The 61140-nt window shown below is 45.0% G+C and overlaps 1 protein-coding gene across 1 annotated transcript; it reads left to right on the top strand.

Moving 5' to 3' along the window:
* The first annotated feature begins 13689 nt into the window (after nt 1–13689).
* DSTYK (dual serine/threonine and tyrosine protein kinase) lies at nt 13690–60903 on the top strand. Its single transcript, XM_070591410.1, has 13 exons — nt 13690–14053; nt 31432–31820; nt 42719–43388; nt 47151–47383; nt 47780–47863; nt 48511–48687; nt 49281–49410; nt 49785–49941; nt 50367–50499; nt 52083–52196; nt 53609–53723; nt 55715–55849; nt 56309–60903. Exons 1-13 carry the CDS (start codon nt 13792–13794, stop codon nt 56494–56496), a joined length of 2787 nt encoding a protein of 928 aa, XP_070447511.1. The 5' UTR covers nt 13690–13791; the 3' UTR covers nt 56497–60903.
* Nucleotides 60904–61140: the final 237 nt, after the last annotated feature.

Genomic DNA, 61140 nt, shown 5'->3' with positions numbered 1-61140 from the left:
TGCCCTAACTTTGGACATTGTGTTACACATCCCTTCAGTAAGGAAGACACCGAGCCCCTCTAGGATACCTGGTCTGAAACAGAAACCTATGCCTACGTTCAGAGCCGAAGGAAAGGGGGTGTTCTTCTGCCCCAGCGCCCCTTCCCCCACTTTACCTATCTCACGTGAGCTTTATGCTCAGAAATGAACACGTATTTCATATTTGAACACAATAATGTGTGTGAGAGTTCCTTGCAAACTGTGAAGCAACTTTTAAATAAGAAGGGGTATTAATTGCAGGAGGTTGAGACACATGGAAGAAAAGGAAAGGAACGCAATCGCTTTTTCCCGTGAATCTCAGCCGAACTGCGCTGAGCAATCTGGAGGCAGAAGAGAGCAAATATTGGGGTTACCACGACATGGAGCCTAATATTAATAACAACCCCATCTGAGTGTCTGCTGTATGCTCACTGTGGAGAAGATGGTTTTGCCCATCCAGCAGCCTAGACCAGGGGGACTCAAAGTATGGTCCTGGGACCAACAGCATAAGCGTCATCTGGAAACTTGATAGAAATGCAAACTATCAGACACCAGCCAAATGTAGTGAATCAGAAACAGTGGGCCCAGAAATCTGTTTTAATAGGGCCCTCCAGGTAATTCTGATGCAAGCTAATATTTGGGACTCACTGGCCTAGACTATAGTGAAGGGGCCACTTGGTCTGAGTCATAGTGAGGATCGCTAAAAGATTTTACAGTTTACCAATCTCTTTTACACTCATCACGCTGTTGTAGCCTCAATTCAGTCCTACTAGTCTGTGAGTTTCCTGACTGTTCTGTCTTCTTCCCATTCCAACCACTCATTTTAATGTGTATCCTAGAGAGCCTAAGTTGTTAGGAATTTATTTCAGTCGAGCAGCTTTCTAAACTAGGCAGCTCCATTTTTAGAAGACCGGAATTTAGGAAGGGCTGGGAATGTAAAACCACCCCTCACATCCACTACACAGTATCAGGCACAATGTGGAAACACAAAGCTACAAGCCTTTAGCATTTTCAGTGGGGAGGGAAAGGCAGAATGCCAGTGAAAACCGTGGCAGGACTAGACAGAACCAGTGGGGGCACATTCCACGGTGCAAGGTGTCAGGCAGAGGAGTCTATTGGTCCCTGCCTGACTTGGCCCAGAGAAGTGCAGGGTCCTCACAGACCCTGGGCAAGTCTTGGGAGGAAAGCAGTGGTGAGCTCATGTGGATACATGTTCATGACCTGACTCTAAGCTGAAGAAAGGTGGAGGGAGTGGTGTGAAGCTTTAAGGAAGCAGAGACCATTATCATTTTGAATTATGCCTCATTTCTATACTAGGTTGAAGTTAGCCAGAAGTGTTTTTGTTTTTTGGGCTTTTTTTTAAAGATTAGTACCTGACGGGGCCGGCCCTGTGGCCCAGTGGTTAAGTTCAAGGGCTCCGCTTTGGCTGCCCAGGGTTTCGCATGTTCAGATCCAGGGTGCGGACATGGCACCGCTCATCGAGCCATGCTGAGGCGGTGTCCCACATAGCAGAACTAGAAGGACCCAAAATTAAAATATACAACTATGTACTGGGGAGTTTTAAGGAGAAGAAGGAACAAAAAAATTTAAAAAAAAAAAAAGATTGGCACCTGAGCTAACATCTGTTGCCAGTCTTTTCTTCTTCTTCTTCTCCCCCTCCCCCTCCTCCTTCTTCTTTCTTTCTCCCCAAAGCCCCCCAGTACGTAGTTGTATATCCTAGTTGTAGGTCCTTCTGGCTCTGCAATGTGGGACACCACCTCTGGCTTGATGAGTGGTGCCATGTCCGTGCCCAGGATCTGAACCTGTGAAACCCTGGGCTGCTGAAGCGGAGCATGCGAACTTAACCACTTGGCCATGGGGCCGGCCCCTTAAGTGTTTTAGATTATCGTAGACACATAACATGATGGCCAAGTTTCCTATTTATGGCTGTATTTAGCAAGATGTAATGCAGGTCAACAAAAAAATCTATAGTGTCTTTCATGAAATCAGCTAATAGTTTACATTCTGTTTTGGAGAGGTGGCATAGCATAGTGGTTAAGATCTCAGACTCTGTGGCCAGACTGCTTGGGGACAGATCCTGGCTATGCTCTCCACTGACCATAGGACTGGGGGTGAGTTATCTAACCTCTTTATGTGCCAGCTTCCTCGTTTGGAAGTGGGGATACTGACAATATCTACCTTAGAGAGTTTGGGGTAATATATGGAAAACACTTGGACCTTGCCTGGCACAGCAGCGGCCTTAGATATCACAGAGGTGTCACCCAGCTTCAAAAAGGTTGCACACTCCAACAGTTCTATCTTTGGGAGTTCAAACGTGTCTCAGCCGTTTCTGACTTTCTCTGGGCGTCCTCTGTAGAACGACTACACTGCTGTCAAGGAAGTTTGGCTGGAAAGTCTACGTAGTGACCCGTGTGACCTACAACTGCTGGTTTGAAGCTGGTGGGAAATTTCATTAGCCATAGTAACTTCTTGAGTGCCTAAGAGAAACAGAACTTTGAAGTACTTTGACTGATTGAAATTGTGTTTAAAGGATTGGCTCATTCTATTATTCTAGGCTTCTTTGGGAAAATATAGCCACACATTATGTTTTAATGTTCAAGATAAGACAGAAATTTGCAGATTTACAATGAAAGAGAATTTTGGATGTAGGAGTAGCATTTTCCATTCTGCTTTGACACGACTAGTTAATTACAAGTAAATAACAGTATAGTGGGAAGATCACTGGTCTTGGTGTTAGAAAATCCGTGTAAGAACTCCAGTTCTGTCATTCCCTGTGTGTTCCTGGACAACCATATCACTTAACTTCTCTCACCTTTGGTTTTCTCATCTATAAATAGGGGCTAATAATACCTATCTTCGCATGGTTATTGTAGGGATTATTCCAGATGACGCATGTGAAAACACTTGACATGTAGTGTGTGCTCAGTAAACCTGAACGAGACAAAAATAATTAACAAACTTGGCCAAGCCCCCTGTCTGCCACATGAGAAAGGCAAAATTATCCCACTAAGCTTAAAGCTCTTTGTGAAAGGAAATCCCAGTTAGGCTAATGAAAGCGGGTGCTCCTGGTAGATTCAAATTTGCTACACCAGTATGTGTATAAACAAGGAGGATAAAGAACAGGGTTATGGAGTTCTGTTCCCTTGTCAACAGCCAGTTCATTTAGCTTTATAAACTGATGAAGCTTTAATTATAGAGGATAATGTGCCAAGAACAACAGGTACGCATAGAGTAGGGGTTTTTTTTCTTTTTGTAAAAGTAATTAAATCTGAGAAATACAAGGCTTCTCTTTTTGCCAATAGCAAAAGGCTTGTAAATTATCCAAGAAAATTCTGTTTCCTATACAATAAGAATTCTTTAAAAAACATTTTAAACATCAAATGGGTAGGTAGTTGTCAGAGGGCTATTTTTAGATTTAACAAACTAAGTAGAGTGCTTTACTTAGAAGGTAAAGTACTCTCTAGAGAGACTGGATATAATAATTTGGATCACTGTATTGTGATACCAACATCATTACGAACATTCCTTTGTTAATGTAATTTTCTTCCCCTTCTTTTGGAGATTTCCACTTCCACTCATTGCTCTGCTTAAAGGAAGTTGGGTTCCGTTGGATCAGGGGAGTAAACTATGCAAATAATCGTCGGGGAGATTGGCTGGGTTGCTGATGACATCACAATCCCACCACCTCAGTCCAGGCTCCTCATTGGCTGTTGTGAGAAGCAGGCTGGATCGGGAGGGCTCTGCATCACTCTGAGTTGGAGGAAGCTCTGAGTCTAAACTAAATTTTGTCCTGTTTTTTACTTAAAATGTACTACTCAGAAACATTTTCCATATGTTATTACATTTTTCCATGTTGTTCCATATGGTACTACTTAGATGTATTTCTATACGTCTAAGTAAACATTTTAAATGACTGCTTACCATTTATATATCATGGTTTATGCAACCATTATCCACCTTATTCTTACTTGTTTCAATTTTTGCCTTCAGAAATAAAACGATAATTACTAATTTATTCAGAAATAGTATATGTTATTTCCTCCATAACATAGAATCTCTGATGTCTAACTGGCAATGTTTTAAAGGAGTAAACAAACCAAACGGATTACCACTCTTGTGGCCGTTTCTCTCACAGCATCCCTGAGACCTGCGTGGGAGACCCATGTCTGTCTCCACGCACTGGTGCAGCTCCCTCTGTAGCACAAAAAGCTGGAAGTTCCTGCTTCTCATTTCAGGTAGGATGCACATTCTTCATTCTGGGTGCTTGTTGCTCTTCAGTAATGGAGAAAAGTGGCAACAACCACGGCCATGAACAGAGGAGGCTTGTGAAGCATAAACTTAAACCCTAATTGTACTGCTCTGCGAAAGCCTGAGACTGGTAAAATGGCTGCTTTGTGTCCCTTCCCTTCTCTATAGGGAATCCATACAAGCCTCCAGACAATCTGTTACTTAAAGCTGAAAATGCTAGACCTTACAAAGATAAGAAAGAAAGAAAAGATACCAGCTTTGCTCAGAGAGAATCAGTTGTTTATTATTTTACATCTGAAGATAAATATCTATGGCAGTTCCATCTATTATTCTATGTGGTACTTTTAGATATAATAATAAGAGCAAGAAGCCACGATTCAGAGAGAAGCACAGGTGTTAGGCATTTTGCGAGGAATCCTGTGAACACTCTCTTACTTAATTCCCATGATAGCTCTGCAAGGTAAGTGTTCCTCCCACTCTCCAAATGGGAGAACAGGCTCAGAGAGACTGCAGCACTCTCGCAGGCCTGAGATCTGCACTCTGCCCTGACTCCTGACCTAAAGGCCTAATGGCTCACCCTTTCATGACTAATTCTGCAGCACTCTTGTGGTAAAGATGTTGTCAGTGAGTATTAGTCTACAGTTAAATATATCTACATTCATTCAAATACGTTTATGAAACATGTACCAGGTGCAAAGGCTTTCCAAGACTCTTGTGGAAGAAAGAGAATAAAGACATTAGTCCCTGCCCTTGGACTTGAAGTCCAGTTGGGGAAACGAGACACAAATGAAACGTAAAACAACACAAGATCAACGTGGTTATGTCTGTCAACACTCTGGGAAGGAGACAATGGGGGACCGCAGTGCAGAGGAGAGAGCAAGCTCCGAGAGGGATTAAGATGACTGCAAGGAAGGAGCATTTACACACGTTCATCCATGAGTGTTTAAAGGATAAAATGTTGCTCTAGGATGATTCTTAAGTCTTTAAGTATGTAAGAACTATATAAATCATCTTGAATATAGAATCACTCAATGTTTAGGTGTCTTTAATTTTACATGTGCTTGTTACAGAGTTTTATGGCATATTAGTGATGGGGAGAAAACTTTTTTCTTTTATTCTCTGAGACCATGAGGCAGTGTTTCTCAAAGTCTGGTTCATGGGCTACCAGCAACATAAATCACCTTGGAATTCAGTTACGCATGCGGATTCCTGGACCCCATTCCAAACTGATGGAAACAGTTTCCAGGGGTGGAGCCTGAAAATCTGCACTTTAAACAAGTATCCGAGGTGATTCTTAGGAACATTAAAGTTTGAGAACCACCGACGTAGGGGAAGACTTGGTTGATCACATTTATCGATAGACTTGTGAATTAATAATAGCTCCCATTTATTGAATACTTACCATATGCCTGGCACACACTCACATTTGGTCTGTAAAACAAACTTTGTAGGTAAGTATCATAACCTCCATTTTACAGTTGAAGAAACTAAGGCTCAAAGAGAATTAAAAACTTGCCCGAGGTCACCTGGCTAGAAAGAGCTAACCAAACCAGTTCTGCTTGCCTTCACTGTCTGTGCTTTTTCCACAATGCCTCCTGCACTGTTGCCTAGGGATTGAGTGTCTATTTTGTGCCATATAATTTCCATCTCAACTTTCAACACCCCAAAATGCTACTCTTGCCATATAAGATAACTAAGATTCAGAGATATTAATATATATCTCAAAATTACCTTCCACCAGTTGGAACAGAGCTTTCTGATTCTAGTATGAATTTTCCTCACTTTCACTTCTCCTGACAGTTCCTAAAACCTCTTTCAGCTCTGACTTTTGGGACTTCCTTTCCTTCGTGTAATTTATCCCAACCCTTTTCACCTAGTTTGGAATGGCAAACCATTAGCTGAAGTCTAGGCTTCGTTTCTAACAGCTACCACACCTTTTCCCAAGACAGGAATGGAGAGCCACAGTCTGAATCAAGAGGGAAATGTCACTTGCTTGGAAAACCTTCTGCTGATCTTTTGACTGCAAAGAGAAAAAGACAATTTAACCAAAGAAGCCTCTCCTGGGAAGGAAGGATCACACTATCCCATGTGAGATCTTATTCTGGAGTTTGCACACTTATGTCATAAATCATTTTCAGGGAGTCTGATATCGCCCTGGGGCATACCCAAGAAGACAGAGGGACAAAGGGCTGTTTTCACTGGGGAATGCACGCAGACTTGCCTTATACGTCTCACAGGGTGCGGAGAAAGAGGATAGTACTCTCTTTAAAGATGCAATGACACAATACGATTCAGTAGTATACAGCTAGAGCCACAGAGATGTCTGTGGCATTCACCCAGTAATACGCTCCTGGGAAATACTTCAAAAGAAGAAAACAAGCAACAACACAACAAAAAATCTTTATAACAATGAAAAACCTGAAACAACCTCAAGAATAGGGAGTGGAATGAGTAACAAAGGCATAACAATATAATGGAATGTTGTGCTGCTGTTAAAAGAAATACATATGCTAAGTATGTAGAAACACAAAAAGCTTTCTTTAAATAATATAAAATTAAAGCATTACACTGCAAAATCGTGTTGAGCTGGAATAAGGGCTTTGGGGTCCAATGAACCTGTGTTATTAGCTGTATAGACTTAGACAAGTCACTTAACCCGCGTCTCAATTTCCTCATCTACAAATAGGGATAAAAATGTATCTTTCCAGGGTTGTTTTAAGAATTAAAGATGACATAAACTATACGGAAAAAATGTGGATAAACCATGGATAAAGATGGGAAGGGAGTGCTAAGAAACAATCATGTTTTATGCTAGGATAGGGGACTATTGAAAATTTTATTTGAAATGAATTTACTTTTATGATGTTTTAAATGTAATATATTTTTCTCTTTATTCCTCCACACCCTTAAAAAATTTCATACTCCCCATGCAGGAGATGTGTGCCCATGTCATCTGGAAACTTGTTTAAAGGGGTCACTAAGCTCTATTTTGAGAAGGGTCCTAGATCAGTGCTTCTGAAATCAGCTCTAGGAGCCCTGAACACTCACACACGGGAAGGCAGCTCAGCTAGGTTCCAGGGCCTGTCTTCCAAGCACTCAGAGGTTTACGTGAAGCTCACTTCGTAGCGCGTCCTCTCTCCTCTACAATATCGCGACGGGGAATGTTCTCTTGACCAGGATGTCTCCCATTCATCTTTGCTTCAGAATCTTAACCCTCACCTCCATTAAACCACCTGCCTTCAGAGCTAGATTCATGAGAAAAGGCGTAGGCAGGAGGATGATATGAAAGAAATATTTTCTTTCAGCTAACATATATGGAGCACACTTTTTGTTTCAGGTATTGTGTTTGGCACATATGGACAGATACATACTAAGCCAGTTGGAATATTTTAGAACTCAGGCTTCAGAATCTTCTAGAAAACCTCTACGAAGATAATGTTGACATAGAAAAGGCTATTGGTAGGTTTTCATCTATCCATCTTCCTCCACCCAGGATCAGCCCAGAGAGATTAAAATATAACCTGTTGCAAGGTTTTATGTTGGGCAGTTAAGGAAGTTAACCAAAAGTGAGTTCCACTGAAATGTCAGGCAACATACTGGAGAAAAGATCAAAACCATTTAGATTTAGAAACGCAATATGAATCTTCTAATCTTACTGATGAGAAATGAATTGTGGTAAAACTATGTTCAGGGCTTCTTCTGGAAAGTTTTGGGTCAGTTACTCTAAAAAATTTCTGGAAACCTTGTTCTTCTACTTGGCAGTAAAACAAAGATTACCTCTGTTGGGGTTACACCAAATTCCTCTTAATTGATTGTTTTTCCTTCCCTTGCTCTGCATCCTAACAGCCAGGGATGCCACTGATTAAATATTCAGCATTGGAATGACACTTGATGCATAATTAAATAGAATGCATTTAGCTGTTCAGCTTTATAGATCTTTAATCTTCAAGTTAATAAATTTTCATGTAGAGAATCTCATAACCAAAAACAAATACGATATTTTTGGAGATACTGTCCTCCTTGAAAAAATACGTAATCCTAAAGGTGAGTATTACTGTAGATAGGAAAGACAACATTTCTCAAGCATTTCTATGTGCCAGGCGAGGTACTGACTGCTTTACACATTATGTCACTTAAGCCTCACAACTCTGTGAGGTGGGTATTATTAGCTCTGCTATACAGATGAAGTAACTGAGGCCCCAAGAGGATCACAAAGTAAGTAGCAGCACAGCCAGGACTGGAACTCAGTTCAGATTCTCTCTGACCCCCATGCTTTTCCCTAAATTTTCACAGGATTTCATTTCTAAAGCACTGTCACTTACTATGGCTCATTCCACCCTCCCAACAACACAGTGATACTGAGCACAGTCCTAGGGCTGTCTCTCTCAACAGAAGTCATGGAGCCGGGATTGGAACCTCGGTTTACAGCAATCATCGTCATCTCAGCTACCTTTTAAGTCACCTGTTAAGTGCCTTCTACGTGCCAGGCTTTTTGCTAAGCATTTTTTATACTATTTGTTCCCATTTTAATCCTCACAATAACCTCATGAAGTGGTCACTATTATTATCCCATTTGATGGATGAGAGAAACAAGACTCAGAGGGGACAACAACTTGCCTAAGATTATACGGTAGCAAGTCAGGACTAGAACTCAGGTTTGTAATAATGATAACACAATTGATAAAAGCAGCTACGTATTGAATGCTTATCATGTGTCAGATACTGCTTTTTTAAAAAACTTTTCATTTTGACGTCATTTGAGATTTACAATTGGCATTGCTCTTTTAATATATACAACCCTATGTGGAAGGTGCTATTATCCCCATTTTACAGATGAGGAACTAAGACAGAGAAAATAAGTCACGTCTCTAAGGGCATACAAACTGGAAAGGGTGGAACTAGAATTGAACGCAGGTCTCTGACTCCCAGACCATGAGGCTTTGCTGCCTCCTGTTCTGTCTCCGTACACCCTTGCTGCCTAAAGTGTGGTCCACGGAACAGCAGCCTTGGCATCACCTGGGAGCTTGTTAGAACGGTGCATCCCAAGGCCTGACCAGAGCTACTGATTCACAAGCGTGTTTTAACAAGATGCCTGCGTGACTCTTGTGCACAAGAATGAAAAGCACTGTGCTGCAACACTGCTGGCAATGCACAGAATTAGCAGAGAAGAGAGCAAGATTGTCCAGACCAGGGCATCTCAAACATGTTCCCTGGGAAATCAGATGTGAGCTGGAAGAAGGTATGTTCTGCTGCTAAACTTGATAATGGTGATCTTTTCCCAATCGCAGAAAAAATTAAGTTAATGAATTCTATTTTCTCATCTTCTCTTCCATAGTTTTTCCTCTTTTCTTTGGAGCCAGATATTACTTGCCTGTTAGTAACTTTAGAAGATGACAACAACTGAACAGTAGTAAAGAAATACCTATGGAAAACTCAGAAATGTTTAATTGCTTGTTGTATTTTTTTCTTTAATTTGTGGGTTTTTTACTTCTTGGATTTGAGATTGTGATTTCATGTTGCAAAATAGAGAATAGTCATACTTTCTGTTGGTAGCTTGTTCCTAATTCACATGGCAGAATTAAATGTGAATGTCTTCTGGTCTTCCACAAAAAGCACCTGATTCCCATCTACATAAACATGAAGATCAAGTCTTCAGGATCCCTTTAGAGATCATCCAACCAAGAGGAACTTGTCATAGAAAAGTAAAGTTAGAAACTCTAATATATTTCTCATCTATCCCTCTTCCTCCAGTGAGGATCAACATTAATATCACCTGGTTATATTTTTATCTATATATTTATATAATTTTAAAATATTTTTTTCCATTTTTAAGGTATTAATAGTCACTTCCATCTGAGAATGAATGAGTGTATCAGATCTTTCCTGAAAGCAGGTTTTTCAGAGAGAGAGTGAGAGGGCACACAAAAAGGCACTGTGCTCCGGCTAGAGCAGCAGCCAGGCAAGTGAGGGGAGAGCACAGCAGGGAGATGGGGCAGTGGGAAGGTGCAACCCCTTCACAGTCTGGCTGTGTGGGCCTCAGCAGGCTGGGAGCCAGGGACTAAGGTGGTTAGGTCCAGGCCTCAATGAGGGAGAGACATCTAGATAGTAGAAATATGAATGCTTTTTATGTTCTCCTCTGTGCTTTCCTGAATATTCAAAAATGTGTACAGTGAATATTCATTCAACAAATATCTAACGGGTACCTACTAAGTGGCAGGCACTGTTCTAGGTGCTGGAGATACAGCAGTGAACAAGCCAGACAACAATCTTTGGGCCTTTTCTCTGGGGCTGGTCAGATACCTTGAAGAAGACACTTCAAGTTTCTTCTCTGGCTGGTAAACATCTGGTAGCCAGACACCTAGGAACTGAACGGCAGAAGAGGGCTGGGAATCTTAGCATCCAATACCCATAAATTCACTTAATCTCCCTGTGTATATGGAGACCTCCTATTCAACCCGCTCTGGAGAGTAAATGCTTCAGTCTTCTTTTGGGGGGAGCGGGGACACTTGAAGAAGGGGGAGGTGACCTGGGGATCCAACTGTTCTTAGCTTTCAAAATCCTGTTTACTCCCTGCCCAGGGTACAACCTGTACCTGGCAGCCCTCTTGTCCTAGACCTCTTGGGAGGCAGTGGGGACATTCCTGAGACTGGGGGATTCTGCATATGAATCAGGGGGTGGTCTCAGCTTTTCCCGCTTTGGGCTTAGGGTTCAGGTTCCTCAGGCTGGTAACTCAGTGAACGCGTGCCCATTTGCTTTCCAGCGTCTACATTTTTTTTGTTTTTGCTACTGGCTCCTCTCATTGTTGTGGGCTTATGCCTTTAAAAATCCCATCACTGTTGAGCTGGCCCTGGCCGAGTGGTTAAGTTCGCTGGTTCAGATCCCGGGCGCCGCTCATCAAGCCCTGCTGAGAAGGCGTCCCACATGCCACAACTAGAAGCACCTACAACTAAAATACACAACTATGTACTGGGGGGCTTTGGGGAGAAGAAGAAAGAAAGCAAAAGAAGAAGATTGGCAACAGATGTTAGCTCAGGTGCCAATCATAAAAGAAAAAGAAAAAAATCCCATTACTGTCATTTTAGTAGTGTTCTAGGAGGGAACAAAAGTAGATCTGTGTCTTATCTTCCTTAATGGTTTAACTCATCACTTTCAGGAAACTCTTTCCTGTACTAACTTAAATCCTCTCTGGTTACCATTCAAGCCCTTATTTCCCCCTATTTGTCCTTAAAATTAGATATTTGAATAGAATATGTATTTCTACTTGTAGGTGATTGTGATTTAGGAAGAGTTCACTGTCATTCACATCCTTTAAAATTTTAAATAGCAGGAAACAAATTATCACTTTCCTCAGCAGATCAAAAATGGGGATGAGACATAGTCATACAAGTTCAAAATTATGTATGTAGAAGGTTATACTGCAGCATTGTTTGTCGTACCAAAAGACTGCAAAAAACCTCAAGGTCCATCAATAGAGGACTCGTTAAATAAACCATGCCAATCCCTATGGTAGGATATTACACAGTTAAAAAGAATAAGGCAGATCTGCGTGTTCTGGTGTGGAAGAGTCTGTAAGGGCAGAATATTGCAAGCAGAGTATGATATCATTTGTATTTAAACATATGTATCTCTATAGTATCTATATCTGCAACAGTGGTTACCTCCTAGGAGGGGAACTGGGTGACTGGGAGACAGGGAGGAGAAGGAAGACTTGGTTTTCCCATCTATACCCTTTGCACCATTTGAATTTTATGCCGCAGTCTTATATTACTTATTTAAAACATAAATACAAAGCGCTAATGAATAGTTTTTAAAAGGATGAGCTCCACGACCTTTACCTGACATAATGCCCTTCCCGATTACTTCCACCTATCCAAATTCTGCTCCTTCTTCAAGATACATATTAATTCTCAGTTCCTTTTTGGGACAACTCCAGCGAGGGACTCTCTCATCCGATCTCTTTTGCTAGAAATTACCGTGTGTGGCAAATCATCACCCTGAATTGTTACAGCTCCTCTTCTTCTTTTTAAAAATAGTATCACCCATTTGTGTGAAACTTTCCACTTTGTATTTTCATTTCTGTTTTATGGAGCCTTTCAGGAGTTGCATCGGGGTCTTGCAAAGATGCGGAGTGGCCAGTGGGGAATACGGGAACAAGTCAAAGGGGGGAAGTACATGGGGAGGAGCTCGCGGCTCCCGCCATGCCCGCAGCCTTCACACACACTCACCCAGCAGAGATTCATGTGAACCAGTGGCCCCTTTTTATAAAATGCTGAAAGCCTGTGGAAAGGCGAAGCCTTCACATTTTACGCTGAATTAACCCAATTATCCTGACATCACAGCTAACAGCACCCACAAGGTATGAGATGTTGGGAGACAGGAGAGAACATTCTGAAGCAAGAATTACAAAAATTTTAGAGCCTAATGGGCTTAAAGATAACTAGTCTGAACCCTTACTTCACAGGTCCCAAGGCAAGGCACTGGGAGAGCTCAGACTCAAAATCACCTTTCCTCTTCAATTCAGTTGAGGAACTCACACCATGCAACTGTGAGAGAAGAGGTCTGGCCTGGCTGAAAGATGGGGTCTTTCCACAGCAAGAAAGACAGAGGGCTCTGTGCCTGGGGAAGGGGAGAGAAAGCAGGAGGCCAGAAAGAGGCGGTCGTCAAGTTCTGTCTCCTCCGTAACTGTGTCCAGGGCTCGGCGACAGTGTGTCAATAAACGTCCTCTCTATTTGCAGAAGCCTAGTTGAGATCCTCAGAGCTGGTTTGGAAGGCTACAAACCTCAGCTTCCCCTTACCCAGCACGGTCTCTCCACTTCAAGAAACCAACTGAACTTCCATTTAAAGCTCTTTAACGACATTTTCACATCCCCCTTTTCCACACCTGGAGAAGGAAAGTCAGAAAAGGAGGATGCGATACAAACGTGATGGGTTTCCCTATTTCCAGGGCATTTTCAGCCTGCTTTCCAGTGTCTACTGTGTCTGGAAAGTGAGAGTCATTTAGGGTAGCATGGAAATATTGCTGGCCTCGGTCTTGTTTCCTTCCTTTTCTTTGCTATTAAAAAATTTTCGCTGTGATCTCAGTAAGGTACCCCACTTCTGCTGGCGTCTGGATTCTGCAGCTCTTCTCTCTCCTCAGGGACACACATAGGGAGTAGGAACGCGTTTTTACCTGAGGAGAACGTGCAAGCACACGCTGAGGTAAGGGAAGCTTATACCCGAGTGGAACGAGTCCCATCCAGGCTCCGGTTTGGGAGTTCGGCCCCAGCCCGGACTACAAGTCCCAGGAGACCCCGCGGTGACGGCGCGCTGCACTGATCCTTCCCTCGCTCTCCGGACAGTGGGGTAAAGGTTCCGTTGCGGCGCACTGCGGCTTGGTGTGTTTTCAGCGGCGGTGACGGAGGCGGGGAGCCCGGCGACGGCAGGCGGGGGCGTCGGGGGCGGACTCCTCCTCCCCCGAGCCTGGGGGCGGGGAGGAGGGGAGCCGGCCCGGCCGGGACGCGCCGCGGCGGCCAGCGGGCTGGGCAGATGGAGGGCGACGGCGCGCCGCGGGCGGGCGAGCCGGTGTCGGGGCCCGGCCCGGGCGGCGGGCCGACCCGCGAGCTGTGCCGGGGCCTCGGGCGCTACCGCCGCTACCTGGCCCGGCTGCGGCAGAACCTGCGCGACACGCAGAGCTTCTTCCGCGACATCGAGGGCTCCCGCGCCCGCGGCCGCCCCCCCTCCCCCGCGAGCGCCGGCGGCCCCGAGCGCGGCCCTGCCGGCGACGTCGCCGAGCCCGGGCTGCAGGCGGGTAAGGAGGCGGCGGGCGGGCGGGCGCGGGGCCGCGGCGCGCATCCTCCGGGCTGGCCGGGGCCTGGGCGGGGGCCGCGGCGGCGGGAGCCCGGGAGGGCCGGGGGCCGGGCGGTGCGCGGGCGGCGCGGGGCGGGGGTCTGCAGGGAGCGGGGCTGACCCCAGGAGGGGAAAGCCGCTCAGAGTTCGCGGTGGGCGCTCGTGGGTCCGAGCCCCAGTTGAGGGATGGAGGAGAGGAGGGGTGGACGAGGGGCAGTCGCAGGGGGCCCCGGGAGGCGGGGGAGGCCCGGGAGCTCTAGTGGGTTGAATGTGTGTGGATTGTGCGCGCGTGTGTGGTTATGCATGTAAGTGTTTTTACACCAATCGTGAGGCAGCTCTCTGAAGAGGTAAGGAATGTACCCTGAATGGGGCTAGGGTCGCTAAAGGGAATGCTATCTGATGGTGCCAGGGGGTTTCCAGAGGTGTTGCTTGTGCTGGCGGTGAAGTTGGAGCGGGAGGGGATCGCTCTTGGTCCTGACGCTCCTCGACGTGATCCCCTCTGGGATGTGTGGGGGCCCTAAAGCGCTCACAGTCGCGCAGGGTCTTTGATCTTTCCTAATTTCTTGCTTCCTCTGAAACTGCTATAGGTGGGGAACTGGAGGATTTGTTAACTACTGCGTCTAATTAGGAAATAAACGAGGTTGGAAGGGAGAAGGGACTGGCATCCCACGGAGACGGATGCCTTGGGGACAACAGCAGAGAAAGTGTGTTTAATTTAGTGATTCTCAAACTGGTGTGTATTAAAATCAAATTAAAATTTAAAATATCTCAGGCCGTCCCACAGATCGATTGAGTAGGCCTCGTGGGTGGGTCCTCAGAATTTAAACGTAGCAAGTCCCCTGGGCAGCCTGGTGCAGGTGGTCTGCAAACCGGCTTTCAGAAACACAAATTTAGGTGCTGATAGCAAATTTGAACACGCGACTCAGAACGGAATGAATTGTTAAACTCTTTAGAGTTTGTGTGTTTGGCCCTATATTTCCAGAGTTGCATGTTTAATATCCTAAGTTTGTCTGAAACTCAAAAAATGGTGATAAAAAGAAGATAGTGTCATTCTGGTATGGTCCTGAATGATGCTGTTACGTTTAGTTGGCCTGAATGTAAATAAAAAAGCTTTGATTTTATCTCAGGAGATGAATGGGAGGAGGGGGATGACCAGCTTTTCTGAAGTTGCGGTTTTGGCATCTTCTGCCCAGAGGGTTGCTGTCTGAAAATGGACCTTCAGAGGGCCGACTTCAGTGCGGCTCCCAGAACACAGCTGTTGTAGTGTTTTCTGAGATGAACCCGAGAATGTGTACTTTCACCCTCTCCCTGAGCAGTGCTTTCCAGCGGCTTTCCCTACTCAGAAGTTCTTCTCATAGTTGTCTAAAAAGCCCTGTGCTGTGTCATTTTATAACAACTGTTTGCTTTAGAATTCCTACTGGAAGTTCACCTGTCGCTCGCCTCAGAGAGGTGGCCGTTTCCCCGGCACCTTGGTTGGCTCTTGTTTTTGTGCTTTAAAAGCCAACTTGAGAGATACAAATGTACCTTTGTATTTTGCCTCATGGCTTTTCTAGTTGACTGCATCATGAACTAATCTCTGTGTGTTTAACTCTCTTCACCCTCTGGAGTCTGTCCATCTGAAATAAAAACCACGGGAGGGTGCAGGTGGCAGGAAGTGAAAATGGACATCAGGGCAGATGAGTAGGGTCGTGCTTCCTATGTATGTTTTGGGGATGCTGTTTTCCCAGCTGTTTAGGTAATCATGTTAGAAAGTAGAAACTGCTCCTAAAAAGACAAGAAGTTCTTATTCTCCCCTTTTACAGGCTGTCTTTGCAAGGTCAAGTTCATTTGGAGACTCACCTTTCTTATAGGAATGTTGGTTTCTGATTAATAGCAACTTGGAATGTTAAGAGAAGGAACACTCAATTCTTAACCTAACAAACCTCTAGAGGGTTCTAATCGCCATTTCAGAATGGACGTGTGCTTCTAGGTTGGATGTAGCATATAGCGTTTGAGCAATTGAGTATGGGGATTAACTCTAAGTTTTTATTATTTCACTTTTAACCACAAAGGAAATGGAAAGGACCCAAAATAATGCTTCCTTCTTAATTTTGAGTTTTGTATTCACTGGGGCAGCATAGAGAGGATATATGCGTATGACGTTTTAGAAGTTAGAGTAGGTGGTCTAGAACTCTAAAATCGAGTAGCTTGGCCTGTACAAATAAAACGGAATTATGAGTGAAATTTCCTTGCTTCAGGTCCTCCTCTGCTGTCCAAATCATTGGTCTTCTTTTCACTTAACTATAGTGGTTGAGAGCCCTTCTATCTGGTGATTTTCCTCTGTCAGAGCGGTCAGAAATAATGAGGTAAAGGCTTTGAGCACCTCTGAAGAAAGGCAGAAAGGAGTGTTATACAAAGTAGCAGAGGGAAAAGTATTTTTCTTGTTTTACGATCCAGTAGAGGTCCCAGTTGTTGCAGTGCATCAAAAACTACTCAATTTTAAGAAATTGGAGTGACTCAACTGTGTCTGGTTGGAATGTGTCTAGCCTGTGCTGCTTGCCTTAGTGCTGGTCCCACCCCTTCCTAACTGAATGACCTTAGGCAAATCACAGCTGTGCTGTGCTACGGTTTCCTCATCTGGAAATGGGGAGTGTAATAATAGTACTTGTCTCCAGGGTCATTGGGAGTTAATGTATGCATGCGTTTAGAACAGTGCCTGGTGAGGTGCTGTGTAAATATTAGCTATTAGTAGTATTCAGTGAACATTTGAGTGCCTGGTATGGGGGATAAAGGGTCAAAGACATTGGCCTTGGCCTTGGGTTAGTGGAGATCAGTCTTTCCCTTCTATACTTTTCTCCTAAGAAAGAGCAAACAGTTATAGTTATCATCACCCCAGTACACCTATTTGTTTATGTTGGATGAAGGATGAAAAGGACTAGGAAGACCTGAACTTGGTCTTCAAGAAAGGCATGATCTGATCTCAGCCATTATATATGTGCAACGCGTAAAGCAGAAAAAGGGCAGAAAGCTAAGGTATGCCTAGATTTTAGGCATTTTATGTGAGTTATAATTCTTAGGTTTTTATAGTTCTTTGCCCTTGGTTAGAGGACAACTTAGTTCCTCCAACAGTCTTCATCCTCTTTTTGTCACACCTAGTGTATAAATTGGTTGCCAGAAATAAAAAGAAGAGGAGGGGACCGGCCCCGGGGCCAAGTGGTTAAGTTCACATGCTCCACTTCGGTGGCCCTGGGTTTCGCCAGTTCGGATCCTGGGTGCGGACGTGGCACCGCTCATCAGGCCACACTCAGGTAGTTTCCCATGTGGCAGAACTAGAAGGACCTACAACTAGAAGATACAGCTATGCACTGGGGGGCTTTGGGGAGAAGGAGAAGAAAAGAGAAAAAAGGTTGGCAGCAGATGTTAGCTCAGGGCCAATCTTTAAAAAAAAAAAAGAAAGAGGAAAAGCACTAGTACATTTATTTAAAATAGACATTTTTCTTGAACTTCTTAGATAGCAGTTTGTATGGATGATAAAGTCTAAGTGCCAGAGTGACATTTGGGGAAGGGACGGACAGTTGGGGGAGGGGATTCTTCACAGCCTGGTTCCGTAGAGCTGCCATCTTCATGGCTGAGGGGTGGAGAGAAGTTGGGGTGTTGGGGTGAAAGAGCAGGAGACTGGGATGGGCATGCTTTCTGGTAGTTTGCCATCATCTGTTTAGAAGAGCTGCCGTGCGTTTCAGCATAAGCTCCGCAGAGATAGTGCTCTAATTGTGGTCCTTATTTATTACTTGTATTGCCTTAGATGAACAGAACCCATTTTCCCAAGTACATCTAAAACTTCACTTTCTCTCTCCATTTTCTTCCTATATGGATGCTGCATATACTGGTCAAAAGCAAGCACAAGCGTATGAATCAGACCTGGGTTCCTGTTCCAGTTCAGCCTCTTAAACTGTGTGACTTGGGGCAAGTTATTTAACCTACTTGAATCTTGGTTTCTTCCTATGTAAAGTGGGAGTGATACAGAATGCCACATATCGTATGGTTCCATCTATGTGAAAAGTCCAGAATAGGTAAATTCATAAAGAGAGACAGTAGATTAGTGATCACCAGGGGCTGGGAGAGAGGAGGATGGAGAGGCACTGCTGATGGCTACGGGGCTTCTTTCTGGGGTATGAAAATGTTCTGGAATTAGATAGTGGTGATGCTTGCACAACTTTGTGAATATACTAAAAAAATTTTGTACACTTTAAAAGGGTGAATTTTGTGATCTGTGAATTATATCTCAATAAATAAATAAAATAGGAGTGATAATGTTTATCTCATGAAGTTGTGACATTTACAGTAAAGCCCTTAGCACCGGCATGCATTTAGTCTGAATACATGTGGCTGTTTGTGTGTGCGGATGTAGTTGTGAACCTAGATTGGGAAGCTGGAACATGGTGGGCGTGGGGAAGACTAAGGAGCAGAAAGGTGGAATGTGGGACACAACAGTTTTGAACTGGAGCCAGATTTAGGCCCCGGTGTCTGGGCTCCCAGTCTAATTCTGCTTCCGTGACTCCTCCCTTCTTCTTTTCTGACCTGGCCATGGGAATATAAAATGCACCCTGTCAGTGGAGAGATTTTGTTACAAATGAGTCACAACCTAGGCTCCATAGCTTGCCGTGGAACCATAATTTACTTCAGTGGGAGACTTTATCCAGTTGAATGAGTATAACGCGACACTACCTGCTCAAGCTTCTTATTCCAGTTGCCGGTCCCTGTCGTTGAGGGCACCAGGCCCCTCTTCCCTGGTCTTGCTACCTCCAGCTCCCTGGAAGGAGCTCTGGGAGGCGGTGGCCTCTACAATACAGTGGCTCTGGGGACCCTTCCCGTTTACCACCTTTCCCCTTCCTAAGCTTCCTTTCCTAGGATCATGTTCCCGTTGCATCGGGAAGCCCACTATTAAAAAGGCTTGGATAATTCCATTTGCTCTTGAAAGACATTATCACCTGTAAGTTTATTATCATTTGCACTATGTTTAGTCTTAAAAGTCATTACTGATTTCATTATGGTTAGTTCTTCAGCCTTGCAAGTAGTTTTTAAAGAAAGCAGGATTTAAATAAAAACCCACTCTGGTCTTTAAATTTTGTTTTGGTCTGTCTGCTTTCCCAGCATCTCCTTTTTTTCTTCATGCCTCTGTTCTCTGTCTCAGTAGGTTAAGAACCTTCCTGCAGTAAATGTACTTCTCAAAAGCAAGCTTTTAAAAAGGCTCAAAAAATATGTTATTGAAGTAAAGGGGAATATGAATTTCACCTTAAACTTGTTCAATTCCTATAGGTTCTGGGCATAGGGATCCTACTTTTATTTGTTTATGTCTTTTTCTGATAGCTGTGGATGTATTGTTCTTATCCCGCTTACTAGATTGCGAACCCCTAAGGGTAAAGACTGTGTTTTACTCGTCTTTGTATCCCTTGCAATGCTTCCTATAGTGCTTTGTACATAATAGGCAAATTATTTCCATGGCTGGCAGATACTGGAATAATGTTTTGAAATTAAATGCAATTTAATTTCCACTTCAGAAAGGCGTTTTTCTCCCCCATAGAAGATACAGACTCTAGTAGATTTGCCCACATTCTATTATCTGGGCCCCTAAAAAAGAACAGTGATATGCATTTGACAGACGACTGATGAGGCTGGAGCTGCATTCTGTGCCAGTATCCCAAAGAATGATTTTCATGGCCCAAAGAATGAGTTACATACAATACCAGTGTACCAGAGCCCCACCATAATGTGGGAAGTAAATCCTTAATATTCATTCACTCAGCACACCTTTCTTTTTCTTTTTAATGTTTATTGAGTTAATGATAGGTTACAATCTTGTGAAATTTAGTTGTACATTATTGTTTGTCAGTCGTGTTGTAGGTGCACCACTTCACCCTTTGTGCCCACCCCCCACCCCACCTTTCCCCTGGTAGCCACTAATCTGTTGTGTTTGTCTACATTTTTAAATTTCTCATATGAGTGGAATCAGACAGCGATTGTCCTTCTCTGTCTGTCAGCATACCTTTCTTAATGCCTGACTCTGTACTGGCCACAAGACACTCAGTGCTGAACCGTGCCCAACTGACCAATATTATTAATTCCAAGTTGATGTTGTGCAAGAAGGATTAGTGTTTTCTCATGTTCCCTCTAGAGGATTTTCTACAGATTGGTTACCTACTTAATCATTAGCTGTCTTTGAGGGTGTGGGGATAATGCATATGGGAAGTTGTAAGATTAGATGGCATTGATAAAAACTGGAGTTGAGATGCTTTACTGACTTTCTGACAGAGTACAGGAAAATTAGTCCCAATCTGCCTTTGATGGAGTAACTGTAATTGTGGGTATGGTTCAAAAGCAGAATGCATTCATGAAGGTTATTGTTAGAGCGTCTTTTATCTCCCTCTGGTTCTCAGAAGGCACTCACAGAGAAGCCAGTATGAAGAGTATGAGGTGTGTGGGTGCATGTGGTTTTTCCCTAGCAGTTTTAAGACCTAAGTTGAGTTTGCTCCTTACGTCTTGTAGGAAAACAATTCACCTCTGGGGATGATGGGTGTTGCTTCCTATGCGGTCCAGGGAATCCAAATGGTGTCCTTCATATCAAGGGTGAGTCCATGTGGAGTAGGCAGCTCTTCTGCCTTAACTCTCAAAGGTCTGGTTGGAGTCCCCTGTAGGATTTCCAGGCTAAGTATATGCCACTCCATACTTGGAAATTGAGTCAATTCTTTGCCAAATGGGGAGTTTGGTGATCTTGGGGATCCTGGAACTTGACACCTGAACAGAGGAGAACAGATGTAGCAGTGGTTGAGATATGTGTCCCCTTGCTTAGAGCTGTAAATCCGCCTCTCTGAGAAAATGCCCTTATGTATAACGTTCTTCCAAGTCCAAACCAAAGCTCTGGAGGAAGGTTCGTTGGAGCATGGGGGCTCGTCAGTATCCCAGGGCCTGGTTGGGGTGCCCTCCCGTGCGGTGCCGCCTTCTGTCCCCTTCAGCAGGCGGTGTGCATGGTGTGGATGTGTTCCCCAGCTTTGGGTGGTGTGGCTGCGGGAGCTTTTTGGCCACAAGTCTTTGGAGTCGGGCTTTGTAATGGGCTGCGGCTCCCCAGGGTGGTGGCCTGTGGGCAGCAAGAGGAGGAGGAGGATGAAGGATTGTTTTGCTTTTCATTTGTCTAACTAAAAACGCATCAAAACGATCCTAAAGCATGATGATAGGTTATGTATTCTTAAAAGCCTTTGATTAAAAAAACCTCACACTTTTTAAAAAAATGCTCTCGTCCCTTTTCTTTTACTCAGATGTAAAAACAGTATAACTTTAGCTTCATCAGATTGAAAGTGTCACTGCCTTGTTATGCCCGACAGATTTTAGTGTAGTGTGTTTCCGTCTTCCAGTCTATGTAATGGGGAGAGAATTACAATTCCCAAGGATTGTTTTTGTCAAGCCAAACTTTCTAGAGCAAAGACTAAGGCCCTGTGATAAATCAGCTAGATTACAAGACTAATTTGAATAAAACCTCTCTCTTTATTCAAATTAGAGGGACAGTGACTGCATCAATATGGAGTTCACCTTTTAGGAACATTCTCTACAACATAGTCTGGTCTTAACTTTTAATATGGACATGTGTAGGTGCAAGGAGGAATGTGGGAAACAGCTAGTAGGAGAAAAGTCATTCTTACTCTTCCAGCATACAAGAGCCCCGCTGGGACACCTCCTTCAGTTTCTCCTGATCTAATTGGGCTGCTCTGCTGGGCCTGGTTCCCTGGAGAGAAATGGAGACGTTCTGCTCCAGCTTGGAAAAGGGGTTTGTCAGCACCTGGTGAGGAGGAGACCTGTTCTCCAGAAGTCGAGGTGTGTCCCCACCGCCGCGGGATCAGAAGGGGCCGCTGCAGGCCGAGCGAGGCCAAGCTCTTCTGCTGACTTGCTGTCCAGTGAAGTGGATGGTTATGGGTAACTTTCATCAGCGTGTCCTGCCCTGGAGCGTGATGTTTGTCTGTACTGCTCAGCTTGGAGGATTTGGGTTCTGAATCTGATCCTGAACTACTTACTTAGATGAGTGCCTTGAACTCCCCAGACCCCGAACTGGCAGCAGGAAACGATCCCAGAAAGTTTGAGGCGGCAGAAGGTGATGTGCAGGGCCAAAGTGAGACAGTGAAGACGCTGTTACTGTTTAAAGCCTATCATTACTGTATTGGATGTAGTTTTTCTTTTTTTCTTTGTCAAGTAAAATTCTATCTCTTGATCTCTTTCCTCTGAGATCCAGAACTAGATACACTTTACTAGGTATCCTTTTGGCTCCTTTTTCAAAAATTATTTTGAGGGGCAGGCCCAGTGGTGCAGCGGTTAAGTTCGCACGTTCCTCTTTGGGGGCCCAGGGTTCGCTGGTTCGGATCCCGTGTGCAGACATGGCACCGCTTGGCAAGCCACTCTGTGGCAGGTGTCCCACATATAAAGTGGAGGAAGATGGGCATGAATGTTAGCTCAGGGCCAGTCTTCCTCAGCAAAAAGAGGAGGATTGGCAGCAGATCTTAGCTCAGGGCTAATCTTCCTCAAAAAGAAAAAAATTATTTTGAAATAATTTCAAACTTCCACAAACGTTGCCAGAATAGTACAAAGAACTTTCATACCTGCTTCATGCAGATTCTCCAGTTTTTAACATTTTATTGCATTTGCTCCATCACCCAATCTCTCCCTCTTTCTCTCTCTTTCTTGTGTCTACCGTTTCTCAGAACCTTTTGAAAGCACGCTCTAGATAGGTGGTATTATCTCCTCTAGACACTCTGGTGTGCATTTCTCCCGAACAAGGATATGCTTCTAGGTACCAGCATACAACTCCCCAAATCAGGAAATTAACCTTCATTCAGTACTACCAGCCAATCCGCAGACCCCATTCAAGTTTTGCCAACTGTTGCAATAATGTCTCTCTTTTTTTTTGATCCAGGATCCTATGCAGGAGCACAGGTTGCATTTAGGTGTCATGTCTCTTCTGACTCCCTTAATGTGTAATAGTTCCTCAGCTTTTCCCTGGCATTTATATCTTTGACAGTTCAAAGAGTTGGCCTTACATTCTGTAGGATGACCCTCAGCCTGAATCTGTCTTGTTTTCTCATGGCTAGACTCAGGCCATGAGCTCTTAGCAGGACGAGGCCCAGAAATGGTGGGATGTGCATCACGTCGGGGTGCATGGTGTTAGCCCCGACCCTGGAGATGTTAAGCTTGATCCCTGGTCATGTTGTCTCCTCTAGGTTTCTCCGCCTTAAAGTCGCCGTTTTTCCCTTTGCATTTGCTTAGTCTTTTGTGGGGTGGTGTTCTAAGATTTCACTGATAGTCCTGTTCCTGAGAAAAACTTCCCTATACCAGACCCAGCTCCCGCTGACCGCTCCCGCCTGCCACGGGGTGCTTTTTGTATCCATCATTCCTTCTGTATTTCTTATTTGGTATTCTTTGGTAAGAAAGAGCTTTCCTTTTTGTTTGTTTACCTATTTATGTCAGTGTGGACTTGTGAATTTTTTCAGTGGATTATAATCTCTTTAAAAAATTTTTAGGCTTAAATTGTCCCTGATTTGGTCAGTGAGCCCCGCTTTGAGCTGGTTCCTGCGTCCTTTTGACGTCTTCCCACCATTGGATCATTCTTAATGGTTACTAGCTACAAAATGCTGCCTTCCACATGATAGAAACTCATCTGTGCAGCATGGGGTTGATTTCCTTCAAGGAACCGCTTCCATCTCTGCAGCTCATAAATTATGGCCTCAGCTGCCACCTGCCTTTCTGTTCCCTCTGCAGCATGACCAGCCTCAGGAAAAGAAGGCGTCAGCAGGCTGCTGAGTGCAGTCTCTTCATTTCACATGGCTCCCAGGGGGTATGAGGCTGTGGGGAGTTTATCTCCCTCTCCCCAGGTGTCAGCACAATCCACTTTTTTTTTTTTTTTTAAAGATTTTATTTTTTTCCTTTTTCTCCCCAAAGCCCCCCGGTACATAGTTGTATATTCTTCGTTGTGGGTCCTTCTAGTTGTGGCGTGTGGGACGCTGCCTCGCCGTGGTTTGATGAGCAGTGCCATGTCCGCGCCCAGGATTCGAACCAACGAAACACTGGGTCGCCTGCAGTGGAGTGTGCGAACTTAACCACTCGGCCACGGGGCCAGCCCCTACAATCCACTTCTTAAACGCTGTTGGCGATCTTAACGTGGCCACCAGGTAGGATAACCTGAGCGATGTTTCTGCCAGCTCGCCTTCTCAGCTTTCAACAAGAGCTTTGGCTGCTTAAGTACATTTCAGTCTCTAGTCTCCAGAAACCATCCCATTCAACCAAAGTACCGTGTCCTACTTGGTCCTGAAGATCCTGAAACCCAGCCTCCCTAAGCATGTGTTTTCCTTATGTGAGGACGCCTCCTCTGTAGTTCAGGATCCTTTAAATTAGACTGAAGGTCAGAGCGCTCCTTTGGAAATGATACATGTTTCTTGGCAGAATTATTTCTCTCTCGGCTCTTGGGATTTTTGTAGCTCAACACTTTAAAGCTTCTAGAAGAAAGACTGTATAACATTCATTTCTCAGCTTAGGAGTTGTCCTTTTCTTTACTCTTGGCACATATAGTTAACGAGAAATAAAATATCACTACTTATTTGTGGAAATGCATATTTGTGTCTCTGATTACGTCAGTGAATTACAGAATCCTTTGTATTTCATTCGTGTTAAAAGTGAGATAAAAAACTTTACTGGGGCCAGCCCCATGTGGCATGGAAGTTAAGTTCCTGCACTCACCTTCAGTGGCCTGGGTTCATGGGTTTGGATCCTGGGTGCAGACCTACACCACTCATCAGCCATGCTGTGGCAGTGATCCACATACAAAATACAGGAAGACTGGCACAGTTGTTAGCTCAGGGCCAATCTTCTTCAAGCAAAAAAAAAAAATTACTGAAGGAGGAAAACCCTTGGGTACCAGGAACAAGGATTGCAGTCCCAACTCTGATGAGGCCTAAATGAGCTCTGGAGCCCCGTCACCCTTCTGAGTTGTAATAGTGTGATAAGGCAAAGATAGAGTTCCATTTCACTTACTCCATATGGTGCCTTCCCTGCCTTGGTCATGGACTGGCCTTCACTCACCTCTCGTGTGTCTGCTATTGAGTGGGATGGAAGACAGGCAAGGAGAGTGTATTGATAGAAATTCATTGCTGTTACTCCAAAAACAACTTAAATAAAACATCTATCCTTATGGGTCACTGGAGATGTAAAAAGCCCATTGGCGTTCCTTCACTCCAGTTCTCCCTTCTTAGAATAGTCTTAACCTCAAACCCAAAGGGGCTTAATATAATACACACTGACTGATGAGTAAGCATTAAAAATTTCTCTGAAAAGCCCCTCCTATTTCTTTTAGAAAAGGGACTCTAGAGATCTTAGGTAGAATAATAACATTTTTAAAAAGTATGCACCAGGGGCCGGCCCTGTGGTCAAGTGGTTAAGTTCGGATGCCCTGCTTCAGCGGCCAGGGGTTCGTGGGTTCAGATCCTGGGTGCCAGCCTACCCACCACTCATCAAACCATGCTGTGGTGGTGTCCCACATAGCAGAACTAGAATGACTTTACACCTAGAATATACAACTGCGTCCTGGGACTTTGGGGAGGACCAAAGAGGAAGACTGGCAACAGATGTTAGCTCAGGGCCGATCTTCCTCACACACACACACACACACACACACACACGAAAGTATGCACCAGCTACTGGTAATACTGTGTTTTCCCCCCAGCCTTTATTCCTTATGGTTCTGGACAGTTTTCACAGGGACTCTATCAGTCTGCTTTAAATTGGGGCCCAGCAATTGCTGAGTTGTGTTTGGCCCCAAATTGGGAAACAATGTGATGGGGGTGTGGGGGGGAGAAATTCCTCTTCTCTTCTCTTAGTCTCCACCCGGGCCTGAGAATCAGACTGACATGAGACAGATAAGCAGGAGAGAAGCATATGCATGTTATTAAATTTTGTATGTACAGGGGCGTCCCTAGAAGAGAATGAAGAAAGAAAGCTGAACATTTATCTACTGAAGGGACAAAGAGAAGTAGATTCTAACAGCGTGACAAGACAAGGGGCCTGGGCGAGGGCAGCTAATGGTGGAAAAGTAACTGGAAAATAAGAGTTAGTTTAACAAGGCTTATTTGTGCAGATTTTGCTTGGCCTTGATCCTGGGCTCTGGTGATAAGAATGTTGCCTTCCTCCTGGGACAGGGAGGGCATCTTCCAGATGGGGTTTCTCTCCTGCTTTCAGAAAGAAAAAGGGAGGTCAGCGCCCTTCTTATACCTGCTGTGTACAAGGGCCTTTAGCTCAAAATAATCCTTATGCCAAAGTGGCGTATTTTGGGATGGCATATTCCGCCGCTGGTCCAGGCACTGTCTACTATCAAGCACTAACCTGGCCCCCGGAGACCTGGGGACAGCTCCTGCACTGCCCTGTGTGCCACCTTTTATCTGCTTAGATAAATGGAGAAACATGGGCTCTTTTCTGCTTTTTTATTTTTATTTATTTTATTTTATTAATTAATTTATTTTAAAGATTTTATTTTTCCTTTTTCTCCCAAAGCCCCCCGGGTACATAGTTGTGTATTTTAGTTGTGGGTCCTTCTATTTGTGGCCTGTGGGGTGCCACCTCAGCATGGCTTGATGAGCAGTGCCAAGTCCATGACCAGGATTTGAACTGGTGAAACCCTGGGCCACCAAAGCAAAGCACATGAACTTAACCACTCGGCCATGGGGCCAGCCTCTGCTTTTTTATTTTTTTATTCTTTTTTTTTTTTTTTTGAGGAAGATTAGCCCTGAGCTAAGATCTGCTGCCAATTCTCCTCTTTTTGCTGAGGAAGACTGGCCCTGAGCTAACATCCGAGCCCGTCTTCCTCTACATGTGGGACGCCTGCCACAGGGTGGGTTGCCAAGTGTTGCCATGTCCGCACCCGGGATCTGAACCGGTGAACCCCGGGCTGCCGAAGAGGAATGTGTGAACTTAACCACTGCGCCACCGCGCCGGCCCCTCTGCTTTGTTTTTTAAGCTAGTTTCCTCATCTATAAATGGGCATAATAACAGTTCTTGTCTGGTAGAATTATGAGCACTAAATGAGATGAGACAAATAAAGTGATGTATTTAGAAAGGACTCAGTAAATGTTAATGTGGAGGAGGAAAAATAATTTTCCCTCTACTAGGTTCTTGGCTGAGACACCGCCGTAATAAAAAGACAGATTAACAGGAGAAAAACAAACAAGTTTAATAACGTGTATGCCTCCTGTGTACATGCAGGAGACCCGGGAAAAAATAAATAACTTGCCAAAATGGCCCACCTTAAATATCATCTCCAGTGAAAGACCAAAGCTGTTGGTGTGGGGGGAGGCCGGTTACAGGAGGCTGTCGGGAAGAGCGCAGAGGAGACAGGAAGGGCTGTGCGGTGAAGTCCCTGCCTTCTGCCTTGAAAAGTTTCTAGAGATTTAGCACCTGAGAGGCAGACACTTTTACAAATGGAAATTTCCCTTGTAAATGTTTCTTACAAAGGAGTAACTTCTACTCAGTTTTCAGAGCTTCACCTGTGTCTGCTGTTTCTTAAAAATAACCAGCTTAAAATAATCCGTATGCCAAAGCAGCATGTTTTGAGTTGGTCTGTTTTGCTCCCTTTCCTTATCTGAAACAAATACGCAAAATGGGTGGCCGCTTTGGTTGCTCTTCTCCTGCTTCTAGTTTGAAGCCTTGTTTAGAAGTGACCCCATCAAGATCATCTGTATTTAAGAACCATCAAGGAAGAAGAAACAACCTTGGCTTGTACTTAAGACAGTTTGACTTGCCTTTTCCTGCAGGCGAGTTGGCAGGTTAATGTGCTCCAGCTGAGAGGCCCTGCTGTCACCTTCTGGCAGCCCCGTATGCAGATGCTGTTATATTAATTACAAAAGAAAACCCAATTAACTCAGAAGTCCTTTAAGGCTGGGAGGCGGCTGCTCCAGCTCTGAAACAGATCTTCTTCCTCCCTCCTACTGTCAGGCCCCAGTTTTTAATCTCTTCTTTAGAGAACTGTGGAAACTGCTCTGCAGGTCCTCAGAGCCCTGGCCAGTTCAGTCCACTTTTTGATCTGCAATTAGAATGGTCCAGGAAGAGCTTGCATAATTAAATTCACATAGAATTTAAAGCAAAAACAGCCAGACCAGCTTCCCATCCCCCTCAATGATTTTTCTTTCAACAGTTAAAACCTGATGAAATCCTGGAATTTTAGAATTGGAAAGGATGTTAAAGATGATCTAATGCAACTCCGTCAGTTCACAGATGAGAAGTCCAGGGCTCAGAGAAGTCCAGCGAGCTGCCAGAGTCGCAGAGCTGGTCCGTGGTGAGGCTGGGGTCGGAGCGTCTGCCCTCCTCGCTGGTGCTCTCCCCCCTCGGTCTGCGCTCCTCCCTCACCTGCCCGTTTGCCCAGAGAAGCAAGGCGTGTGACAGGCTGGCTTCAGCTTCGTTCTCCCCACGCCCTTGTTCAAATCTTGTAGACATGTTGGAGATCATTGAAGAAGCTAAAGATTAGTGGGAGAAGCTAAGGGCTTGGCTAATGACGTATCGAAAAACAGATGGCGATGTTCGTGTTGAAGACCTTTCTTCAGTCCAATAGGTGACACGTAGAACCCTGGCAGGGTGCCTGGAAACAAAGATTAGAACTGGGCTCAGCATCAGCCCGCTTTCCCATTGCACTGGTCTGTGGTGTTTGACCCCAGCAGGTTTATTTGTGGTGACTGCTTTTGCCACTACAGAGACGGGGTGATAATTTGGGATGTGTCAGCTGTGGTTTGGGCTGATGCAGCATGTTTTACTGGCTTCCTAGAGTTGACACTTTGTCTCAGAGATATTGAGAGCTCTCCCTCTGGTTCTGAAAAATGCTTTTTGTTGCTTGGTTTTCATTCTCTGTTATCTGCTCTCCTAGGAGCAGCATTAGAGCTCATTTGGGTTTGTGGGTTTTAATTACGTACCAGCCTTTGTTAGAGGAGTTATAAAGGTTGTCAGTATGCACTTACACTTAAACACCTATCTGAAAATCTGAGGAGGCCTGGGAAAAGAGGGAAGATAGGAAGTGTAGATAAGAGTGAATGTAGCTGGACTTGTGCTCAGGCTGACACTATGGGCATTGAATTCCGTAAGGCGAGTGGGGAAGTCCTATTCTGTCCACATCTACTCTCATGTTGAGATGAAGGAGGTTTTGGGGAATGACAGTTGCTCCTAAGCTATTCGTCATGGTACCAGACTTTTCAGAATACTTAATAGAACCACTTATAGCTTTTTGTAGACAATTCTCCACAATAAATGGATTCTGACACAGAGCAGAGAAATGCATAACAGAACGCACTTACTATGTGTTGGGTGTTGAGGATATAGAGAGAAATATGGTGGTTCTTCCTGCTTTTGATAATTATAAATAGATAACTAGAATTGACTGTGCTAAATGTTTAATTGTGAACAGAATTGCTACTGGTCACATAATCAATTGGCTGGGCCCTCTTGCTTTTATTTTTATTTTATTTATTTATTTTTTGAAGATTTTATTTTTTCCTTTTTCTCCCCAAAGCCCCCTGGTACATAGTTGTGTGTTTTTTAGTTGTGGGTCCTTCTAGTTGTGGCATGTGGGACGCTGCCTCAGCATGGCCTGGTGAGCAGTGCCATGTCCACGCCCAGGATTCGAACCGGCAAAACTCTGGGCCACTGCATTGGAGCACGCGAACTTAACCACTCGGCCACAGGCCCGGCTCCTGGGTCCTCTTGCTTTTAGATTGTAGGTCAAAGATTAGACCAGTGATCTGGTGATCTCACTCTCGTGCTTAGTAAATACCTTGCGCAGATTTAGGCACTCATTTAATGCTCTTTGCTTTTTCAAAGGAACCCGCCTCTTTCCCAGGAGAGTAGATTTTCTTGTGTCAGTGTCCAGTGTTGCTGAGGTACGTGTACTAATGATGGACGACAGAAAAGGAAGGGCTGAATGAAGTGCGTGCCGGGGTGTGGGTGCAGGCTGAGTTCTTTAAACCTTTTGGTAGTGCCGTTTGTGGAAGAGGAGGTTTGAGGATTTGAAATAGTAAGTTCGTAGCCGGATAGGCACAGTCTGAAGTAGAACAACCTCTTAAATGAGTCAGGCCTCTCTCGCTTCAGTTACGGGAACAAAGTCAACAGCTTACGAAGGGTTTAATGCCGCTCATGGATAAGTGACTCCAGGGAGGACCGTTTCAGTTGGTGCCACCCCAGATTTCAATTAGGATGTGTGTGTTTGGCTCAGAGATGGGCCTTCTGATAGCTCAGAGCTGTGTGTCTGTGCCTTTCTGAACAAACGCAAGGGCTGCCTGAGTCCTGCACATGGGCAGGCACTGGCACCGAACACGGTGGGGATGATGGAGTTCAGAATCCCAGAGTCCCATGCAATTAATTCCTGCTTCTTTTTCCCAGACAGAGGTTCTTATACTTCAGGAAGCCTTTTGTTCTCTCCTGAATACTATTTGATCCTGTGGAAGCTAGCCATTTAGATGAGTGAGGTCGTCCTGAAAGAGTGTTTTTGAGCTAGATCACATCTCTTCTGGATTTGCCTGGATTTTATCCTGACAGGCGCTCTTTCCCTTTGTCCCACTCAGGGTCTTGTCACCCGTAAACTGAAGGAATATGATTTGATTAGGAGATATTGATCTTAACTGAGCACCCTATGTTTTAGGAAAACAGATGACTTGGCAGCAGAATGCTGTCACCAGCTATCAGAGAGATGAACCAGAAAAGCTTCTAGAGCTTATGCAAACTTGAATAACATTTTATTTCGACATGTGTGGAAATAAAGATTAGCTCACACATTTAGTTATAAAATATATCGTAAATGAGGAAAGTAGCAATCTGAAGCTGCGTGTGGTAGAGACGTTTGAAAGGGCCTTATGTGTTCAAGCGTTGGCTCTTCTACCTCAAGGCAGGTTTTCATTTTGACGTACTCAGGTGTAGTTTCTCTTGGACTCACATCCCAGTTAGTTCGTCTTTTCCTGCTTTGTCAGTTGAATGATCTTGTGCTTGTGATTGAGTCCTTGTAAAGTCCTTAGGCAATCCTTCCCCTGGATGAGGAAGCGGGGGAGGGTGGATCCTGTCACTGCCACCTTTCTGGACAGAAACAGCTGCTCTGGGATGAGCCTGGGAGGGGAATTTGGTTTGATATTTGAGAAGCCTTTTCTGACTGGGGTGTTTTCTTGATGCCTCCTTCAACCAAGAGCTTCCTAGAAACTTCTTCTCTAGGACCCTGGCGTCCTACTGGGGTCCCTGTGTGTCTCTCTACCCCTCCTCACTTCTTCTCTCTGTACTCCTTTCTCTTCCTCCACCCTCCCCTTCCCCAACCAGGCCAGCTGAGCTGCATTTCCTTCCCACCTAAGGAAGAGAAGTACCTCCAGCAGATTGTGGACTGCCTCCCCTGCATCTTGATCCTCGGCCAGGATTGTCACGTCAAGTGCCGGCTGTTGAACCTGCTCTTGGGCGTGCAGGTGCTTCCCACCAGCAGGCCGGGCAGTGAGGAGAGCTGCAAGCTTCGGCGCCTCCGCTTCACCTACGGGACTCAGACTCGGGTCAGCCTGGCGCTCCCCGGCCAGTATGAACTAGTGCACACGCTGGTTGCTCACCAGGGCAACTGGGAAACCATCCCTGAGGAGGACCTGGAGGTCCAGGAGGACGGTGAGGATGCTGCCCATGTCTTAGCCGAACTGGCGGTGACGATGCACCATGCACTCCTGCAGGTACCGACTTCATACTCGTATAGCAACTGTACACATACAGACCAGCTTTCCTTGTATTGGAGCTTTCTCAGAAAGTAAGTTGGCAGTGTATACTCTGGGCTCTGAGCATCAGCTGATGGAGTGAAAGGAACATAACCTAGGAAGCTGACAGACAAGGCTGTGGCAGTGCCGTCCCTGCCTCTGCCATCGTGCTGCGAGGCCCTGAGCAGGCTCCTTGTCTCCTTGTCTCCCTTTCTAAAAGGGAAGGAATGTGATACTTTCATCTTGACATGCTTTTACAGAATAGTCGTGATCAGAGTTAGAAACCCTTTTTCATTTCTTAGCAGGAAGATATTGCTAGAATTGTCTCTAGCCGTCTCGTTCTAAAAGAAATGGTAAGATGATGGGTAATTAATGTTCTTATTAGATTGAGACTACGTGAAGAATTTTGTGAGTTCTCCTTAGACCTGGCCATTATTTTCTAAACGGGGTAGACCATGTCTCCTGCTTTCTGAGGAACTTGGGAAGGTGAGAGCAGGTCTTGCTCAATGTAAGGAGATCTGGAGATCCCGTCATCTGAAGACTATCTTTGCTTCTCTCTTGAAGTAAGTTCCCAGAGACAGCACTGGCCTGGTGGCACCTCCAGAGGGATCGTATTGTCCGTCTGGCACTTGCGTATCCACTTAAGAAGGACTCGTCTCATGCTGGGCTTCCTTTCCTACCGTATAGCTGTGACTGGGCTGTTTGATTAGACCAAGTGGGGATTGGCAAAGGTGTGACTGTCAGGGGTCAAGAGTGGGTGGGAATAAAAGAATGCGGGCCTGCTCAGAGCGGAGAGAGTGTCGCCTTGGCTAGCTGTGCGGAAGGACGGGCTTGTTTGGCAGGGCTAGGAGGGGAGTTTCTTCTTTTTAGTAGCCCCTTCACCTACTCCTGTTCTCAAAGGCTTGATCTCTCAGTCAGTGAATGGGTCCTTTGGTTGTGGCCATGGCCTATGACACTCTAAAAGTAGAAACTGTCATCTCATTTCCTTCCAGAGTCCAGATTTCTTTTATCTTGATAAATGCCGGAGGGGGCTACGTATACAAGCAGCATTTCTCTCAGCTCAGTTTCAGTGGGGCTTTCCCTGCTTCACACTGAGGGCCTGCGCTGCTTGTCTCCAGGACGACGTGAGAGTTCTTGGGTAACTGACAGCAGGCCTTGTTTACTGACCGAGGCTGCTCAGTTGATGCGTGAACTTCTTCGCGATGCGTATGTGTCTGGTCCATCTACACTCTCTGGTATACCACCCTGGTCTAGTTCCCTTAAGTTTCCAATAGATCAGCAGTTTTCCAAGTTTTTAGATTTTAATTCACTGTAAGTAGAAACATTTAATATCAGGACTCAGTACATATATACACATATACATTTGAAATAAAGTTTCGTGAAACAATACTTTTACTTCTTGCAAAACACACTGATGTTTTCTTCTCTATTCTATTTGACTTCATTTTTTAAAAATGATGGTAGCAACCCAGTAAATTGATGCTCTGACCTAATACATTGTGACCTGCAGCTTAAAAAACACTGTTAAATACCTGAAATGAAGGCTGTAGGGTAGGTGGTGATTTTTCCTGTTCTTGCCTTTTAAAAACAATCTTGGAATGTGAACAGAGCCATCCGCAGGAGAGACAAATGTTTTGATTGATTCCTGTGTCCCTTCGTCTTACTGGCTCATTTACTTTTGTTCCGTGAATTGAGGGGATACGAGACAGCCACAGGAAGGAGAGTGGGAGCTGTTCCCAAGCGCGTATCTGAGTGTACGTCTTCCTCGTGAGAGTCCCAGTGCTTGCTCCTGCCACGCGCTAAGTGTCAGACTGAGCTGGCGATTGAGGCGGCGACCAGGTTGGGAAGTTGAGATGCCAAATCAGCCTTCTCTCCACACAGTTGAAATGTGTATTCTCTTTCCTGAGGAATATTCTTCTCTTTTCTTGAGGAATTCTCTAGCCTCTCGTGTTCTTTTTCGTGTGGTTTGTGAGGCTTCCTTAGCCAGTGTTTCACCGGATCTGCTTTATTCTCCAATGGTTTTGATGTAGAAATAGCAACAGGCCCCAATGGTTCTAAGTTTAGAACCCCTTGATGTTGGCCGCAGAGGGGCCTTAGCAGCCTTTGTGGAGCTCAGACCCTGCTCTGTCACTAGAGTCAGGCTCCTGTCTCCATTAAAGACATCAGTCATGCTCAGCTCACTGCTGCGAGCGTTCCACAGCTCCCTTGCAGATTTTTCATGACAGTGAGAAAGACCTTTTTGTTTAGCTCCCATTACATTTAGGACCAGGGAGTTACCTCTAAGCAGCCGGTCCATTTGGTTTGTAAAGGGAGTGGCAAAGAAAGGAAACATGTAGCTGAAGGAAACCAAGATTGAATTAGGGGAAATGAGATGTTCATCTCAACTGTCAAATTATCAAAGCAGAATTTCCCCCTCCCCTCTTATACAATGGGCATTCTTCTAATAGGTTGCTTTAATATCCTCATAAATTAGCCATTTTCAGTTTGTTCCAGAATAGGCCACCTCACATGGCCTCATAGTACTTGGTATTCCCAGCTTTTTAGCTCTCGGTCCCCTGAGATTCTCAGTTCAAAGTTAAGCAGTGGAGGAGCACTGTTAAGCCTTTAGTTTGTGAAACCCCATTTAGTGTTAAAAACAGTCATTTTCCAGTTGGCAGCACATTTCACCATTCATGTTCGCTGGGTCTGTCTCCATGTGTACACACCACTTCCCCTTCCCACCCTCACCCCCCTTCTGGCACCTCCTTTTTACTCTTTCTGTTTTTCCTCTTGCGAGTCCAGGGCAACACAGTTGCCGGCCTCAGAGTTGCCTCAATCTGATGTCGGTTGGCGTGTGTGTGTATTTTTTTCCTATGAACACCTGTAAGAAAAGGAATAAAGAGAAGCAGAGATGATTAAACTCCCTCAGTCTGAGATGGGATTCCTGCAGCTTAGCAGTGCCCTTCCGCTCCCTGTGGCAGTTCTGCAGTTCTCAGCTCTGCGCCTGTCAGTAGCCTGTTTATCCCCACCAGGTGTTTTCTGGCCTTTGGACAAATGTCCGTGTCGCCTGGCAGCCAGACTGCCACACACTGACAAGGCTATTGGCTCATGGTGATGTCTGGTAGGGTATGTTTCAGGGAACCGAGGTAGATTAGTATTTCCAAGCAAGGTCTAATGACTTGCAAATAAACTTATCCTTTAACTCTAACCAGTTGGAGTAGTAAAGTTTTCTCTTTATAACCGCCAATCTCTAGCTCTCAATGGAAAAAATCTTTTTTGTGTGTGAGGAAGATTAGTCCTGAGCTGAAATCTGTTGCCAGTCTTCCTCTTTTTGCTTGAGGAAGATTGTCGCTGAGCTCACATCTGTGCCTATCTTCCTCTATTTTGTATGTGGGATGCCGCCATGGTGTGGCCTGATGAGTGGCGTGTAGGTCTGCACCTGGGATCCACACTCCATGAACCCAGGGCCACCGAAGTGGAGCACGTGAATCCAACCACTATGCCGCCAGGCTGGCCCCCAAAATCTATTTTTAACATCATACAGACATTGGTTTTTTTAATTTCTCAGCAGTTAATACTTTCACAACCCAAAATCATTATAAAGGATCTTACTTAAAATAACACTAATTTATGCAAAATTTTAACCCCCAAATTTGCTAATCATTGTTTGTTGCTAGAAAACTAGCTTCTCGAAATTTTTGTCTAGTTGTTGACATTTATTATGGCACCTTAGAAAACTAAATTTGTTATGTGTTGTTTACCTTTAGTTAGCTACCATATCTTCTCTTGAAAGTATCTAGATTCAAACATGACAGTTGATGGGTAAAAAGTAAGAAAGAAGGTAGGTGACGGGCCTCAGGGCAAGAAGATGCTTGTGGGAGAAGAGAGTATATGGGATTAGGTCCAGAATGGCCATTCCAAGGGAAAAGAAACCAAGTGGGCGTAATATGTATAAGAGAGAAAAATAAAGAATGATATTCTAGAGATGTAATTAAAATAAACCATGATTTTATGGGGCAAAAGAAAGGGGAACTAAAGTGATATGTTTGAAAAGGATATGGGAAGTTCAGGCAAATCTAAATTATAAATTCCCTCTAGGCAGTAATCCTATATTCTTTGAATTTGACCTCTCTCCTACCTTTCCCCTAACAGACTAATATACATAGTGAAATGTAACCCTCCTGTCTGCATTGCTCTTTGCCAAGAAACCTGGGAATTACCTATTATAAGTTAATTTGCCTATTAAGGATATATGTGGTTTAGAGGCAAGATTTTACAAAAAATCCCTATACTCACTCTAGTAGCCTTGCTCTCTCTTAAAAGGAATAGCTTGAAGCTGAGGCTGGATCCTCTCAGTTCACCACCAATGGTTCGCTTGTGGCCTTCCGCGGTGAGCTGCTGGGGAGAAAATCTGGCAGAGATGGGAGTCTTAATCTTCCCCTTTTGTCTTCTCCCTTTTTTAGGATCCCATCTACCTCTTTCCTGCATCGGAGGGCTTCCCCCTCGGTTTCCACTATCTCAAAGATCTGTTTGTGTGTCCCTTTGCGTAGAGGATGTGTGGCCAGCAAATCTCCCCTCCTTCAGAGACTCTGAGGTTGAGAGTCTTGTCAACAGGCAGGAGCTCTCTTTGGGGCTATCAAAATGCTTCTTCTTTTCACTTCTTTTGTAATGTCTCGGCCAGTCCTTGCAGGGTTGTTTCACAGCACGGCTTTTACTTCGAAGCCAGCATGTGCTTTTTAATATAGAGCCCCAGGATCGTCAGGGCCCCTGAAGTCGTCTCGTCCATCCTTCATTCTCCTTTCAGAACTTCCCTAACACCAGCCCAGATGGTTCTGACACACAGTGACCTCCAGTCACTGTATTTTTTTTTTTTTAAGATTTTTATTTTTCCTTCTTCTCCCCAAAGCCCCCTGGTACATAGTTGTATATTTTAGTTGTGGGTCCTTCTGGCTCTGCTATGTGGGACGCCACCTCAGCATGGCCTGATGAGCAGTGCCATGTCTGCGTCCAGGATCTGAACTGGCAAAACCCTGGGCCACCAAAGCCAAGCGTGTGAACTTGACCACTCGGCCACGGGGCTGGCCCCCAGTTACTGTTAAAACATGGTCTCGTAGTCAGACGGACCTAGATTTACATGCTGGCTTTGTCCCTTCACTGGCTGTGGCTTTGGTGCTTGGTTCCGTGGTCCGTAAGACGGGGGTGGTAATCTGCATCTTTAGGACTGGTATGAGGCTTAAATGAGAGAGAATGTATAAAGCGCCTCACACAGTGTCAGGCACGCAGTGAATCGGTTCTCTTCTGCATTCGAGTGAATTAATCAGTGTCCTTGAGAAGAGGATTTCCTACTCTCGGTCACCTGTCCCTTCCCTGACAACCATCCCTGCTGGAACGCCTTCCTGTTGTCAAACTTAAGTCCTTGTGGTTCCAGCTTACTTATAGTTATTATTCTGCTCTAGTTAGGGACAAAGTTCTTCGTGATTCCATATGAACTACTTGTAATAAAGTGAAAAAAGAGAAAGATGTTATAAAAAGGTAAATAATGCAAAAGTTCAAAGGTAAAATTTTCTCTTCCCCCTTCTCTCTTCTCCATGATACTATTTTGTCTCTCTGTCTTGATCTGTCTAGTAAGTGGTAGGAGAATAAAGCTTCAGATTCCTACTTTTATCTGTGTCTGTAGGCACCTGGACGTTTGCATATCCACAAAGCAGAGTGCACAGAGGCTATTCATTACCTTCTTTTCGCGTTGTCTGTTACCTGATCCATCACAGTGTGAAAGAGAGAAGATCGTTCCCATCCTTAAGGCTTTTGCTTATGAGTTGAGATGCAGAGCTAACGCCTTTGTTTTGGGCTGTTTGGGATTGTAAATGATTTTCACTTTCAGCATGGTGGTTTCATGTGGCTAGTTTAGGGCTTTGGTTGGGATTGTGTTTTCCCCCAGTCTTGTGTCTGGCCCCTGAGTTCCCACTCCGATGCTTGTGCTAGGTGGAGAGATGAGCTTGTCTGCATTCTGTTGACTGCTGGGATGAAGCTTGGGTTGGCTCCGCCTTAGTCCCAGTTGCTTATGAGCCTTGTGACAGCCTAGAAACCTGTTCACTTGCAGCCCCCCTTGGAGAGTGTTTGTACCAACAAGAGTCAAGGTATTTTCTACAATGTGACAAGAGTAGAGACGTATTTTCCTTAATATGTAATTAACATTCAAGCCTGATAGTGTGGTCAGGGACCTAGATAAAAATGAAGAGGAATCAACCCTGTGTAAAAAGCAACAGGAAGAACCTCTCAGCTGCTCTGTCAAGGTGACATGGGGGCAGAATTGACAGGGAAGATGGGGAGAATATGGGTACAGGGGTTGAGGTCGAGGCTGTGTGTGTCAGTTGCTGAGCAAGGGCAGGACTTTGCCCACTTCTTTTCTGTGTGAGGTAAACCTGAGGCCTAAGACCTGTGGAGAAAGCAAAGACATCTGTGACCCACCTGAGCACACGGCTGTCTTCTGTTTGAACCATCACTTGATAGAATCATCCTTAGCTGTAACTGAATTTCGGTCATGTGCCGTGACCATGGAATAAGGAGTCCTCACCAATAAGAGCCAGTATTCTTAGGAAGTGGTCAGGCTTCTTCAGGGATTAAGTGATTTCCTCTTGGCATTTAAGAAAGTGTTATTTTACATCAAAACAAAACCAAAGAAGTGAATTCTGGTTGTTTGCAGAGTAGCAATCTCTTTTCTGTTGAATTCTCTTAATCTTGCCAAGAGAATTAATAGTAACGAATCAACTTCTGTAGATTCCACAGATTTGTGCAGAATACATTCCATGAGAGAAATCTCCTTAGGAATTCTCTGTGACTCAAAATGGAAATTGTGGGATACTCTCATGATTCCCTGGGATTCCTTTTTTTTTTCTTGAGGAAGATTGACCCTGAGCTAACATCTGTGCCAGTCTTCCTCTATTTTTTGTGTGGGATGCCTCTACAGCATGGCTTGATGAGTGGTGTGCAAGTCTGCGCCCAGGATCAAGCCTACAACCCCGTGCTTCCAAAGCAGAGCATGCGAACTCAACCGCTACACCACCGGGCTGGCATCCTCCCCCACCCCACCCCTGCAATTATTTTTCCTTCATTGAGTTAGGAGCAAAATGCTTACTCACCACTTCATTCTCGGAGCAGAGGCAAACAGCAGTTCCAGATAAATGTGTGCGATAAAATGTGTGGGATGTGGCTTGAAAGATAGAAAATATTACATATGAATGTTGAAAGTGGTTTTGAGCAAGTAGGAAAGGCATCATTTATTCATCCATTCATCCCATATTTGTTTATTGGATGCTCACCAAGTGCCAGGCACCTGTTTTAGGTACTAGGAAGGAATTCAGCCTTCCATGAAGTGGAGTCTGAGGTCAGACTTCCCTCTCAGGTGGCCGTAATAGGGCCCAGAACAGGTCTGGCTCATCCTCTCTGTATTGATTATTAGTTTTTTGGCTCCCTGTCTCCAGGAGACAGTGCTGGCTTCCCTTTTTGTTTCTGTCAGGTGTGAGTCATCCCTTCACTCTAAGTATTGCAGAAGCGCATGTCACATTCCCTTCTAATTTGCTCTGCTGCCCGTGTCAGCCAGCAGCTCCTGTTGCCTCTCTTCTGACAGTCCTGATGGTCAGAACGGTGAGACCAGCTGCACAAGTGAATAACTGGGGAGTGGAGAAGAGAGGGCATGGTACTTGTTTTCTGGCTGTTTTTGTTTAGTTCAAGATGTATTTAGGAGTGGACAGCTTCTTTCTAGATGCCAGTATACCAGGCAATACCTACCGTTAGAAAGCCCCAAATCCATTTTTTTAAAATTGAATTTGCACCTATGAGCAAATAAAGTCAGCTGTCTCTTAGAAAGGATACTGGTTCTGGAAATAGACTTGGCAGTTTTGGCTGATGGTTCTGTTGCACACACAAAATGGTCCTTTGAGGAAAACCTGGAAATTTATTTTAGAATTTTAAGAAAATCCATCAAATAAACAAGCAAGCAGAATTCTTCCTGAAAATTTTCTAAAGAATACTTTAGCTGGTTTTGAATATTTAGGCTTTCTTCCCATGATATTCCTATAATAAGTTTGATTTATATCTTTAAAAATGTATATGTTTAAGACAGGGTTGCAATTTTATTTATTTATTTTTTCCTTTTTTTTTCTCTCCCAAAAGCCCCTGGTACATAGTTGTATATTTTTAGTTGTGGGTCCTTCTAGTAGTGGCATGTGGGACGCCGCCTCAGCATGGCCTGGTGAGCAGTGCCATGTCCGCGCCCAGGATTCGAACTCATGAAACGCCGGGCCACCAAAGGGGAGCGTGCAAACTTAACCACTCAGCCACGGGGGTGGCCCCAGGGTTGCAATTTTAAAATAAAAATTTTTAAAAACATTTCCACCTGTAATTCTCTATCTTATAACTTTTTATTTCTTGAGGTTCTCTTCTAGTCTTTATCTTATATGTAGTTACAGTGTTGACATTTAGGCAATCATATGTTCCACCCTAAACCTTTAAAGTTCTTACCCACTTTTCGAATATGCCTCGTGAGTGATTCATCCTCCAGCAGCGTGACTCAGGGTAGTGAAAGGGGTTTGTTTTGCACAGCACGATGAGTGGCAGACTAGTCTTCCAACCAGAAAACATCCTCTGCAGTTCGAGGCACCCATGAAACAGCAGATTTCTTCTTGGCCTGTGCTCGATGGAAAGGCGGTGGATTTACACGGTGTTTGCTCTGATTACAAATGGTGAGATGCTGAAAGCACTTTTAGCTTTAGGGAGTTCAAAGGGGCCAGCCAAATGAAAGTTATGTGACCCACCTGAGAACGAAACTTGTTAGTTCTTTGTTGGGGAAGAAGGGGAGACCTTGGTGTTTTGCTGGGAATGGGAGTGCTCTCTCACACACGCGCACGCGGGACAAGAAACAATAGGCTGGCATTTCCCAGTCGTTTCTTACTTATCTAGAGAAGGAGAGAAAAAAAGAAAACGTGTCAGGTTTTGATTTTTAACGTCTTTCATCAAAAATACCTGTTGCTCAAATAAGGTGAGGAATGAAACAGTATTAGTCTGAAAGAAAATAAACAAGTTGTATAGCTTTTAGATTTCAAATAAAGTAAATTTGCAACATCTGATAGCTGTTAAGGACACAAACGAGCAGGTTTGTGCTGCATTCTTTTATATCTCAGTAAAATGTACTAGCATCTTGGGGGGTTGACTTTGAGTTTGCAGACCCCTGAAGACACTGGGAGTCGGTGTGAGCCTCCAGCTCAGCCCTTGGGGCTGGCGCGCCAGGAACAGAAGCCAGGTTCAGAGGCGGAGAGGAGCAGCCTGTGCAGGGGTGGAAGTGTGCTCTTAAGTGCTCCGCGGCCCTCGGGAAAGGAGGGCACAAAGCAGGAACTACTGCTAGGAAAACGACGGTAAAAGGTTTGTTTCCCAACCACAGAACATTCTTGAAACTTACTTTAGGAACTTGGGTATATCAGTTATGATTGGGTTCCGTCATATGTAACAGACAATCAGAAAAACAGGGGCTTGCTAATTTTTTTCCCCTCACATGAAACTAGACTGAAGCTAGGCAGTTGAGGGCTGATGTGGCAGCTCTGTGGTCATCAGGGACCCAAGCTCCGTATTTCTTTTTGCTTCATCATCCTTAGAGCTGGTTTCCACCCTCAGGTTTGCCTTGGGGCTGCAAGATGACCACTGCTGCTCTGGCTGTCACCTCTGTGCTCCTGGCAAGAAGGGCAAGGCCAAAGGGCAGACTTAGTGCCAGAGTGAAACCCTCCTCCAAAGAGCTCTCCTGAAAGCCCCCCTTTCGTATTAGCTGCCCCTGTCTGTGAAGGACGTTGCCTTCCCAGCAGTGCAGAGGCCAAATATTGCATAGGCTAACCTTCTTGGTAATAAAGGCATTACCAAGACTTAGGTGGCTGAGGCTTTGGAATACTTGCACACTGTTAGAGTAGGACTGTAATAATGTGGATTTACTGTGTGCGAGGCACTGGAGATACAGGAGGGAACAGGGCAGTCACAGTCCCTGCCCTCAAAGAGATTACAGGCTAATGGGAAAAAACGGGTTTTAGATAAGTAAATTATAAATGTATTGAACGTTAAGAAAAGGAGAAGTAGACAGTGTTTGGGATTGTGTAATAGGAAAGACTCCTTAAGGGTATAACACAACATACACATCAAGATTTAAAGGATGTTTGAGTTCGTCAGGTTAGAAAGGTGGGGGTGCAGGTGTAAGAGGGGAGGAAGCTTTCAGGCAGACTCACTCCCAGCCTGATAATTTCCATAATGGTTCGTTCTCCTTCTGTTGTTTGTTTTATTTCTTCATCAGATGGAATCAATGGGAGTTTCTGAGCAACGAAGGAAAGGAGGAACTAAATATTCTTTTTATCTGACGTAGCTAAAGTGACTGCCATCCTTTCTACTTAGGTGTTTTTTTCACACTCTCCAGATGAGTGCCTGCCTGCATATAGGCTGCACCAGGGAGTGTTCACAACCGAGGAAGGAGGTGAACAAATGGTTGGGGCAGGGGCCGGTCCCCGGGCGCAGCGGTTAAGTTCGCACGTTCTGCTTTGGCGGCCCAGGGTTCGCCAGTTCGGATCCCGGGTGCAGACATGGCCCTGCTCGGCAAGCCATGCTGTGGCAGGCATCCCACATATAAAGTAGAGGAAGATGGGCACGGATGTTAGCTCAGGGTCAGTCTTCCTCAGCAAAAAGAGGAGGATTGGCAGCAGATGTTAGCTCAGGGCTAATCTTCCTCAAAAAAAAAAAAAAATGCTTGGGGCGTACCGAAGTCCACTTGCCCCATCATAGATCTCGATTTTGGTCTCAGTGTGGGACTTTGGGGAGGCAAGGATTGGTTCTGACCCTGAAGTGCTGATCTGACCCCCTTCCCCTTCCAGGAAGTGGACATTGTGGTAGCACCGTGCCAAGGCCTCCGGGCCACAGTGGACGTTCTGGGTGACTTGGTGAATGATTTCTTGCCTGTGATAACCTATGCACTCCACAAAGATGAACTCTCTGAGAGGGATGAGCAAGAGCTTCAGGAAATCCAAAAGTATTTCTCCTTTCCTATATTCTTTTTCAAAATGCCAAAGCTGGGCTCGGAGATAATTGACTCCTCCACCAGAAGAATGGAGAATGAAAGATCGCCACTTCATCGCCAGCTGATTGACCTGGGCTATCTGAGCAGCAGTCACTGTAACTGCGGGGCCCCCGGCCAGGACGCTAAAGCGCAGAGCATGTTGGTGGAGCAAAGTGAGAAGCTGAGGCACTTGAGCACGTTCTCTCATCAGGTGCTGCAGACTCGCCTGGTGGACGCAGCCAAGGCCCTGAACTTGGTGCACTGCCGCTGCCTCGACCTCTTTATCAACCAGGCCTTTGACATGCAGCGGGACCTGCAGATCACTCCCAAACGTCTGGAGTACACTCGGAAAAAGGAGAATGAGCTGTATGAGTCATTGATGAACATTGCCAACCGAAAGCAGGAGGAGATGAAGGACATGATTGTTGAGACGCTCAATTCCATGAAGGAGGAGCTTCTGGATGACGCTGCCAACATGGAGTTTAAAGGTGGGTCCCAGAGAGCTGGGTGGGGCACCGGGGCTGTGGGATCCTCCACCCCTTTGCTGGCTGGTAATCAAGTACACTAATTTTGAAGGCCAAAGGAACCTCAGGATAATCTCATCTACTCCACTGTCATTAGCAGCTTCCCACCTTAAATCATTTAGCCAGAGTGGCCTCTCTTGTTCTTAAAGAACTTCCTGGAAGATTCCACTGTCATTCCTTCTCAGGAGTGTTAGTCCGACTTTTGGTAAATTCGTCCCGATAGCGCTCTTTAATCTCCAGTTTCTGTCTGTGTCCCCTGACCTTGATGGAGCTAGAGAAGAGCTGCTTAAAGAATGTGACTAAGTCATGCTGTGACCTTGGCTTCTTCAGCGTGGCCCATGCTTCTTTATTGGTTCTTTTTGTGTGTGTCCTGGACTTTTTTCTTTTCAGGTTGCTCCTAAAACCCAACTCAGGAGGATTTCTCAACAATAGTGTTTTTAGCTTTTCTGGTGGTCCCATTCTTCACGAATGGCTATTAACAAAATTGGGCCAGGTGATTAGTCAGGTTTTTAGTGTCTGAGGTTTAGATGCTGCTGTCTTTGTATCCTGACTGCTGTATGAACCTCCCTGTGAACAGTAGCTCTACGAGCTAATAAAGTGACATGGTTTCCCCTTGAGGTTCTCAGTCATGGCTTTCCATCCAAATCACCTGGGAGGCTTCCTGAAAATATGGATGCCCGAGACCCCTACAGACCACTCTAGACATATTAGTCAGAATTTCTGACCTGGGACCTGGCAGCAGGTTTGTTGTTGTTGTTTTCAAAAACCACCTTGGTAAATATATTCTGCTTATTACCATTTTCTGGATGAGGGAACTAAGACAGGTTGAGTCATTTGCTCAAGGTGACACAGCTACTAAATGATAGAGGCAGACTTTGCATCTAGACAGCTTGATTCCTGAGCCTGTACTCTTGGGTTTCTATGCTTTACTGTTTCTTAATCTGTTCCCAGCTGCTGATGCCACCACCTTCCTGGTGACCAGCTTCCAAACCTTGGCATGGCCTCTCACTGTCTTCTTCCTCTTATCTCCGCATCCTGTCAGTGGCCCAGTCCTGATGAGTCTTCTTCCGTGTTTCCTGTCTAAACCTTTGTTCTTCTCTTCCCTCCTTTGGTCCAACTGCACTCTTGTTACCTAATTGATCTCCCTGGCATCTCTGTCCTTTCCCCAGTTCACGTTTATTGGCTCCGTGTTTCTGTAGACCAAGTTGAGACTCCTTAGCCCCATATTAAAGACTGTCCAAAGCTTAGCCGTGCCAACTTGCCCAGTCTTATTTCCCACTGCGCGCCTTCTTCTAATTTCTATTTCAATTGGTCTCAACTGTTTGCTGTCTTCTGTATGCTTCCTTTACTTTTTCTTTGCTCATGCCCTGCCCTAAACCTGAAATGTCTTTTATTTGTGAATTTTACAAATCTTACCTACCCTTCAAGGCCTCTTCCAAATAACATTTTTCATGAAGTTGTCTTTAATTTTCTTAGCTAATAATGATTGCATTCATCTGAACTCCCACAGCATTTCATCTGGAACTGAAATTTCTGGCATATTTCACTTTCTATCTTTTGTTATAATTATGTATGTTCTTCTGACTATTTTCTAAAATCCTAGAGTTGAAGAACAGGATCTGGGTCTTATTCATCATCATATCCCTTGCAGAAAATGTAAGAGTCTGTGTACAGTACGTTTTTGGAGAACGAATGAGCGTGTGAATGATGGTGTATGGCTATGTCACACTTATAGATACAGAGGAAACATAGTTGACTTTAGCAAGCACAGGATGCCTGATTTATGGGTCTTTCCGAAGATAAGCAAAGATTCCTCTTTGGTGAATTCCCACTGTAGGGAAGAGTTGCTGAGAAATGCTCACTTGCTATGGAAATCCTAGGAAGTCTTCTGAATATTGAATTTAAAAGGCACTGGAGCATCAGTGCCGGCATCATGGTGCACATGATAGAGTGGGGTCAGGGTAGGTAGGTTGGGCAGACAATGAAATATTGTGGGTGACTATTAATGTGCCAGGTATACCATGTTTGGTGCCTGGGATACAGTGGTGAGTGGGGTACAGATGTGGGAGTTGGGAACAGGTAGATGTCTGGCTCTGTTAACTACATAGTGGATTTGTGGATCTACTTATCTGGTTGCCTGTATATTAGACAGGACTTACGTATCTGCTGTTTATCTTGTTCTCAGTCTTTTCTGGTATCCTTGAGGCTACCACGTCTATGCTAAGTCAGTGATAAGTAGATTTAGAAGAGGGCTACCACTTAACTTGTGGGGCCAGATTTCTATTACTGGTTTTTCTTTGTTTTAAAATAAAGGGAATGCATGCATGTTGGGTATCATGACATACGTACTGTATAAAATATTTATTTTTTGAAAAGATAATCCCTACATACACACTGCTGGACTCAGGCATAAAGATGCTGTCCCCTAGTCGTCTGGTTCTTCCATGTGTTCTTCTGTCCCTTGCTTTTTTACTTAACTCGTACCTTAGAGATCTTTCCATAAATGTGCATGCAAAATTGTTGTCTTCTAATGGATGTACCTTAATTTATTTAACTGTTCTGCTGATGGACATTTAGGCTATTTCTTTTTGCCAGTACAAACTGTATTGCGTTGATCATCATTGAACAACTATATCTTTGGACTTGTAACGGTCTATTTCTAGAAAAATAACTGCTAGAAGCAGAATAGTTACATCAAAGAGTATGTAGATTTTTTTTGTTTGTTGGTTGGTTTAAAATTTTGATATTGCCAAATTTCCCCCAAAAAGGTAAATTTCCACCAGTAGACATGAGAGTGCCTTTTTAGGAGTGGAGTTTTTGCAGGTAATTTTTCTTCTCTTAAGTTCTTCTGTCCTCTGGCTTGCAAAACAGATTTTCTAATCCTGAGAGGTAGTAGCATAGTGGAGACAGTCTTACAATTTTACTTTTTATTTATCTAGTAATTGACTAGAATGGAACTCCTGACTCTTGAACTTTTCTCGTCAATATGCTAGGCAGTGTGAAATATTACAAAGGTCAGAGGCTTTGGAATCCATGAGCTTTGGGTTCAAATGCTAGCTCTACTTCCTGCCTAACCATCTCCTTCCCAATACCCACTTTGTCCTTTCTTTGAGGCTGTTTCCTGACCTATAAAATATAACCAATAATACCCACCTGAGAAAGTTATTATGAGAACTAAATTGGATTACATATGTAAAATACTTATTATAGTGCCTTTCAAATAGTCTGCACTCAATAAATATTGTTCCTCCCATCCTATAAATGTGACAGAATAGCTGACAAAATCAGTAGGCTCGTTCTAGACATAGTTGTTGTTTCTTAGGATTCTTAGATGCCTTAAGTAGTTGAGGATTATAGTCATGTGCTGCATAATGACATTTTGGTCAATGGCAGACCACGTATATGATGGTGGTCCCATAAGTTTAGTACCATATAGCCTAGGTATGTAATTGACTATACCGTCTAGGTTTGTGTAAGTACGCTCTGTGATGTTCACAGGATGACGATATCACCTAATGATGCATTTCTTAGAATGTATTCCCATCATTAAGTGATGTGTGACTGTACGTGGCCCCTGATCATGCTGAGGGACAGAGTTTGTCAGCCAACCATGTGTTTTGTAGCTGTCGTCAGGGTAGCTCTTGGCTCTGACCTGGGAGATGCCTTTATTCAGTGTGCCTGCCCCTTCCCCTTGCAGCCAGCTAGCTTCTCTCTCTGCCTCCATAGACGTCATTGTCCCTGAGAATGGAGAACCAGTGGGCACCAGAGAGATCAAGTGCTGCATCCGACAGATCCAGGAGCTCATCATCTCCCGGCTTAATCAGGCTGTGGCTAACAAGCTGATTAGCTCAGTGGATTACCTACGTGAGAGCTTCGTCGGAACCCTGGAACGGTGTCTGCAGAGCCTGGAGAAGTCTCAGGATGTCTCAGTTCACATCACCAGTAATTATCTCAAACAGGTACTCAAAGGATGGGTTAAGACACCATGTCACAGATAACACATGAAACGCTGTACACACAAGCCCAACTTCAAGTTAGCTAAGAATTTCCCTTTAACTTGTTGCCAGTCCAGTTTGAATTTTATTTTGTTTTCCTGTCACTTGACCACTGCCTGTAGGAGGTGCTTGTGAACTGTAAAAGTGCAGTTTAAGTCGATAAGCAAGAAGATGAAGATGAAGTAGAGGACCCAAATAGCCACAGAACGTACGATCGGCTGGGGTGACTGCACATATGCTGAGGAATAAATTTGGGAACCTTGGAGCTGGACTCTGTTCTTGAACTAAATATCATTTATTGTGTGTTTAATAAGCCCTCCACTCAGGGCATATTGGTTTTCCTTGTGTGCTCTCTTTTAGATCTTAAATGCCGCCTATCATGTTGAAGTCACGTTTCACTCAGGGTCCTCGGTTACAAGGATGCTGTGGGAGCAAATCAAACAGGTAGAGGTTGCTTAGAGGAAAACTTTTCAGCCCCTAGTTGGCTCAAATGAACCTCAGTCTCCCCAACAGAAAAACTGCTACCTAGGGTCTTCTGGTGGTGTAGGGTGGCCGCTTGTCCTGTTTGCCTGCCTGGGAGAATTCTGGCTTATGCCTATTCTGAAATAGTTATTAACGGTGCCCCCTCTAACTCTGAAAAGTGGCGCATTTAAATGATATTTTATGGAGCCATAAGATTCTCCTTCACTAACTTCTTATTTCTTTTTCCAACCTAAAATATTTTCTCAGAACCAGGCTTCATTGCCAGAGGCCATGAGTGTGATTTCTTTTCTGGAATTTGATCTGGCTTTTAGGTAGAGTTATTTGCTGACTTCAGAAAGGGATGTATCAGGCACTGCCTGGGACTGAACTTAATATCTTGAGGGTTTGTGAACACGTAGACTATTCCTAGTGTCCTTTGATGCTTTCCTTTGGACTGAGCCCTGATTTTGAGGTAGACGGCATTGGAGAGGAGTCTTGGACTTCATATGGCTCCTATCTTAAGAGCCTGCTCCGCATGAGTGGGTAGCCCAGAGAGGGCAGGGCACCGGTTCTTGCTGGTGGCTCCTGTCTTCCGTCCCTCAGTGTTCTCACTGTCCTCATCCTGACAGATCGTCCAGTGCATCACGTGGGTGAGCCCGCCTGTCATTACGCTAGAGTGGAAGAGGAAGGTGGCCCAGGAAGCCATTGAGAGCCTCAGTGCCTCCAAGTTGGCCAAGAGCATTTGCAGCCAATTCCGGACTCGGCTCAATAGCTCCCACGAGGCTTTTGCAGCCTCCTTGCGGCAGGTGGGTCTGTAGGAAAGGACATACAGCTGGATCAAGCAGAGAAGGACTTCGTCCAGTGGGGAATATTTTGCCCACTGCTTTCCATGTAATTTTTAAAAAGCCATCCGTATATTTTCTTTCTTTTCTGTTAAAGGATAATATGTTACAGAAAATTTCATCAGTAAATTTTTCATGTGGATATTTTTCTAACTCTAGGGAGGATGGAGGGACTCAGTTAATTTCTTCCCCTTTCACTGAGTGAGGAATGAAAATCAAGGAGTAGGAATTTTATATAAGTTTATATAGTATTTTAGGAATGAGTGACAGATGACTTTCCAACTGCTACACTATTTTGCAATTATATGACATCTGCTTGTCCCTTTGGGGGTGCATGCATGTGTGTAGAGGGGAGGGTGGGTCGATGTGATTGTGCATCCAGGAGGAAAAGCTGTTACTTACTGAGGGCCCGCTGTGTGCCAGTGTCTGAGCTGTGTTGCTCACGTCGTCTTTCACTCTCACCGTTATCTTATGAGGTAGATATTATTACCCCTATATATAGGGGTAGGTGGGGAGGACTTGCTAAGTCGTATGTCTTCTTTCTGTTTCCCTCCCAGCTGGAAGCTGGCCACTCAGGCCGGTTGGAGAAAACTGAAGATCTATGGCTGAAGGTTCGGAAAGATCATGCCCCGCGCCTGGCCCGCCTGTCTCTGGAAAGCCGTTCTTTACAGGATGTCTTGCTGCATCGTGAGTCCTTGTCTTTTCCTAAGTAAATTGGAGGAAGGTTCTGGATACTTGACATTCTCATGTCTAACCTTGGAGAATCTCAATGTCTAAAGCTGCTTCCTTGCAAAGCTGCTTAAGTACCTACTGATGTGTTTTGAATTCCTGAGTACTATTTGGTCCTGCCATGAATTTATATAGTTCAAATAACATGACCAAAGTTTATTTAAATCAAACCAGTTAGGTTACTTTCTACTGGTTTAGAATAACATCAGGACTTCTTCCCCAGCACAATTGCAGCCTCCTGCTGCTAGGCAGGTCCGCTTCGAAGAATCGTAGGGAGGTTGCCCTGCAAGTTCCTGTCCCTCCTTCCTTGTCTCTGTCTCTGTGCCTTACAGGAAAACCTAAACTGGGACAGGAACTGGGCCGGGGCCAGTATGGTGTGGTGTACTTATGTGACAGCTGGGGGGGACACTTCCCTTGTGCCCTCAAGTCTGTTGTCCCTCCGGATGAGAAGCACTGGAATGACCTGGCTTTGGAGTTTCACTACATGAGGTAGGCCCTGGGCTCATTCATTTCTGTGGGGAAAGATCCAGAGAAGAAGCCAGAAGCCTGGTATAAATTTTACATCAAGGGCTACAGCGTGCCTTGTTTTTCCATTCCTATGTCTTAAAACATTGTAGACCAGTATTTCTGTGTCTGGCCCAGAAATGTGCTCTCTTCAGCACCTTTACTGTCTTTGTTTGCCATTTCCCCATCATCTTAATTTCTCAGACTCATCCTTCCTTAGTCCGTAAGGCCTGTCAATTTTTAGATGCCATAATTCTTTGACCTTGTTAGGGAGGCCGTTCTCTTTGCCCTCTCTCTGTGCTGAGAGCCATTACCTCTGGGCCTGGACTAAGCGTGGTCTCAAGGTTTTCCTTCCCACATGGTGGCGTGCTGTGCAGGACTAGAGCCCAGACCTCTCTCCTTCCCGCCAGGTCTCTGCCGAAGCATGAGCGACTGGTGGATCTCCATGGCTCAGTCATCGACTACAGCTATGGTGGGGGCTCCAGCATTGCCGTGCTGCTCATTATGGAGCGGCTGCACCGTGACCTCTACACTGGGCTAAAGGTGAGGTGAGGCAAGGACACAGCGAGATTCAGCTGGCAGCCAGGTCCACAGGGTCCTTTCCAGCCTTTCATCCTTTCTTTTTTATGCAGAGTTTCTAGCTTTCACGAGGCACTTTTGGAGTAATTAAGCTTTATTACTCTTATTTCCAAAAAACCTTAAAAATTTCTCAGAATCTATTTTTTGGCCCAGTTCATATCCTGAGTACTGCAGTTCACCACTTCAACCTCCTGCGGGGTGACAAAAATCTAGACTTCTCAGAAGAGCAGAAAAGTTTCTTATAACTCTGCTGTTATTTCTGTTTTTGGCTCTCAATGGATAAAGCCAGTTTTTGTTGTTTAGTCAACAGATATTTATTAGTGAGTACATTGTGCAAGGCCCTGGATTAAGCACCATAATGGGATATCAAAAAGTGTAATTGCCAGGAGTTTTTAAGAGAATTGTCATCAGTGACTATTTCATGAAGATGTGACGTTTGAATTTGATAAGTACACCTTGATGGGTAAAATTTGGGCAGTTGGAAAGAAGAGGCCATACCAGGGGAAAGGAATAGCATAATGCCCAGAGCATGGGAAGGCCAATAAAGACGCTAGTCATATTGGAGCAGCTGATTCATTTTGGGAATGGATGGGAGATAATGTGCAGAGAAATGTTGGGAACAAATTATAAACGACTAAAAATGTTAATAATGTCCATAGAATTTAAATTCTGTTATAGACAACGTGGAGCTATTGAAAGATTTTATTTGAGTGAAGGTGAAAAACCTTCAGTTAGATGTTGAATTTCCATCATCTAAAACAACCACCAAAAGGGAAATAGAGAGGTGTCTTTGTCTGTTCCCTGCATTGGAGCTAAGTAGAAGGGAGGAAAAGCTAACCCCAGAGTATCTGGGTAGGTCCTTTCTCACAGATTCCTCTTGTACCAGTTTATGTGGAAGCTTCCAGAAGTAGAATAGAGGAATCTTTAGAAATGCTGGCAAGAGCCATGACAAAGCAATATGATGAAGAAAATGACTCTCCAAGTGGCTTTCCCTCTTCATTTCAGAAAAGCGTGATGCTTTTCCACAAGTGGACTGGAGAACCATTTTGGATGAGTGATTTAATGTTCTTCAGAATTCAAGAGATCCTAAATTGGAGGTTTGGTAGAAGTAAGATGAGTGACTTTGGTATTTGAATCCATCCATAGAACCCATCCTGGGCTAACTAGACCTATAAAGCAATGGAAATAAATCTGCCTGAGGGACGTAGAAATGCTGACTTTGCACTCCAGGGCATTCTAGAGTTTGTTCAGGGGTAGAAATGAGCTCATGCCTTCAGTCATTGGGTTGCACTTCTCGTCACACTTGGGGATTATCTGCCTGGCCTGAGTGCAGCCTCCGAGAGATCTCATCTGGCCTTCATAACTCGCCCCCGCTGCTGGTCCTCAACTTCCCTCTCCGACTGCTCCGCTCCCCTTTTTCTCATCCGCCTTTCTCCTGGTGCAGTCAGCCTTTCAGTGCCTCACAGAAGGAATTCTGAGTTGGGTTAAGCATGTTGGATTGAGGAGTCCTCTTGTTAGTGACAAGCCAGCTCTTTTGTCTCCCCAAGGCTGGGCTGACCCTGGAAACGCGTTTGCAGATTGCACTCGACGTGGTGGAAGGAGTCCGCTTCCTGCACAGCCAGGGACTTGTCCACCGTGATATCAAACTGAAAAATGTGCTGGTAAGAGCCGTTTCCCCAGACAGCACCCTGCCTCTGTGGGTTAAGTGACCTTTGGAGGGTACGCGTAGATCTGTTTGGTCACAGGAGAAGACAGGAGGGAAAGAAGCACAGTTAACAGCAGAGAAGTTGGACAGTATCTGGGACTTAAAGCTTAAGGAGGAGTTGCATCGTACACCCAGCTAATACTGCTTAAGGTTTTTTCTCTCAATACCCGTGAAAAAATGTAAACTTACAGAAAGTTAACACTGTGGTACGGTGAGGAGCTATATGCCATTCACCCAGGTTCATCGTCTCTCTTTCCCTAACGTAGTCTCTTTCTCTCTCTTTACCTAATGCACCCACGCTTTTGTACTGAACTATATGAGAATAAGTTGCAGATAAGTTCATTCCTAAATACTTCATCTTGTATCTCCCAAGAAAAAGGACATTCTTCTACGTAATTAAAATGCCATTATCATACCCAAGAAATTTAACATCAATATGATAGTATTAGTTAATATACTGTCTATATTAATACTTTCCAATTGTCCCAAGTATGTCTGGTTATCCCAAATATGGTCTATTTGTTTGATCCAGGATCCATACAGGGCATTTTGTTGTCATGTTTCTTTAGCTTCTTTTAATCTAGAATAGTCCTTCTCCCTTTTTTTGCTTTTGTGACATTGATACTTTTGAGGATTCCAGGTCTTGCTATTTCTTAGGGTTTGATCAGAGATGGTGCATGAGGGCTGAGATGGGTAAATGTACCTTAAAAGGCGAGAGAGATGAACCCACCAGAACCCTCCTGTTATCTAAATTATAAATAATCTTTTGACATACTCCTCTTGAAAATATATTGCATTATCATTGAGGTGTCTCTGGCTACATTTAAATGATGTATAAAGAGGACAGGAGTTTGCAGGAAGGGAAAGATCTTCCTAAAATTCTGGGCTGAAACCTAAGAGGCTTATCAATAACCAAATGAGAAATAGATTTATTCTCTTGGGCCTTTAGGAAAGGAAGCTACAGGGTTGTCAAGAAACTCTCTTCAGCTGACCAGAGGACCTCAACCTTCTTACTTAGCAGCTTTCTGCCCTGGGGTCTGGAGGTCAGAGGAGAATATTAGGAACTGAAATACTTTCTCCAGTGCCCTTCACTTACTCGTTCTTGCAGGATTTTCTAAGCTCCTGATGTGTGCCAGGCCCTCTGTAAGTGCTGGGGATACAGAGATGGAAAGACAGTCCTTGCCATCAGGTCAGGCTGCTTACCGTCCAGGGAGAAGGCAGCCGCGGGAGTGAGTCTGGAGACAGGGAGGCTGAGGCAGGAGTGAAGTGCTGCTCTGGAGGAGACACAGACTTTTGAGCTTGGGTGTGCAACTGAGTGCAACGTGCAGGGTCAGGCACAGGGTGACTCTTGCCCTGCTTTGTTGGCAGTTGGATAAGCAGAACCGTGCCAAGATCACTGACTTAGGATTCTGCAAGCCGGAGGCCATGATGTCAGGCAGCATTGTGGGGACACCAATCCATATGGCCCCTGAACTTTTCACAGGTAAGCTGGAGGGCAGGGAGGGGTTTGGGCAGGCTCCGTACTTTAACCCCGAGTACTGCCCCTTGGCTGAGACGGGTCACAGGTCCTCCTGGCAGATCTGGCACAGGCAGGGGAGAAACCAGCACAGGAGAAACTGAGACAAGTAGAGGAGAAAGTGCAGAAGTGAAGGGGCGAGAAGGAGAAGTGCAGGCGGCAGTCACCGGCTATTCTTTTGGATGTCTCTCCAGGCTATTAGTGCCATAATTGCCATGATCAACCAATTATTAATCACAAAGTATTGGCTAAATAACTCCTGTCATTACAGAACTTAGTAGTTGGCAGAGACATATTGAGAGGTAAAATAATTAGGAAGCAGTGTAAGATAGCAGTGATTGAGTGCTGCATAACGTAATGCTGGTGTTCAGAGAAGGGGAAATGAAGGTTGAAATGTTTGATAGTTTGTGGTAGAAGTGACATTTTGGGTAAAACTTGAGTCAGATCTGGAAAATTGGTAGGTGGGAAGGGAACTCATTTATTCAGTCTATTCTTTGAGTTAGGCCATGTGAGTGTGTTTTTCATATATTTTATTCCATTTAATCCTCACAACAGTTCCGTGGTGATGTTGATGCATTTTTCTGTCCATGTCATGGATAAAGTCAAGGCCAGATTGATGAAGAAACCCACCCCAAAACATTGAGCTAGAAGAGATGGGGCTGGGATTGGAATCTAGATCTTTCTGTCTCTAGGGTCCAACCATGAATCAGGAAGGGGAGAAAATTCTGAAGGCTGGGGAAGGGGAAATATGAGGAAAATTGCAGGATAGAAATAAGCACGACAGGAAAGAAATCTGTTTGGGCAATAATAGCAAACAAGTTTGGAGGTAAAATACATTGAGCTTGAAATTCACGCAGCGGAGCGACGGCTTGATCGGGAAGAAGTGAGGAACTGCACTGAGCTGTGAGCAGCTGCGGGGGAGCGAGTGCCCGGGAAGCCCCGCTCAGCAGCAGCAGGCAGGGGGCTGTGAGTGGCGAGAACCTAGGTGGGGAGACCGGTGGTGGTTGTCTCCAGGGTCAGGTTGGTAGTCCTGCTGAAATGGAAAACGTGACGGATTTGAGATAATTCAGAGGAGGAATGGGCAAGATTTTGTTATTAACTTGATATGGATGATGATAAGCAAAGAATGACTAAGCAGCAACTGCGGTTTGATCCTGAGTGGATGAGGAATGATGGTATCGTTGCAGGGGAAGATGGAAAGGTAATCGCAATCACTTGTTAGTGTTGGTGAGAGTTAAAATTAACAATATATTTGGATTTCTCTCGTTAGCCTAGGTCTTCCCCCAGGGCTTCGCTGAGTGAGACCCACGGATTAGGAGTTAGCTGGGCAGCCATAGTCCTACTCACATCGCAATGAAGTACACAGTCGCCATTTTTCTTTTTCTAGATTTACGGGTTTTTTTTCAATTTTTATTCCCACTGCTATTATTTAATTTTGGCTACTTTGTATTTAAATTCCCCTAATTGCTTCTACTGCAGTCCATCCTATTGCTGTCAGAATAATCTTTCTAAAATATTTTCTTCAAGTCACCTCCTGCTCTAAAACATAAATGACTTCCTGCTGCCCTCTGAATCCAACTCTCTGTCTGACTTGAAAAATCTTTATATTTGGTTTCCAACCTACCCACCCACCTGTACTTCCAACTTTATTTCCCTAATATGGTGTTTTAGGATTAATCTTTTAGACTGTCCCATTAAAGTAAAAGCCTTCCTCTCGTCCTCCTTTGTTAGGTTCTAGTCTTGGCCCTCTTAACATCCAGCTTTGAGCTCTCAGTCCATAGTTTTTTGTATTATAATATGGGCATTATAAATGTGTGCTGCCTAGCAGGGTTTCTATGAGAGAGAAGGAGTGTTAAAAGCTTTAGAAAACAATGTGTGAAGGTCTCTGCAGATGCAAGTTGGTGGCAATGCTGCCGTTTCTCTCCCCGGCTCACTGCCTGTCCCCCTTCTTGCTGCAGGGAAGTACGATAATTCGGTGGACGTCTACGCCTTTGGCATTCTTTTCTGGTATATCTGCTCAGGCTCTGTCAAGCTCCCTGAGGCATTTGAGAGATGCGCCAGCAAAGACCATCTCTGGAACAATGTGCGGAGAGGTAAGAGCCACAGCCCTTCTTGCTCCTAACTCCCGTGGCGAGAGCCGGCTGAGACCCGACACTGCAGCAGGGGCCTCTTGTCACCCTCTCCAGCCACTCCACAGCAGGATCACACGCACCTTTAAAGCGTCATGGAATCCGGAAAAGACATTTAGGTCAAACCTTTGCTTCCAGGCAGCATTGTACTGCACTATCTCGGAAAGGCTTGTTTCTTTTAAAATTTTGAATTCTTCAACTTCCTATGCCAGTGTGTTCCATTTTGTTTTGTTTTTTTTTTTTAATCACTGTTACTGTTAGGTTCTAACCTAGATGTCTGCAGTTGAAGCCAAAGCTTGTTGCAGTCTTTGGCATCTGAGCCCCGACTGGGTAATCAGCCTTTGAGCTGATCCTGCCTCCTCGTTGAGTTGGTTCCCATCACACTCACTGCCTCTGGTCTTGTTCCCATGCTCCTTTCTCTAGGGGCCCGTCCAGAACGCCTTCCTGTGTTTGATGAGGAGTGCTGGCAGTTGATGGAAGCCTGTTGGGATGGTGACCCTTCTCAGAGACCTCTCTTGGGCATTGTCCAGCCCATGCTCCAGGGCATCATGGATCGGCTATGCAAGTCAAGTTCTGAGCGGCGAAACAGTGGACTAGATGATTCTACTTGAAAGCAAAGACTTTTCTCTTTCACTCCCTATTCCTTTCCTTCCCTTCACCTTTTGGCCATGGGAAGAATTTGACGTTTATTCATTACAGAGAGCACCGGAGGGCATTGATGCTTGCTGGGCCGCTGGAGACTTCCTCAGGCAGAGATGACTCCTGGATAGTGGAGAGTTGGCTGGCGGAGCCTAGTCAGCAGTTCACTGATGCCCCAAGCTATCTCCTTAGCAAAAGATTGTCTAGGGCATCTGTAAAAGCTGAAGAATGCAATGTTCTGGCCTCAGAACTGAAAAGGAGGCAAATGTTACCATTGTCTGTTCACTGTATGTTACTGAGACAAGTGGGACACTGCAGTGGCAATAGTATTAAAAGCTATAATTTTTCATAATTTTGGCTCTAGCTAGGAATAGTTTGGTTCTATCCAGTCATCAGGACCCTTAAAAAATTTGACCTTCGTTCTGGGATTGTGAGAACATAGGAACAAAAAACTAACTTGTGGATGCTGGTTCCTGCTATCCGCAGCCAGAGGTGTCGGGCGCGGCGTCCAGAGGCCCCTGCAGGGGAGCTAGAAATGAAGTCTGCTCCTTATGATGGCTGGCATTTACCTTTATAGGGCCACAATCCCTGATTTCGGGGGGAGGGTTTCACGGTTACGTTACCAGGAGGCCAAAAAAGAAAAAGAAAAAGTGTGTGTGTGGTGTGTATGTATGGATGTGTGTATATATATGTTGTTGGATTTTGAGGTACTGATAACCCCAGAACAGAGTCTCTTTTTCTACCCTTGGGTCTTGTTTTTTTTCTCTCTCTCTCTCTCTTTTTGGTCTCAAGATGGGGAAGCTCCAGTTAACATGGTCCTTAGGGGTGAGTGAGAAGAACTGACCCAATGAGGTGTCTGGTGAGACCTGAGAAGTGGGAGGTGTACATGTACTCAAAGGGCGCCAGATTGTTTTTAAAACTTAAAATAATGAGAGTCTCTTCTTTTTGTGTTTGAATCTAACACACTGATGTTTTTAAACTTGATGATGGAGCTTTTTAACCAAGGTTTCTTCTGTAACTTGTCCCTTCTTTTTACCTTATTTTAAATATGATCTGTTAGAAGAGAAGGAAAGAACCTGATGAAAGAGAAGGGCATTTTCCTAGTTCTGGCTGTGCTCCTCACCCCTGTGTGTTAGTGTCTGGGAAGCTTCTTCTCCCTTGCCGTTGGAAGGTGGGGTGGTGGTCTTTTGGAGAATTTGTCATGAAGTGTACAGAAGAGAAACTCTGATTCCCGTCAAAGGAAGGGGAACACTGGCGCATCCCAGATCTTGACTTCAAGCCTCTCTCACCCAAAGGCATCTGTTAGGTTCAGAGAAACAGGTCGTGAAGGTATAGACAGTGGAAGTGAGCATGCGCGGTCCGTGCCCCTGCTCCCCAGGCACTGTGGCCCAGCCCCAGCTGTGCGAAGCGGGTCCTGAGTAAGCGGATGAGATAAGGGGCAGACTTGTTGCTGGAGTTTTCTAGGGTTGTTTGTGACAGAAGGACCATCTCCTGAATATTAACAGAGTATGAATGGAGTCCATGAGAAAATTTTATACAAGTTTTAAAGTTCACTTTAAATTTCACTTTTAACTCTTTGACTGTCCTGGGCTCTGATGGGGAAATGTTTGAGCGCAGTAGCTCCTGAGCACTTGTCCCTTTCAGAAACTCCATAGAGTGCTAAATTTCTTCTTCCTGGCAGATGGTCAAGTGGCTGACCCTGTGTCGTTGGCTCCTGTAGGCTTCAGCCTTGTGTGGGGAAATGTTCAGTGTATCTCTTAGAATTTTTAACGCTTATTTAGTTTGACTTCAAGTCACTCTGTTTTTGTCAGCATTAACTTGTCGTTTGTCTGGGGACCATGATGGGGCTTCCAGGAAGCCAGGTTTCAAGTTAAAAAAAAAGAGAGATGAGTAGTCTGTTCTGTGTGAAATTTCAAGGAAGATCTTTTTTTGTTGTTTTTAAGATTGGCACTTGAGCTAACATCTGTTGCCAATCTCCCTCTTTTTTCCCTTCTCCCCAAAGCCCCCCAGTGCACAGTCGAATATTTGAGTTGTAGGTCCCTCTGGTTGTGGCATGTGGGATGCCTCCTAAGCTTGGCTGAATGAGCGGTGCCAGGGCTGCGCCCGGGATCCAAACTGGTGAAACCCCAGGCTGCCAAAGTGGAGCATGCGAACTTAACCACTCGGCCTCTGGGCCAGCCCCAAGAAAGCTCTTATATGGTTCCCTTTTCCAGACTTTTTTTAACTCTAGCTGTAATCAGGAGTCGGTGCTCCCACATGGAGACCACGTTCCTAACATTCTTTGGACGTCTTAGTTCATACCCCCCTTCGCACATGGGAGGTTAGGTTTCTGTCCACTCAGAGTCCCTTGTCAGTTTGTCCCCTCTGGCTTAGTCTGCTCTCAGACACAAGTTTCTAGCAGATTCCCTACATTTTTTTGCCTGAGTGGGGAGGGAGTTTGGGAGGGGCTGATGCTAAGTAGGAAATGCGTAGTTGTGTTACAGTTCATTAAAAAAAAATGTATCCTGAGAAAAGGTGCAAAATCTTCCTGACCTCCAGGCCGCCAAGCCCACGCGCAGTTGCTTGGAGGCGCTGTTTAAATGCTCAGCGGGCTGAGTGCGGGAGTACGTGTGTATAACACGTGTATGCTGTGCTTTCGTTTTTAACATTGTTAGCTAATTTCGGATTCTTTGTCCCTTGGCACCCATTATTATTAAAGTGATGGAATGCCGTGAAATGTACTGTATATTACTTGGGAAGACACTAGGTATTCAAAGAAATGCGGCACCTAGGCTGTAGAGGGCTCAGCAAGGCCAGGGTCCTGAATTTGGTTGTATGTGCTCCCAGGTGGTGAGGTGAGATCGTGGCTGTGGGGGGAAGGGGGGGTGAAAGAGTTGCCCTCACTGTGTTCCGTTCCCATCAGCTTAATTAGAGCGATTTACCCCAGCCTGAAAACCATCACCTGGACATTTTTAACACGCTTGAAGTCTGGTCACTTATGTTGGTTCAGAACTGAGTGAGGGAGCTTCCTGCAGAGCAATCAGAAGAAATGGTGGCGCCTGGGGCTCCGGAGCGGCCGGCCGTGCCTAGGGAGCGGGCGGCAGGCTCAGCCCGGCGTGGGTTGGGGAATGCTCATTGGTGAGTTTCCACACGCGTGCCCTGGTTCCCCTGGCCCTCTGCAGAGTCTCTCCCTGACAGAGCAAGCCTTTCACTTCTCCAGGAAGGAGGACTGGCTCTTCCCAGACCAGAGTCACTTGTCCATCCAGTTCAAGGGGGCAGAGCCTAGGCAGCAGCTTCTACATTCAACACTAAAATTCAAGGGAACCGTGAGGGAAAGAGTACATCACTACCACGGGTAGAAATGGGGGAACGCCGAACTCTCAGCTGGCACCTGTCGGCTCTGCAATGCATTTTTTTGCATCCTTGCTTGAGCTGCCAAAGTGGGGTTGGGAAAGTGTTTTCCTGACAGGAGAAGTGGTTTGGGGTGGCAGGGCTGCCAAGTGATAACTGCACTGATGACACTTTATTTTTTGGCGTATCATTTAGCACTGAGAAGCCAAGGGGATTAGTGATTACAGTAGGACTTGGGGCACAGAGACTCCCCAGGCCCTGCTCTGGAGAGAAAGTGTGCTTGGGATCTACCTGGCTATCAGGGGAGCTGAAAGTCTGTGCTGCATCAGAGCGGGATAGCCGGCCCTCGAGGAGTCCATTACCAAAAGAGTAGTTTTCCTTTGAGTTTTCAAAGCTTGATTTTTAGATTTGCTGGATTAAATAACCCACATTTTCTTTAAAAGGAAAAAAAGAGAGTGTATCCTTCTAAATGCAGGGGTGGCGTGGGTTAGGGCTAGTGCAGTGGTAAAGTGGCTGAGGAGGGAGTGACCGTGAGAAGCCTGCACTGCACACTCCCGTGGGGTTCCAGGAAGCAGCACTGCCTCGAGGTTCCCTGTTCACCTGCACCTGCCTTGCCAATGCCCAGTCCCGCTGAGAACGCCTGGCATGGGGGCCGCCTTCCTCAGAGGATTGAAATGAAAATGAGTCTGGACAGCTTGTTTTCTTTTGTCTTAATGTAATGTTTTTGTTTGTTTTAAAGGACTAATGTTTATTACAGTATTAAATAAAAGTGTAACATACTGGTGTGTAGAATAAAAGTGCAATAACCAGAGAAAATGACTTTGGCACCAACTTCAGGCCTCACACTCTCTCCCTTCCTGAGCTGCCTGTCTCTCCATCACGTCGTCACAGCAGGACTGTACTAATTGTGTGTGTTTTTAAGAGACGCGACTGTGGGTTCAGTCTTTGGTTTTGAATGGTGCGGTTTGGTTTTATTGGTATCCTGTATACTCGTTGGGGTGCACAGGCACCAGCCGTGCTGTATAATAAAGGTCGTGTCAGCGTGCCGGGCTCCGTCTGTTTGGCTCTGTTTTGCTGCACCTCAAGACACTCCCCGTTCCGCTCCATCTCCCCCAGGACCTCTGCAGGCTGGAGTCTAGGTTTGCCGTAGAGACTGATGGAATGTGCTACTCCCCACAGGTCACTCTTGGTTTTACCACTACCAGAGGGTCAGGCAAGGGAATGGGACATGGGACAGCAGAGAAGAGGGGACAGAAGGGGGTGATCGTGGTTGGTTTTTCAGAGCC

The sequence above is a fragment of the Equus przewalskii genome, chromosome 23, assembly GCF_037783145.1.
Source record: "Equus przewalskii isolate Varuska chromosome 23, EquPr2, whole genome shotgun sequence".
In the NCBI taxonomy this organism is placed as follows: domain Eukaryota; kingdom Metazoa; phylum Chordata; class Mammalia; order Perissodactyla; family Equidae; genus Equus; species Equus przewalskii.
The sequence above is the reverse complement of the archived record's forward strand: the minus strand, read 5'-3'. Positions and strand labels throughout refer to the sequence as shown.

What these genes read in the sequence shown, in the direction of transcription:
- DSTYK (XM_070591410.1), top strand. Translation starts at nt 13,792, where the DNA reads ATGGAGGGCGACGGCGCGCCGCGGGCGGGCGAGCCGGTGTCGGGGCCC. An exon ending in ACCTCTACACTGGGCTAAAG is followed by an intron (nt 50,500 to 52,082) that starts GTGAGGTGAGGC and finishes TGTCTCCCCAAG; the next exon opens with GCTGGGCTGACCCTGGAAAC. An exon ending in GGCCCCTGAACTTTTCACAG is followed by an intron (nt 53,724 to 55,714) that starts GTAAGCTGGAGG and finishes TTCTTGCTGCAG; the next exon opens with GGAAGTACGATAATTCGGTG.